This window comes from Miscanthus floridulus, chromosome 11, assembly GCF_019320115.1.
Source record: "Miscanthus floridulus cultivar M001 chromosome 11, ASM1932011v1, whole genome shotgun sequence".
Classification (NCBI taxonomy): Eukaryota; Viridiplantae; Streptophyta; class Magnoliopsida; order Poales; family Poaceae; genus Miscanthus; species Miscanthus floridulus.
In genome coordinates, this window is record NC_089590.1 from 26474295 (window position 1) to 26542574 (window position 68280).

General features: G+C 45.9%; 3 protein-coding genes across 3 annotated transcripts in view; 2 read left to right on the top strand and 1 right to left on the bottom strand.

Annotated features, from left to right (window-relative positions):
- Positions 1–3311, top strand: part of LOC136491721 (uncharacterized) — a 160918-nt gene extending 157607 nt beyond the window's left edge. Inside the window, exons 3-6 of the mRNA XM_066487972.1 lie at positions 1120–1279; positions 1628–2075; positions 2424–2533; positions 3277–3311. Of these exons, the coding sequence (XP_066344069.1) occupies positions 1120–1279; positions 1628–2075; positions 2424–2533; positions 3277–3311 (753 nt within the window). The remainder of the gene's footprint in view (positions 1–1119; positions 1280–1627; positions 2076–2423; positions 2534–3276) is intronic.
- A 41100-nt stretch (positions 3312–44411) lies between these two features.
- LOC136491722 (uncharacterized) lies at positions 44412–48662 on the bottom strand. The gene is made up of 2 exons (XM_066487973.1): positions 44607–48662; positions 44412–44479 (listed from the first exon to the last, which is right to left on the bottom strand). Exons 1-2 carry the CDS (start codon positions 47617–47619, stop codon positions 44412–44414), a joined length of 3081 nt encoding a protein of 1026 aa, XP_066344070.1. The 5' UTR covers positions 47620–48662.
- An 8114-nt stretch (positions 48663–56776) lies between these two features.
- LOC136491723 (uncharacterized) lies at positions 56777–60015 on the top strand. The gene is made up of 2 exons (XM_066487975.1): positions 56777–59820; positions 59948–60015. Exons 1-2 carry the CDS (start codon positions 56808–56810, stop codon positions 60013–60015), a joined length of 3081 nt encoding a protein of 1026 aa, XP_066344072.1. The 5' UTR covers positions 56777–56807.
- Positions 60016–68280: the final 8265 nt, after the last annotated feature.

The following is a 68280-nucleotide window of genomic DNA, read 5'->3' on the forward strand; positions in this document are numbered from 1 at the left end:
ACTTTGTTTGCATTTGCTTGCAAAGCTGAACGTGAAGTGCAGGGACGACGAGCAAGGACCCATTCTAACTCTTTTGCAGGTCGCACTACTTTGACCCATTCAACCCCTACGACGCCCTATACACCTAGTAGTACGTCACGTGACAAGGCAGCAGCTCCACCTCCAGCGCCCCCTTCAGTTAATAAGAGCGCCTCCTCTTCCACTAGCCGCACAAAGGACATTCAATGCCATCGTTGCAAAGGTTATGGGCATATGATACGGGACTGCCCCAACAAGCGTACGTTGATTATACGTGATGATGGTGAGTATTCTTCCGCTAGTGATTCCGATGAAACTATATACGCTATGCTTGCTGCTGACGTTTCAGGACATGTGGAAGAACACGTGGCTGCCACTGACGCCGACAAGTATGAGAGTCTTGTTGTGCAGCGAGTCCTCAGTACACAAGTTGCACAGCCTGAGCAGAACCAGCGCCACACTTTGTTCCACACCAAAGGCGTTGTGCAAGAACGATCCATCCGCATCATCATTGACGGCGGTAGTTGCAACAATTTGGCAAGTTCGGATCTGGTGGAAAAGTTGTCTCTCCAAACACGTCCACATCCACATCCCTACCACATTCAATGGCTCAACCAGGGTGGCAAACTCAAGGTAACACGCTCGGTTCGTGTTCACTTCTCCATGGGTTCTTATTCTGATTATACTGATTGCGATGTTGTTCCTATGGAGGCATGTTCGTTGTTGCTTGGTAGGCCGTGGCAATATGATACTGATTGTTTACATCATGGTCGCACAAATCATTATTCATTACTGTTTAAGGGCAAGAAAATTATTCTTCATCCAATGACCCCTGAACAGATTGTGAAAGATGACATTGCTAGGGCTACTAAAGCATTAAAACAATGCCAACAACAACCAGCCACGTCTAAAGAAATTAAGCTACATGCTCCTATTTTACTTGCTACGCGTGCTGATTTTGATGAACTACATGTTGATAATATGCCTTGCTATGCGCTTGTATGTTCTCATGTGCTGGTTTCACTCGATGATGCACCATCTTTGGATATACCCCCTGCTGTTACTAAGCTTTTGCAGGACTTTGCCGATGTGTTTCCGAAGGACTTACCACCAGGTCTTCCTCCCATTCGTGGCATTGAGCACCAGATCGACCTCATCTCGGGCGCCCAGCTTCCAAACCGCGCCCCGTACCGTACCAATCCTGATGAGACAAAGGAGATTCAGCGCCAAGTCCAAGCACTACTTGATAAAGGCTACATTCGTGAGTCTCTTAGCCCTTGCTCTGTTCCTGTGCTACTTGTCCCAAAGAAAGATGGTACCTGGCGCATGTGTGTAGATTGTCGAGCGATTAACAATATCACAATTCGTTATCGTTATCCTATACCTCGCCTTGATGATATGCTTGACGAGCTTAGCGGTGCTGTTATATTCTCCAAGGTAGATTTGCGTAGCGGGTACCATCAGATTAGAATGAAACTTGGGGACGAATGGAAGATGGCTTTTAAAACAAAATTTGGCTTATATGAATGGTTAGTTATGCCGTTTGGATTGACTAATGCTCCCAGCACGTTTATGCGCTTAATGAATGAAGTTTTGAGGCCTTTCATAGGCTTGTTTGTGGTTGTTTATTTTGATGATATTCTGATTTACAGCAAGTCTAGGGAAGAGCATTTGGAACATTTGCATGCTATTTTTGATGCTTTGCGCGCTGCCTGCTTGTTTGGTAACTTGGACAAGTGCGACTTCTGCACACAACGTGTTTCGTTTCTTGGCTATGTTGTTACTCCGCAGGGCATTGAGGTGGACAACAGCAAGATTGACGCCATCCAGAGCTGGCCCACGCCAACGACAGTTACGCAGATTCGGAGTTTTCTTGGGCTTGCAGGTTTCTACCGACGGTTCGTGCGTGACTTCAGCTCCATTGCCGCCCCGTTGCATGAGCTCACCAAGAAGGGTGTTCCTTTCTCCTGGGGTGTGGCACAGGACGAGGCATTCACCATTCTAAAAGATAAGTTGACACATGCCCCCTTACTACAGCTACCTGATTTCAATAAGATGTTTGAACTTGAATGCGATGCTAGTGGTATTGGGTTAGGCGGTGTTTTGCTGCAAGCGGGCAAGCCAGTTGCTTACTTTAGCGAAAAATTAAACGGTGCTAGTCTGAATTATTCCACTTATGATAAGGAGCTTTTCGCTTTGGTTCGCACACTTCAAACATGGCAGCACTATCTTTGGCCTCGCGAGTTTATAATTCATTCTGATCATGAGGCATTAAAACATATTCGTAGCCAAACTAATCTGAACCGTCGGCATGCTAAGTGGGTCGAATTCATAGAGTCTTTTCCTTACATCATCAAACACAAGAACGGGAAAGACAACATTATTGCTGATGCTTTGTCGCGTAGATACACCATGCTGTCCCAGTTAGACTTTAAAATTTTTGGTTTACAAACTGTGAAAGAACAATACGCCGATGATCCTGGCTTTAAGGACATCATGCTGCATTGCAAGGATGGTAAACCATGGGGTAAATTCCATGTAACCGATGGGTTTTTGTTCCGCGCTAACAAGCTATGTATTCCCGCAAGCTCGGTTCGTCTTTTGCTGTTGCAGGAAGCGCATGGTGGCGGCCTCATGGGACACTTTGGCGTTTACAAGACACAGGAGATTTTGGCCGCGCACTTCTTTTGGCCCCAGATGCGCCGCGACGTGGAGCGTTTTGTTGCACGCTGCACCACGTGCCAGAAAGCTAAGTCACACCTGAACAACCACGGTTTGTATATGCCGTTACCTGTCCCTACTTCTCCTTGGCTAGATATTTCTATGGATTTTGTTTTGGGCTTACCTCGAACTAAGAAGGGGAGGGATAGTATCTTTGTGGTTGTTGATCGATTCTCTAAAATGGCTCACTTCATACCATGTCATAAAACTGATGATGCTAGCAGCGTTGCTGAGTTGTTCTTTCGTGAGATTATTCGTTTACATGGTGTTCCAAATACAATAGTCTCAGATCGCGATGCTAAGTTCCTAAGTCATTTTTGGAGATCTCTTTGGAATAAACTAGGAACTAAATTGCTTTTCAGCACCACTTGTCACCCACAAACAGATGGGCAAACTGAGGTTGTGAACAGAACCTTATCTACCATGCTTAGGGCTATGTTAGACAAGAATCTGAAACTTTGGGAGGATTGTTTGCCCCATGTCGAGTTTGCTTACAATCATGCTACACATTCCTCCACGAAAATGTGCCCTTTTCAGGTTGTCTATGGTTACATTCCACGGGCGCCAATTGACTTGCTGTCCTTTAACCCTTTGGACGCCCCACATGTCGATGCTATTGCACGTGTTCAACAAATGTTGGACATCCATGAGCAAACACAGCAGAACATTGCGCACACTAATGCTAAAAATCAGGCTGTTGGTAGTAAAGGACGTAAACCTGTTACTTTTGAACCTGGTGACTTGGTTTGGTTGCATTTGCGCAAGGATCAGCTTTCCTAGTTTGCGCAGGTCTAAGCTGATGCCCCGTGCTGCTGGTCCCTTCAAGGTGTTAAAGAAAATCAATGATAATGCTTATATACTTGACCTACCTGCAGACTATGGTGTTTCCTCTAGTTTTAATGTTGCAGATTTGAAACCATATGCGGGCGAGGGTGAGGAGATGCCGTCGAGGACGACTTCGATTCAAGAAGGGGAGGATGATGAGGACATCAACACCGACACGGGAATGGCTACTCCAACTGAACCAGCACAGGCGCCACCAGGACCCATCACTCGAGCTCGTGCACGTGAATTAAACTTCATGATGATTTTGAAGAATGAAGGACCAGAAGTTTCCTAAGTGCATGCGCCATCAATGCTCATGATGAACCTGCCCAGAATAATGTCTAGGTGCTGCGCCACCTATGTGTTTTTAGTTTTGTCAAGAAATAACCAGGAAGGTGCTGCACCATCTAAATCAGGAAAGGGAATCAAGGAGATGGTGTGTGGCTGTTTGGGCGCCTATTCCCTACCTTGTGGGCAGGCTGGGCGTCCTCCTTCCTCCCTCCTCCCCCTATTTAGCCAAGGGCTGCGCCCCCTCTTTGGCTTGGGGTTTTGTTTTGCTTAAGTTAGCCATTGCTACTTCCGAAGCTTCGTCTTCGTGTAATTTAGAACCCCACCTTCGAGTAATATTCAGGGTTGCTCGCCTCAAATTCTTGCTTGTTCTTCGATTGCCTGCAGGAATTGATCTTCGTGATCAGGTTGATCTCGCACCAGCAAGGTCAATAACCATCGGGAGTTGGTTCAGCGATTGCTAAGGCGCCACGGACTTGTTCGTCGTAGTCGGATCGCGAGGGTCGACACCCACCAAATCGTAGTTATCCTCCACTCACCGAAAGATCGGGTACTCCAGCTCTATCACCCGTCCTGCAAGCAATCGAAGAACTAGCAAGAACAACGAAACAAGCACTGAATTTGCAAGATGAAATTGAAAGCCTCAAACTGAATCTTATTATGAGTGGGGTTCCGAAGACAAGGAGACGGGCGGCTGGATCAGCACGCGCGCCTACAAGCAAGTAGCAAAGGCTAAACTTGATCTAAACAAAACCCAAGTGTTCCTGGTGGCGGCTAAGGGGTATATGATGTGTGGAGGATGACCACAAGAGAGTTTGGGTCGTGCTCCAACCCTAGGACGCGTCCCTACTGGACTCTAAACGATACAAGCCCATTGGGCTATCTTAAGGTGGCGCAGCACCCTGGACAGAATAGACCTCTCGGTGATTTTTGGACTGTTGACGCCGCTTCTGAGCCGGTATGAGTACGAGATCAGATCCGTATGAAAGTAGACTTTATTAGCTTTCCAACAAGTCCAGAATCACCCCAATCCGACTCCGTATGTAACCGTGGCGACCGTCGCAAGTTGGAGGTGTGCTGCAGTCCGAATCCAGCCTACGCGAGTCCTTTTCCCTTTCGGTCTTCTCCTTGATTCCTAATCAAAACAAGAGTGCACGTGTCTCCAAGATCTAAACAGGATGGACAAGAGCTCAAGAAGGAACTCACTTGATGATTAACTTTTCGAGCACGAGCATGAGTAATAGGACCAGCAGGTGTCGGCGTGGACGGCGTGGATGTATGATCGGTGTTGATGTCCTCATCATCCTCCCTTTCTTGAATTTGAGTTGTCCTCGACTCAAGCTCATCTTCCTCACCCAAATAAGGCTTCAAATCTGCAATGTTAAATGTGGGACTAACCCCAAAATCTGCAGGAAGATCAAGCTTATATGCATTCTCATTTATTCGTTGCATCACTTTAAAAGGACCATCCGCTCTAGGCATCGATTTAGATTTTCTTAATTCAGGAAACCTATCCTTTCGCAAATGCAACCAAACCAAATCTCTAGGTTCAAGAATCAATTCCCTTCTACCTTTATCTCCAGCAAATTTGTACTTAGCATTCATGCGCTCTTTGTTTTCTTTAGTGGTTTCATGTAGTTTTAGCATCAATTCAGCACGTTGCTTAGCATCAAAATTCAACTTTTCAGAACTTGGCAATGGCATTAAATCAATAGGAGCACGTGGTAACAAGCCATAAACAATCTCAAAGGGACACATCTTCGTAGTAGAATGCAGCGAACGATTATAAGAAAACTCAATATGAGGCAAACAATCTTCCCACATCTTAATATTCTTCTTTAAAATAGTCCTTAACATAGTAGACAAAGTTCTATTCACAACTTCAGTTTGACCATCAGTTTGGGGGTGACAAGTGGTGGAAAATAAAAGCTTAGTCCCCAATTTGGCCCATAAAGTTCTCCAAAAATGGCTAAGAAATTTAGCATCACAATCAGAAACAATTGTATTTGGCACACCATGCAAGCGAACAACTTCTCGAAAGAACAAATCAGCAATATTTGTAGCATCATCAGTTTTATGACATGGTATGAAATGTGCCATTTTAGAGAATCGATCCATAACCACAAAAACACTATCTCGCCCTTTCCTAGTCCGTGGCAATCCCAACACAAAATCCATAGAAATGTCCTCCCAAGGAGCACTAGGAACAGGAAGAGGCATATACAAACCGTGTGGATTCAATCGGGACTTAGCCTTTTGACATGTTGTGCAGCGAGCAACAAATCTCTCCACATCTCGTCGCATCTTTGGCCAAAAGAAATGACCAGCAAGAATGTCCTCCGTCTTCTTCGCTCCAAAATGCCCCATCAAGCCACCTCCATGCGCTTCCTGCAGCAACAACAAGTGAACGGAGCTAGCTGGAATGCATAGCTTGTTAGCTCTAAACACAAACCCATCATTGACGATGAATTTGTTCCACGTTTTTCCATCTTTACAATGCAATTCAATTCCACTCGCATCACATTCAAGCTCGAAAGTCTTATTAAAATCAGGGAGTTGGAGTAGAGGTGCATGTGTTAACTTATCTTTCAGCACATGGAAGGCGTGCTCTTGTGCTTTGCCCCAAGAAAAGGGCACTCCCTTCTTTGTAAGCTCATTCAATGGTGCAGCAATGGTGCTGAAGTCCTTCACAAAACGGCGATAGAAACCAGCAAGTCCTAGGAAACTCCGCACTTGTGTGACCGTCGTGGGTACATGCCATCCTTGTATAGCTTCCACCTTGGCTTTATCAACCTCAATTCCCTGTGGAGTGACAACATAGCCAAGAAACGATACTCGATCGGTGCAGAAAGTGCACTTCTCAAGGTTACCAAACAAACGTGCATCACGTAGAGCATTGAAAACAGCACATAAGTGATCAAGGTGTTCATCTATGGATTTGCTATAAATCAGTATATCATCAAAGTAGACGACAACAAATTTCCCAATGAAAGCACGCAAAACCTCGTTCATTAATCTCATGAAAGTACTAGGTGCATTAGTTAACCCAAAAGGCATGACTAACCACTCATATAGACCGAACTTGGTTTTGAAAGCAGTTTTCCATTCATCTCCCAATTTCATACGAATCTGGTGGTACCCACTACGCAAATCAACCTTTGAAAACACAACAGCACCACTCAATTCATCAAGCATATCATCTAGTCGTGGAATAGGGTGTCGATATCGAATGGTGATATTATTAATAGCCCTACAATCAACACACATGCGCCATGTTCCATCTTTCTTAGGCACTAAAATCACTGGAACAGCACAAGGACTAAGAGACTCACGCACATAACCTTTGTCTAGTAGTTCTTGCACTTGTCGCTGAATTTCCTTCGTTTCCTCCGGATTGGTCCTGTATGGCGCACGGTTTGGCAAAGATGCTCTAGGGATAAGATCAATTTGGTGCTCAATACCTCGTATTGGTGGCAGCCCCGCTGGTATCTCAATGGGGAACACATCAGAATACTCCTGCAAAATGTTAGCAACAGCAGGGGGCAAAGAACGTTGCATATCCTCAAATGAAATGAAAGCATCCTTGCATACCAAAGCATAAGCAACAGAGGTGGATGCATTGAACTCATTAATATCAGATTTTGTAGCAAGCATACAACGTCCTTTCAATTTTATCTCATCTTTGTCATCAACAACAGATTTGTCACTCTCGCTCTTTGCTTTTGCAGCCTTAGTAACATCAGATTTCATAATAGCTTCAGGAGACATAGGATGCAACACAATTTTTCGATCATGGTATAGAAACGAATATTGATTTGATCTACCATGATGCATCGAATCTCTATCAAATTGCCATGGTCTACCTAGCAGAATATTGCAAGCTTGCATAGGCACAACATCACATTCAACAATATCTTTGTATGATCCGATGGCAAAATCGATTCGCACCAGTCTCGTTACCTTTGCCTTACCACTGTTGTTCAGCCATTAGATGTAGTAGGGATGGGGGTGTGGTTTGGTGGTGAGGGTGAGCTTCTGTACCATGTCGCTACTTACCAAGTTGTTGCAGCTACCTCCATCAATGATCATGCGGCACGAACGCTCCTTGATGACACACTTTGTTTGGAATAAAGTGTGTCGCTGATTTTGCTCCGCCTTCTCCATTTGTGCACTAAGCACTCGCTGTACAATCAAGCTCTCATAGTGCTCCGCGTCACCTGCATTAATGTGTTCTTCTATGTGTTCCTCACTACCTGCATAGTCAGCCGCAAGCAATGCAAGTGTATCTTCATCAAAATCACTAGCGGATGAACACTCACCATCATCTTTGACAATCATAACACGCTTGTTTGGGCAGTCACGCATCATATGGCCATATCCCTTGCACCGATGACATTGTATGTTGCTTGTTCTACCTGTCGATGCCACGGATGAAGTACTCGCAGCCGGCTTTTGCGCTGTCTTCGCTACTGAATTGGTGGGGGCAGCTCGAGTCTTATCACTAGATGATGGCGTAGGAGCACGTGTAGATGGAGTTGTAGACGTGCGCGGCTGCCATGAACTAGCTTTCCCTGCAGAAACATTAGTCCTTGCGCTAGCACGTCGTCCCTGCACTTCCCTTACAGCTTTACAGGCAAGATGAAACAGTTTGGTTACGTTATTGTATTCTTTGTAAGCGAGGATATCCTGAATTTCCCGATTTAACCCACCTAAAAATCTAGCCATAGCAGGTTCCTCATCCTCCTCTAATTTACAACGCAACATACCCGTTTGTAATTCCTGATAGTATTCTTCTACACTTTTAGAACCTTGTCTCAATTGCTGCAACTTATTTATCATATCACGGGCGTAGTAAGATGGAACAAATCTAGCTCTCATAGCTCGTTTCAGCGCATCCCAAGTTTTAGGTATGTTATTAGGATTTTTCTTGCCATATTCAATCCACCAAACAGAAGCAAAATCTGTGAACTCACTAGTAGCAGCCCTAACACGTGTGTTCTCAGGAAATTCATAGCATGCAAACTTTTGATCAACAACAATCTCCCAAGTAATGTATGCATCAGGGTCATATTTACCATCAAAAGGAGGTATTTTAAATTTAATCTTACTGAAAGCATCATCATTATTGTGTACCTCGCGTCGGCGGTGGCCACCCATACCTCTACGGTTGTGACATAGGCGACGTCGATCACGAGTGTCTCGATCATCATGTTCAGTATCACCTGTGTATTCTTCATCATAACTACCATCCTCTCGATCTTCCTCCTTCTTTTCTTCTTTATGCTGGTCTTTATCATTGTTGTGGAGGTCATCAAAACGCCTCAGCAGAGCAGCAAGGCTTTTGTCCACACTAGCAATGGACTTCTCCAAACCTGCAAGCTTGTTGTTTGTGGCAATCTGCGTAGCCTCCAACTGCCCAAGTTTGTCATTTGTCACCTGCAAGTCATTATCAAGTCCCTCTGTGTGCAGCTTCACTTTCCTTTCAAAATGTTGTATGACGCCCTTTGTGCGAGGCGAATGTGGAATTTGGTTATCTTCGTCGGACCCTGACATGGTTCAAAGACAAAGACAACAAGAAGACAAGTGAAGAAATAAAAGCCCTACAACTACTAGGATGTAGCTACAGCAAGTCGCTCACTCTCCACCTGTTACACAAGTTCTTACCAGTTCTTACCTTGCTCGACAGGAGGGGTCGTCTACCAACAAGTCTGCAGCAATGGATGAAGTGTATCGGTGCTGCAGCACGAGACCTGTCAAGCTGTAGAATATGTGGAGCTATAGGTGGGCTGAAATAAGGAACGAACTAGCACCACGTTAGTTACAAAAGCAAGCTGAATAATCGTTCAACCGGCGGTACTGTGCTGGTCCTAGTCTAGACCGTGCTAGAGACGCGAGCCTGGACACAAAGGAGAGCACAACACACCACCCAAAGTGAACGAAAAATCTCTAAGATCAGCCCCTTTCTCTTCTTTTCTTTTGCTTCTTTCTCATTTTTTTCTTTTTTTTCTTTTTTTTGAATATATTTTTTTTTCAGGGGGCACTCAAAACTGATTATATGAACAAGAACACTCCCAAAGAGTAACTCAGCACACACACTTTTTCTGAAAGGGTTGGGGTATTCCGGTAAAAAAAAGATATGAATACTTGCTACGTGGTTAGTTTGATATTTGTAGCACAGGGTGAACTGATTCCTCGTCCGATTGGAACTTCCAATTCTACTCGGACTTGGCCAACAGCGAGGAATAACTGATTCCTTGATCCGACTCAAACTCGAAAACCTACTTGGATTCGGCCAACAGAGAGGAACAGCCGATTCCTCGTCCGATTCAAACTTCAAACCCTACTTGGATTCGGCCAACAGAGAGACTATATGATAGCGCGTGTTGTGATAGGAAAGTGACAAGAACTCGAAACTCTAAGGGAATAAACTAAGACCAGCAATCCGACACACCCGATGCAACCGAATATTCAACAAGCCCTAACTAGGTAGCACTAGCCACGGCTCAAAGGTCTATAGGATTGCAGAAAACTAATCTACTATTTTTTTGGCTTTTCTAGACTATAGGAAAAATAAAACAGTGAAGGATTGGAAGTCTCTCACCGATAAACCTTGCTCTGATTACCAATTGATATGAACCCACTAGGGTTTATGGATGATCTTTCGATGAGAGGCGTGAGACAACTCGATTTGGTGGATGGAGATGACGTTCACGGCCCGACTACAGCCTTCCAAGACTGCGCCTTAGCAACCGATACACCACCTCCAAAGGCCGTCACGATCTTGTGGAGCGCAACAACCAGCCACTAGGGCTCCCGTCCTGCAAGCAATCGAAGAACTAGCAAGAACAACGAAACAAGCACTGAATTTGCAAGATGAAATTGAAAGCCTCAAACTGAATCTTATTATGAGTGGGGTTCCGAAGACAAGGAGACGGGCGGCTAGATCAGCACGTGCGCCTACAAGCAAGTAGCAAAGGCTAAACTTGATCTAAACAAAACCCAAGTGTTCCTGGTGGCGGCTAAGGGGTATATGATGTGTGGAGGATGACCACAAGAGAGTTTGGGTCATGCTCCAACCCTAGGACGCGTCCCTACTGGACTCTAAACGATACAAGCCCATTGGGCTAACTTAAGGTGGCGCAGCACCCTGGACAGAATAGACCTCTCGGTGATTTTTGGACTGTTGACGCCGCTTCTGAGCCGGTATGAGTACAAGATCAGATCCGTATGAAAGTAGACTTTATTAGCTTTCCAACAAGTCCAGAATCACCCCAATCCGACTCCGTATGTAACCGTGGCGACCGTCGCAAGTTGGAGGTGTGCTGCAGTCCGAATCTAGCCTACGCGAGTCCTTTTCCCTTTCGGTCTTCTCCTTGATTCCTAATCAAAACAAGAGTGCACGTGTCTCCAAGATCTAAACAGGATGGACAAGAGCTCAAGAAGGAACTCACTTGATGATTAACTTTTCGAGCATGAGCACGAGTAATAGGACCAGCAGGTGTCGGCGTGGACGGCGTGGATGTATGATCGGTGTTGATGTCCTCATCACGCTAGATGTACCATAGGCTCTGAGATGGTTTTGGACGCAACCGATGGTACCACTAAGTGACGAGGCTCAAGTGGAAGCTCGTTTCGGTCCATTTAGAGATAGTGCTAATTTTGACGCAAGATAAGTGCACGGTTTGCATCGAACGTACCATAGGCTAGGAAATCATTTTTGATGCATCCAATGGACCTCCTTGGTGATGTGGGTCATGTGGAATCTCTCTTCTTTCCATTTGGAGGTAGTGTTAGCTTCGGTGCTAGATAGGTGCATGGTTTGCAGTAGACGTTCCATAGGCTCAGAAATCATTTTGGTCGCACCCAATGGTACCACTAGGTGATGAGGCTCAAGTGGAAGCTCATTTCGGTACATTTGGAGATAGTGCTAATCTTGACGCAAGATAGGTGCACGGTTTGCGTTGAACGTACCATAGGCTAGGAAATCATTTTGGATGCACCCAATGGAACTCCTAGGTGACGTGGGTTATGTGGAATCTCACTTCTTTCCGTTTGGAGACTGATGAGGACATCAACACCAATGTTACATCCACACCGACACGAGTACCAGTTTCTGGTCCTATTACTCGCGCCCATGCTCGTCACATTAATCATCAAGTAAGTTCACTCTTGAGTTCCTGTCCATCATATTTAGACCATGGAGACGTGTGCACTCTTGTTTTTTTAGGAACCAGGGACTGACCCAAAGGGACAAGGATTCGCGGAGGCTGAATTCGGACTCCAGGACAGCTCCAACTCGTGATGGTCACCACGGTCGCATACGGACTCGGATTGGGGCGTTGAAGTACTTCATGGAATCCTTATGAAGTCTATTTTCATATGGATCTGGAATCAAGTCCATATCTGTTTTGAGGTGGCCGCAATGACTGAATTATGACTGAGAGCTTGTCTGTCCAAAGGTGCTGCGTCACCTTAGTTTGGTCCAATGGGCCGTGTATCAAGTTGGGTCCATTAGGGACGTGTCCTAGGGTTGGAGAACGACCCCAACACCCCCTGGTTGTCCTTCCACCTTCATATACTCCTTAGCCGCCACCAAGGATAGGCGGGTTTTGTTTAGATCAAGTTTAGCTATCGCTACTTACTTGTAAGCGCGCGTGCTGGATCAGCCGCCCGTCTTCTTGTCTTCGGAACCCCACCTTGATTGAGATTGAGTTTGAAACTTTCATCTACATCTTGTAATTTAGTACTTGCTATACTAGTTCTTGCTAGTTCTTCGATTGCTTGCAGGACGAGTGCCCTAGTGGCCGGGTGACGCGCTCCACAAGATCATGGCAGCCATTGGAGGTGGTGTATCGGTTGCTAAGGCGTAGCTTGGAAGGCTGTAATCGGGCCATGAACGTCGTCTCCACCAATAAATCGAGTTATCCCACACCTCTCATCGAAAGATCGGGAACAAACCCTAGCGTGATCATATCAGTTGGTAATCAGAGCAAGGTTTATCGTTGAGAGTCTTCCAATTCTTCATTGTTCTAATTTTTCCTATAGTCCAGAAAAGGCAAAAAAATATAGTAGATTAGTTTTATCGCGATCCTATAAACCCTTTGAGCCTTTGCTAGCACTGCTTAGTTAGGGCTTGTTGAGTCGTCGGCTACATCGGTTGTGTCGAGTTGCTGGTCACACCAGATGGTACCACTAGGTGAGTAGGCTCAAGTGGAAGCTCATTTCCGTACATTTGGAGATAGTGCTAATCTTAACGCAAGATAGGTGCACGGTTTACGTCGAACGTACCATAGGCAAGGAAATCATGTTGGATGCACCCAATGGAACTTCTAGGTGCGTGGGTTGTGTGGAATCCCACTTCTTTTCCATTTGGAGACAGTGTTAGTGTCGGTGCAAGATAGGTGCATGGTTTGCACTCGATGTACTATAGGCTTAGAAATCGATTTGGTCGCACCCGATGGTACCACTAGGTGACGAGGCTCAATTGGAAGCTCATTTCGGTACATTTGGAGATAGTGCTAATCTTGACGCAAGATAGGTGCACGGTTTGCGTCGAACATACCATAGGCTAGGAAATCATTTTGGATGCACCCAATGGAACTCCTAGGTGATGTGGGTTATGTGGAATCTCAGTTCTTTCCGTTTGGAGATAGTGTTAGTGTCGGTGCAAGCTAGGTGCATGGTTTGCGCTAGACGTACCAGAGGCTCTGAGATTGTTTTGGACGCAACCACTGGTACCACTAGGTGACGAGGCTCATGTGGAAGCTCATTTTGGTCCGTTTAGAGATAGTGCTAATCTTGACGCAAGATAGGTGCATGGTTTGCGTCGAGTGTAACATAGGCTTGGAAATCATTTTGCATGCACCCGATGGAGCACCTTGGTGACGTGGGTCATGTGGAATCTCTCTTCTTTTCATTTGGATGTAGTGTTAGCGTCGGTGCAAGATAGGTGCATGGTTTGCACTAGACGTACCATAGGCTCAGAAATCATTTTGGTCGTACCTGATGGTACCACTAGGTGACGAGGCTCAAGTGGTAGCTCATTTCGGTACATTTGGACATTGTGCTAATCTTGATGCAAGATAGGTGCACGGTTTGCGTCGAACGTACCATAGGATAGGAAATCATTTTGGATGCACCCAATGGAACTCCTAGGTGACGTGGGTTATGTGGAAGCTCACTTCTTTCCGTTTGGAGATAGTGTTAGTGTCGGAGCAAGCTAGGTGCATGGTTTACGCTAGACGTAGACGTACCATAGGCTCTGAGATCATTTTGGATGCAACCGATGGTACCACTAGGTGATGAGGCTCAAGTGGAAGCTCGTTTCAGTCCGTTTAGAGATAGTGCTAATTGATATGAACCCGCTAGGGTTTATGGACGATCTTTCGATGAGAGGCGTGAGATCACTCGATTTGGTGGATGGAGATGACGTTCATGGCCCGACTACAGCCTTCCAAGACCGCGCCTTAGCAACCGATACACCACCTCCAAAGGCCGTCATGATCTTGTGGAGCGCGACAACCAGCCACTAGGGCTCCCGTCCTGCAACCAATCGAAGAACTAGCAAGAACAAGGAAACAAGCACTGAATTTGCAAGATGGAATTGAAAGCCTCAAACTGAATCTTATTTTGAGTGGGGTTCCGAAGACAAGGAGACGGGCGGCTGGATCAGCACGCGCGCCTACAAGCAAGTAGCAAAGGCTAAACTTGATCTAAACAAAACCCAATCTGTTTGTGGCGGCTCTAATCCTTATTAATACCTAGGGGAATGACCAGGGCGGTGTTGGGGTCATTCTCCAACCCTAGGACGCGTCCCTAATGGACCCAACTATACATGGACCATCGGCCCAAAATAGGGTGATGCAGCACCAAAGGCAGAAAAGGTCCCGGCGTTGAAACGATGACTGCAGAAGCATCGGATAAGATATAGCCATGAGTCTAGATCCGTTGGAAAATAGACTTGATAAGCTTTCCAAAAAGTGCTAGAACGTCCCAATCGGAGTCCATATGAAGTTGTGGTGACCGTCGCAATTTGGGACTATTTTGTAGTCCGAATTCAACTTCCAAAACGTGTTGGACTTGGACTCTTTCTGTCCTTGGAACCAAAGTGACGTGGTGGCCTAGCGGAGGACGTTAGGAATACTTGGATTTGGTCCCCAATCAACTTCATTAACCTTCCATGCTTTCCATATGCAATCAAACCTTCCCTTGATCCATGTAAGTAATTCTAAAAATGAGAATGAACACACATCATGGTGCAGCATCAATTCATCAAATGCATCAATGATAAGCCTCATATAGAATGGTTGCACCTTTGGTATAGAAGTGGTTGGCATGGTCATATTTGAGCCAATGATGTCCTCATCACTAATTTTGACGCAAGATAAGTGCACGGTTTGCGTCGAACGTACCATAGGCTAGGAAATCATTTTTGATGCACCCAATGGACCTCCTTGGTGATGTGGGTCATGTGGAATCTCTCTTCTTTCCGTTTGGAGGTAGTGTTAGCTTCGGTGCTAGATAGGTGCATGGTTTGCAGTAGACGTTCCATAGGCTCAGAAATCATTTTGGTCGCACCCGATGGTACCACTAGGTGATGAGGCTCAAGTGGAAGCTCATTTCGGTACATTTGGAGATAGTGCTAATCTTGACGCAAGATAGGTGCACGGTTTGCGTCGAACGTACCATAGGCTAGGAAATCATTTTGGATGCACCCAATGGAACTCCTAGGTGACGTGGGTTATGTGGAATCTCACTTCTTTCCGTTTGGAGACTGATGAGGACATCAACACCAATGTTACATCCACACCGACACGAGTACTAGTTTCTGGTCCTATTACTCGCGCCCGTGCTCGTCACATTAATCATCAAGTAAGTTCACTCTTGAGTTCCTGTCCATCATATTTAGACCATGGAGATGTGTGCACTCTTGTTTTTTTAGGAACCAGGGACTGACCCAAAGGGACAAGGATTCGCGGAGGCTGAATTCGGACTCCAGGACAGCTCCAACTCGTGATGGTCACCACGGTCGCATACGGACTCGGATTGGGGCGTTCAAGTACTTCATGGAATCCTTATGAAGTCTATTTTCATATGGATCTGGAATCAAGTCCATATCTGTTTTGAGGTGGCCGCAATGACTGAATTATGACTGAGAGCTTGTCTGTCCAAAGGTGCTGCGTCACCTTAGTTTGGTCCAATGGGCCGTGTATCAAGTTGGGTCCATTAGGGACGTGTCCTAGGGTTGGAGAACGACCCCAACACCCCCTGGTCGTCCTTCCACCTTCATATACTCCTTAGCCGCCACCAAGGATAGGCGGGTTTTGTTTAGATCAAGTTTAGCTATCGCTACTTGCTTGTAAGCGCGCGTGCTGGATCAGCCGCCCATCTTCTTGTCTTCGGAACCCCACCTTGATTGAGATTGAGTTTGAAACTTTCATCTACATCTTGTAATTTAGTACTTGCTATACTTGTTCTTGCTAGTTCTTCGATTGCTTGCAGGACGAGTGCCCTAGTGGCCGGGTGACGCGCTCCACAAGATCATGGCAGCCATTGGAGGTGGTGTATCGGTTGCTAAGGCGTAGCTTGGAAGGCTGTAATCGGGCCATGAACGTCGTCTCCACCCATCAATCGAGTTATCCCACACCTCTCATCGAAAGATCGGGAACAAACCCTAGCGTGATCATATCAGTTGGTAATCAGAGCAAGGTTTATCGTTGAGAGTCTTCCAATTCTTCATTGTTCTAATTTTTCCTATAGTCCAGAAAAGGCAAAAAAATATAGTAGATTAGTTTTATCGCGATCCTATAAACCCTTTGAGCCTTTGCTAGCACTGCTTAGTTAGGGCTTGTTGAGTCATCGGCTACATCGGTTGTGTCAAGTTGCTGGTCACACCAGATGGTACCACTAGGTGAGTAGGCTCAAGTGGAAGCTCATTTCCGTACATTTGGAGATAGTGCTAATCTTAACGCAAGATAGGTGCACGGTTTACGTCGAACGTACCATAGGCAAGGAAATCATGTTGGATGCACCCAATGGAACTTCTAGGTGCGTGGGTTGTGTGGAATCCCACTTCTTTTCCATTTGGAGACAGTGTTAGTGTCGGTGCAAGATAGGTGCATGGTTTGCACTCGATGTACTATAGGCTTAGAAATCGATTTGGTCGCACCCGATGGTACCACTAGGTGACGAGGCTCAATTGGAAGCTCATTTTGGTACATTTGGAGATAGTGCTAATCTTGACGCAAGATAGGTGCACGGTTTGCGTCGAACATACCATAGGCTAGGAAATCATTTTGGATGCACCCAATGGAACTCCTAGGTGATGTGGGTTATGTGGAATCTCAGTTCTTTCCGTTTGGAGATAGTGTTAGTGTCGGTGCAAGCTAGGTGCATGGTTTGCGCTAGACGTACCAGAGGCTCTGAGATTGTTTTGGACGCAACCACTGGTACCACTAGGTGACGAGGCTCATGTGGAAGCTCATTTTGGTCCATTTAGAGATAGTGCTAATCTTGACGCAAGATAGGTGCATGGTTTGCGTCGAGTGTAACATAGGCTTGGAAATCATTTTGCATGCACCCGATGGAGCACCTTGGTGACGTGGGTCATGTGGAATCTCTCTTCTTTTCATTTGGATGTAGTGTTAGCGTCGGTGCAAGATAGGTGCATGGTTTGCACTAGACGTACCATAGGCTCAGAAATCATTTTGGTCGTACCTGATGGTACCACTAGGTGACGAGGCTCAAGTGGTAGCTCATTTCGGTACATTTGGACATTGTGCTAATCTTGATGCAAGATAGGTGCACGGTTTGCGTCGAACGTACCATAGGATAGGAAATCATTTTGGATGCACCCAATGGAACTCCTAGGTGACGTGGGTTATGTGGAAGCTCACTTCTTTCCGTTTGGAGACAGTTTTAGTGTCGGAGCAAGCTAGGTGCATGGTTTACGCTAGACGTAGACGTACCATAGGCTCTGAGATCATTTTGGATGCAACCGATGGTACCACTAGGTGATGAGGCTCAAGTGGAAGCTCGTTTCAGTCCGTTTAGAGATAGTGCTAATTGATATGAACCCGCTAGGGTTTATGGACGATCTTTCGATGAGAGGCGTGAGATCACTCGATTTGGTGGATGGAGATGACGTTCATGGCCCGACTATAGCCTTCCAAGACCGCGCCTTAGCAACCGATACACCACCTCCAAAGGCCGTCACGATCTTGTGGAGCGCGACAACCAGCCACTAGGGCTCCCGTCCTGCAAGCAATCGAAGAACTAGCAAGAACAAGGAAACAAGCACTGAATTTGCAAGATGGAATTGAAAGCCTCAAACTGAATCTTATTTTGAGTGGGGTTCCGAAGACAAGGAGACGGGCGGCTGGATCAGCACGCGCGCCTACAAGCAAGTAGCAAAGGCTAAACTTGATCTAAACAAAACCCAATCTGTTTGTGGCGGCTCTAATCCTTATTAATACCTAGGGGAATGACCAGGGCGGTGTTGGGGTCATTCTCCAACCCTAGGACGCGTCCCTAATGGACCCAACTATACATGGACCATCGGCCCAAAATAGGGTGATGCAGCACCAAAGGCAGAAAAGGTCCCGGCGTTGAAACGATGACTGCAGAAGCATCGGATAAGATATAGCCATGAGTCCAGATCCGTTGGAAAATAGACTTGATAAGCTTTCCAAAAAGTGCTAGAACGTCCCAATCGGAGTCCATATGAAGTTGTGGTGACCGTCGCAATTTGGGACTATTTTGTAGTCCGAATTCAACTTCCAAAACGTGTTGGACTTGGACTCTTTCTGTCCTTGGAACCAAAGTGACGTGGTGGCCTAGCGGAGGACGTTAGGAATACTTGGATTTGGTCCCCAATCAACTTCATTAACCTTCCATGCTTTCCATATGCAATCAAACCTTCCCTTGATCCATGTAAGTAATTCTAAAAATGAGAATGAACACACATCATGGTGCAGCATCAATTCATCAAATGCATCAATGATAAGCCTCATATAGAATGGTTGCACCTTTGGTATAGAAGTGGTTGGCATGGTCATATTTGAGCCAATGATGTCCTCATCACTAATTTTGACGCAAGATAAGTGCACGGTTTGCATCGAACGTACCATAGGCTAGGAAATCATTTTTGATGCACCCAATGGACCTCCTTGGTGATGTGGGTCATGTGGAATCTCTCTTCTTTCCGTTTGGAGGTAGTGTTAGCTTCGGTGCTAGATAGGTGCATGGTTTGCAGTAGACGTTCCATAGGCTCAGAAATCATTTTGGTCGCACCCGATGGTACCACTAGGTGATGAGGCTCAAGTGGAAGCTCATTTCGGTACATTTGGAGATAGTGCTAATCTTGACGCAAGATAGGTGCACGGTTTGCGTCGAACGTACCATAGGCTAGGAAATCATTTTGGATGCACCCAATGGAACTCCTAGGTGACGTGGGTTATGTGGAATCTCACTTCTTTCCGTTTGGAGACTGATGAGGACATCAACACCAATGTTACATCCACACCGACACGAGTACTAGTTTCTGGTCCTATTACTCGCGCCCGTGCTCGTCACATTAATCATCAAGTAAGTTCACTCTTGAGTTCCTGTCCATCATATTTAGACCATGGAGACGTGTGCACTCTTGTTTTTTTAGGAACCAGGGACTGACCCAAAGGGACAAGGATTCGCGGAGGCTGAATTCGGACTCCAGGACAGCTCCAACTCGTGATGGTCACCACGGTCGCATACGGACTCGGATTGGGGCGTTGAAGTACTTCATGGAATCCTTATGAAGTCTATTTTCATATGGATCTGGAATCAAGTCCATATCTGTTTTGAGGTGGCCGCAATGACTGAATTATGACTGAGAGCTTGTCTGTCCAAAGGTGCTGCGTCACCTTAGTTTGGTCCAATGGGCCGTGTATCAAGTTGGGTCCATTAGGGACGTGTCCTAGGGTTGGAGAACGACCCCAACACCCCCTGGTCGTCCTTCCACCTTCATATACTCCTTAGCCGCCACCAAGGATAGGCGGGTTTTGTTTAGATCAAGTTTAGCTATCGCTACTTGCTTGTAAGCGCGCGTGCTGGATCAGCCGCCCGTCTTCTTGTCTTCGGAACCCCACCTTGATTGAGATTGAGTTTGAAACTTTCATCTACATCTTGTAATTTAGTACTTGCTATACTTGTTCTTGCTAGTTCTTCGATTGCTTGCAGGACGAGTGCCCTAGTGGCCGGGTGACGCGCTCCACAAGATCATGGCAGCCATTGGAGGTGGTGTATCGGTTGCTAAGGCGTAGCTTGGAAGGCTGTAATCGGGCCATGAACGTCGTCTCCACCCATCAATCGAGTTATCCCACACCTCTCATCGAAAGATCGGGAACAAACCCTAGCGTGATCATATCAGTTGGTAATCAGAGCAAGGTTTATCGTTGAGAGTCTTCCAATTCTTCATTGTTCTAATTTTTCCTATAGTCCAGAAAAGGCAAAAAATATAGTAGATTAGTTTTATCGCGATCCTATAAACCCTTTGAGCCTTTGCTAGCACTGCTTAGTTAGGGCTTGTTGAGTCGTCGGCTACATCGGTTGTGTCGAGTTGCTGGTCACACCAGATGGTACCACTAGGTGAGTAGGCTCAAGTGGAAGCTCATTTCCGTACATTTGGAGATAGTGCTAATCTTAACGCAAGATAGGTGCACGGTTTACGTCGAACGTACCATAGGCAAGGAAATCATGTTGGATGCACCCAATGGAACTTCTAGGTGCGTGGGTTGTGTGGAATCCCACTTCTTTTCCATTTGGAGACAGTGTTAGTGTCGGTGCAAGATAGGTGCATGGTTTGCACTCGATGTACTATAGGCTTAGAAATCGATTTGGTCGCACCCGATGGTACCACTAGGTGACGAGGCTCAATTGGAAGCTCATTTCGGTACATTTGGAGATAGTGCTAATCTTGACGCAAGATAGGTGCACGGTTTGCGTCGAACATACCATAGGCTAGGAAATCATTTTGGATGCACCCAATGGAACTCCTAGGTGATGTGGGTTATGTGGAATCTCAGTTCTTTCCGTTTGGAGATAGTGTTAGTGTCGGTGCAAGCTAGGTGCATGGTTTGCGCTAGACGTACCAGAGGCTCTGAGATTGTTTTGGACGCAACCACTGGTACCACTAGGTGACGAGGCTCATGTGGAAGCTCATTTTGGTCCGTTTAGAGATAGTGCTAATCTTGACGCAAGATAGGTGCATGGTTTGCGTCGAGTGTAACATAGGCTTGGAAATCATTTTGCATGCACCCGATGGAGCACCTTGGTGACGTGGGTCATGTGGAATCTCTCTTCTTTTCATTTGGATGTAGTGTTAGCGTCGGTGCAAGATAGGTGCATGGTTTGCACTAGACGTACCATAGGCTCAGAAATCATTTTGGTCGTACTTGATGGTACCACTAGGTGACGAGGCTCAAGTGGTAGCTCATTTCGGTACATTTGGACATTGTGCTAATCTTGATGCAAGATAGGTGCACGGTTTGCGTCGAACGTACCATAGGATAGGAAATCATTTTGGATGCACCCAATGGAACTCCTTGGTGACGTGGGTTATGTGGAAGCTCACTTCTTTCCGTTTGGAGACAGTGTTAGTGTCGGAGCAAGCTAGGTGCATGGTTTGCGCTAGACGTAGACGTACCATAGGCTCTGAGATCGTTTTGGACGCAACCGATGGTACCACTAGGTGATGAGGCTCAAGTGGAAGCTCGTTTCAGTTCGTTTAGAGATAGTGCTAATTTTGACGCAAGATAAGTGCACGGTTTGCGTCGAACGTACCATAGGCTAGGAAATCATTTTTGATGCACCCAATGGACCTCCTTGGTGATGTGGGTCATGTGGAATCTCTCTTCTTTCCGTTTGGAGGTAGTGTTAGCGTCGGTGCTAGATAGGTGCATGGTTTGCACTAGACGTTCCATAGGCTCAGAAATCATTTTGGTCGCACCCGATGGTACCACTAGGTGATGAGGCTCAAGTGGAAGCTCATTTCGGTACATTTGGAGATAGTGCTAATCTTGACGCAAGATAGGTGCACGGTTTGCGTCGAACGTACCATAGGCTAGGAAATCATTTTGGATGCACCCAATGGAACTCCTAGGTGACGTGGGTTATGTGGAATCTCACTTCTTTCCGTTTGGAGACTGATGAGGACATCAACACCAATGTTACATCCACACCGACACGAGTACTAGTTTCTGGTCCTATTACTCGCGCCCGTGCTCGTCACATTAATCATCAAGTAAGTTCACTCTTGAGTTCCTGTCCATCATATTTAGACCATGGAGACGCATGCACTCTTGTTTTGGTTAGGAACCAGGGACAAACCCAAAGGGACAAGGATTCGTGGAAGCTGAATTCGGACTCCAGGACAGCTCCAACTTGTGATGGTCACCACGGTCGCATACGGACTCGGATTGGGGCGTTCAAGTACTTCATGGAATCCTTATGAAGCCTATTTTCATATGGATCTGGAATCAAGTCCATATCTGTTTTGAGGCGGCCGCAATGACTGAATTATGACTGAGAGGTTGTCTGTCCAAAGGTGTTGCGTCACCTTAGTTTGGTCCAATGGGCCGTGTATCAAGTTGGGTCCATTAGGGACGCGTCCTAGGGTTGGAGAACGACCCCAACACCCCTTGGTCATCCTTCCACCTTCATATACTCGTTAGCCGCCACCAAGAATAGGCGGGTTTTGTTTAGATCAAGTTTAGCTCTCGCTACTTGCTTGTAAGCGCGCGTGCTGGATCAGCCACCCGTCTTCTTGTCTTCGGAACCCCACCTTGATTGAGATTGAGTTTGAAACTTTCATCTACATCTAGTAATTCAGTACTTGCTATACTTGTTCTTGCTAGTTCTTCGATTGCTTGCAGGACGAGTGCCCTAGTGGCCGGGTGACACGCTCCACAAGTTCACGGCAGCCATTGGAGGTGGTGTATCGGTTGCTATGGCGCAGCTTGGAAGGCTGTGGTTGGGCCGTGAACGTCGTTTCCACCCATCAATCGAGTTATCCCACACCTCTCATCGAAAGATCGGGAACAAACCCTAGCGGGATCATATCAGTTGGTAATCAGAGCAACGTTTATCGGTGAGAGTCTTCCAATCCTTCATTGTTCTAATTTTTCCGATAGTCCCAAAAAGCCAAAAAAATATAGTAGATTAGTTTTACCACGATCCTATAAACCCTTTGAGCCTTTGCTAGCACTGCTTAGTTAGGGCTTGTTGAGTCATCGGCTACATCGGTTGTGTGGAGTTGCTGGTCGCACCAGATGGTACCAGTAGGTGAGTAGGCTCAAGTGGAAGCTCATTTCCGTACATTTGGAGATAGTGCTAATCTTGATGCAAGATAGGTGCACGGTTTACGTCGAACGTCCCATAGGCAAGGAAATCATTTTGGATGCACCCAATGGAATTTCTAGGTGACGTGGGTTGTGTGGAATCTCACTTCTTTTCCATTTGGAGACAGTGTTAGTGTCGGTGCAAGATAGGTGCATGGTTTGCACTAGACGTACCATAGGCTCAGAAATTATTTTGGTCACACCCGATGGTACCACTTGGTGACGCGGCTCAAGTGGAAGCTTATTTCGATACATTTGGAGATAGTGCTAATCTTGACGCAAGATAGGTGCACGGTTTGCGTCGAACGTACCATAGGCTAGGAAATCATTTTGGATGCACCCAATGGAAATTTCTAGGTGACGTGGGTAATGTGGAAAATCAGTTCTTTCCGTTTGGAGATAATGTTAGTGTCGGTGCAAGCTAGGTGCATGGTTTGTGCTAGACGTACCAGAGGCTCTAAGATTGTTTTGGACGCAACCGCTGGTACCACTAGGTGACGAGGCTCAAGTGGAAGCTCGTTTTGGTCCGTTTAGAGATAGTGCTAATCTTGACGCAAGATAGGTGCATGGTTTGCATCGAGTGTAACATAGGCTCAGAAATCATTTTGGATGCACCCGATGGAGCTCCTTGGTGACGTGGGTCATGTGGAATCTCTATTCTTTTCATTTGGATGTAGTGTTAGCGTCGGTGCAAGATAGGTGCATGGTTTGCACTAGACGTACCATAGGCTCAAAAATCATTTTAGTCGCACCTGATGGTACCACTAGGTGACGAGGCTCAAGTGGTAGCTCATTTCGGTACGTTTGGACATTGTGCTAATCTTGATGCAAGATAGGTGCACGGTTTACATTGAACATACCATAGGATAGGAAATCATTTTGGATGCACCTAATGGAACCCCTAGGTGACGTGGGTCATGTGGAATGTCACTTCTTTCCGTTTTGAGATAGTGCTAATCTTGACGCAAGATAGGTGCACGGTTTGCATCAAGCGTAACATAGGCTTGGAAATCATTTTGCATGCACCCGATGGAGCTCCTTGGTGACGTGGGTCATGTGGAATCTCTCTTCTTTCTATTTGGAGGTAGTGTTAGCGTCGGTGCAAGATAGGTGCTTGGTTTGGACTAGACGTACCATAGGCTCAAAAATTGTTTTGGTCGCACCCGATGGTACCACTAGGTGACGAGCCTCAAGTGGAAGCTCATTTCGGTACGTTTGGACATAGTGCTAATCTTGACGCAAGATAGGTGCACGGTTTGCGTCGAACGTACCATAGGATAGGAAATCATTTTGGATGCACCCAATGGAACTCCTAGGTGACGTGGGTTATGTGGAATCTCACTTCTTTCCGTTTGGAGATAGTGTTAGTGTCGGAGCAAGCTAGGTGCATGGTTTGCGCTAGACGTACCATAGGCTCTGAGATCGTTTTAGATGCACCCGATGGTACCACTAGGTGACGAGGCTCAAGTGGAAGCTCATTTCAGTACATTTGGAGATAGTGCTAATCTTGATGCAAGATAGGTGCACGGTTTGCGTCGAACGTACCATAGGCTAGGAAATCATTTTGGATGCACCCAATGGAACTCCTAGGTGACGTGGGTTATGTGGAATCTCAGTTCTTTCCGTTTGGAGACAGTGTTAGTGTCGGTGCAAGCTAGGTGCATGGTTTGCGCTAGACGTACCATAGGCTCTGAGATTGTTTTGGACACAACCGCTGGTACCACTAGGTGACGAGGCTCAAGTGGAAGCTCGTTTCGGTCCATTTAGAGATAGTGCTAATCTTGACGCAAGATAGGTGCATGGTTTCCGTCGGGTGTAACATAGGCTCGGAAATCATTTTGCATGCACCCGACGGAGCTCCTTGGAGACGTGGGTCATGTGGAATCTCTCTTCTTTTCATTTGGAGGTAGTGTTAGCGTCGGTGCAAGATAGGTGCATGGTTTGCTCTAGACGTACCATAGGCTCAGAAATCATTTTGGTCACACCCAATGGTACCACTAGGTGATGAGGCTCAAGTGGTAGCTGATTTCGGTACGTTTAGACATTGTGCTAATCTTGATGCAAGATCGGTGCACGGTTTGCGTCGAACGTACCATAGGATAGGAAATCATTTTGGATGCACCCAATGGAACCCCTAGGCGACATGGGTCATGTGGAATGTCACTTCTTTCCGTTTAGAGATAGTGCTAATCTTGACGCAAGATAGTGCACGGTTTGCGTCGAGCGTAACATAGGCTTGGAAATCATTTTGCATGCACCCGATGGAGCTCCTTGGTGACGTGGGTCATGTGGAATCTCTCTTCTTTCTATTTGGAGGTAGCTTTAGCGTCGGTGCAAGATAGGTGCATGGTTTGCACTAGACGTACTATAGACTCAGAAATCGTTTTGGTCGCACCCGATGGTACCACTAGGTGACGAGCCTCAAGTGGAAGCTCATTTTGGTATGTTTGGACATAGTGCTAATCTTGATGCAAGATAGGTGCACGGTTTGCGTCGAACGTACCACAGGCTAGGAAATCATTTTGGATGCACCCAATGGAACTCCTAGGTGACATGGGTTCTGTGGAATCTCACTTCTTTCCATTTGGAGACAGTGTTAGTGTCGGAGCAAGCTAGGTGCATGGTTTGCGCTAGATGTACCATAGGCTCTAAGATCATTTTGGACGCACCCGATGGTACCACTAGGTGACGAGACTCAAGTGGAAGCTCATTTTGGTACATTTGGAGATAGTGCTAATCCTAACGCAAGATAGGTGCACGGTTTGCGTCGAACGTACCATAGGTAAGGAAATCATTTTGGATGCACCCAATGGAACTCAAAGGTGACGTGGGTTATGTGGAATCTCACTTCTTTCCGTTTGGAGGTAGTGTTAGCGTCGGTGCAAGATAGGTGCACGGTTTGCACTAGACGTACCATAGGCTCATAAATCATTTTGGTCACACCCGATGGTACCACAAGGTGACGAGGCTCGAGTGGAAGCTCATTTCGGTACATTTGGAGATAGTGTTAATCGTAACGCAAGATAGGTGCACGGTTTGCGTCAAATGTACCATAGGCTAGGAAATCATTTTGGATGCACCCAATGGAACTCCTAGGTGATGTGGAATCTCACTTCTTTCTGTTTGGAGACAGTGTTAGTGTCGGTGCAAGATAGGTGCATGGTTTGCGCTAGATGTACCATAGGCTCTAAGATCGTTTTGGACGCAACCGATGGTACCACTAGGTGACAAGTCTCAAGTGGAAGCTCGTTTCATTCCATTTAGAGATAGTGCTAATCTTGATGCAAGATAGGTGCACAGTTTCCGTCGAACGTAACATAGGCTTGGAAATCATTTTGCATGCACCCGATGGAGCTCCTTGGTGACGTGGGTCATGTGGAATCTCTCTTCTTTCTATTTGGAGGTAGTGTTAGCGTTGGTACAAGATAGCTGCATTGTTTGCACTAGACGTACCATAGGCTCACAAATCATTTTGGTCGCACCCAATGGTACCACTAGGTAACGAGGCTCAAGTGCAAGCTCATTTCGGTACGTTTGGAGATAGTGCTAATCTTGACGCAAGATAGGTGCACGGTTTGCGTTGAACATACCATAGGCTAGGAAATCATTTTGGATGCACCTAATGGAACTCCTAGGTGACGTGGGTCATGTGGAATCTCACTTCTTTTCCTTTTGGAGACAGTGTTAGTGTCGGTGGAAGATAGGTGTATGGTTTGCGCTAGACGTACCATAGGCTCTAAGATCATTTTGGATGCAACCGACGGTACCACTTGGTGACAAGGCTCAAGTGGAAGATCGTTTCGGTCCATTTAGAGATAGTGCTAATCTTGATGCATGATAGGTGCATGGTTTGCGTTGAACGTAACATAGGCTCGGAAATCATTTTGGATGCACCCAATGGAATTTCTAGGTGACGTGGGTTGTGTGGAATCTCACTTCTTTTCCATTTGGAGACAGTGTTAGTGTCGGTGCAAGATAGGTGCATGGTTTGCACTAGACGTACCATAGGCTCAGAAATTATTTTGGTCACACCCGATGGTACCACTTGGTGACGCGGCTCAAGTGGAAGCTTATTTCGATACATTTGGAGATAGTGCTAATCTTGACGCAAGATAGGTGCACGGTTTGCGTCGAACGTACCATAGGCTAGGAAATCATTTTGGATGCACCCAATGGAAATTTCTAGGTGACGTGGGTAATGTGGAAAATCAGTTCTTTCCGTTTGGAGATAATGTTAGTGTCGGTGCAAGCTAGGTGCATGGTTTGTGCTAGACGTACCAGAGGCTCTAAGATTGTTTTGGACGCAACCGCTGGTACCACTAGGTGATGAGGCTCAAGTGGAAGCTCGTTTTGGTCCGTTTAGAGATAGTGCTAATCTTGACGCAAGATAGGTGCATGGTTTGCATCGAGTGTAACATAGGCTCAGAAATCATTTTGGATGCACCCGATGGAGCTCCTTGGTGACGTGGGTCATGTGGAATCTCTATTCTTTTCATTTGGATGTAGTGTTAGCGTCGGTGCAAGATAGGTGCATGGTTTGCACTAGACGTACCATAGGCTCAAAAATCATTTTAGTCGCACCTGATGGTACCACTAGGTGACGAGGCTCAAGTGGTAGCTCATTTCGGTACGTTTGGACATTGTGCTAATCTTGATGCAAGATAGGTGCACGGTTTACATTGAACATACCATAGGATAGGAAATCATTTTGGATGCACCTAATGGAACCCCTAGGTGACGTGGGTCATGTGGAATGTCACTTCTTTCCGTTTTGAGATAGTGCTAATCTTGACGCAAGATAGGTGCACGGTTTGCATCAAGCGTAACATAGGCTTGGAAATCATTTTGCATGCACCCGATGGAGCTCCTTGGTGACGTGGGTCATGTGGAATCTCTCTTCTTTCTATTTGGAGGTAGTGTTAGCGTCGGTGCAAGATAGGTGCTTGGTTTGGACTAGACGTACCATAGGCTCAAAAATTGTTTTGGTCGCACCCGATGGTACCACTAGGTGACGAGCCTCAAGTGGAAGCTCATTTCGGTACGTTTGGACATAGTGCTAATCTTGACGCAAGATAGGTGCACGGTTTGCGTCGAACGTACCATAGGATAGGAAATCATTTTGGATGCACCCAATGGAACTCCTAGGTGACGTGGGTTATGTGGAATCTCACTTCTTTCCGTTTGGAGATAGTGTTAGTGTCGGAGCAAGCTAGGTGCATGGTTTGCGCTAGACGTACCATAGGCTCTGAGATCGTTTTAGATGCACCCGATGGTACCACTAGGTGACGAGGCTCAAGTGGAAGCTCATTTCAGTACATTTGGAGATAGTGCTAATCTTGATGCAAGATAGGTGCACGGTTTGCGTCGAACGTACCATAGGCTAGGAAATCATTTTGGATGCACCCAATGGAACTCCTAGGTGACGTGGGTTATGTGGAATCTCAGTTCTTTCCGTTTGGAGACAGTGTTAGTGTCGGTGCAAGCTAGGTGCATGGTTTGCGCTAGACGTACCATAGGCTCTGAGATTGTTTTGGACACAACCGCTGGTACCACTAGGTGACGAGGCTCAAGTGGAAGCTCGTTTCGGTCCATTTAGAGATAGTGCTAATCTTGACGCAAGATAGGTGCATGGTTTCCGTCGGGTGTAACATAGGCTCGGAAATCATTTTGCATGCACCCGACGGAGCTCCTTGGAGACGTGGGTCATGTGGAATCTCTCTTCTTTTCATTTGGAGGTAGTGTTAGCGTCGGTGCAAGATAGGTGCATGGTTTGCTCTAGACGTACCATAGGCTCAGAAATCATTTTGGTCACACCCAATGGTACCACTAGGTGATGAGGCTCAAGTGGTAGCTGATTTCGGTACGTTTAGACATTGTGCTAATCTTGATGCAAGATCGGTGCACGGTTTGCGTCGAACGTACCATAGGATAGGAAATCATTTTGGATGCACCCAATGGAACCCCTAGGCGACATGGGTCATGTGGAATGTCACTTCTTTCCGTTTAGAGATAGTGCTAATCTTGACGCAAGATAGTGCACGGTTTGCGTCGAGCGTAACATAGGCTTGGAAATCATTTTGCATGCACCCGATGGAGCTCCTTGGTGACGTGGGTCATGTGGAATCTCTCTTCTTTCTATTTGGAGGTAGCTTTAGCGTCGGTGCAAGATAGGTGCATGGTTTGCACTAGACGTACTATAGACTCAGAAATCGTTTTGGTCGCACCCGATGGTACCACTAGGTGACGAGCCTCAAGTGGAAGCTCATTTTGGTATGTTTGGACATAGTGCTAATCTTGATGCAAGATAGGTGCACGGTTTGCGTCGAACGTACCACAGGCTAGGAAATCATTTTGGATGCACCCAATGGAACTCCTAGGTGACATGGGTTCTGTGGAATCTCACTTCTTTCCATTTGGAGACAGTGTTAGTGTCGGAGCAAGCTAGGTGCATGGTTTGCGCTAGATGTACCATAGGCTCTAAGATCATTTTGGACGCACCCGATGGTACCACTAGGTGACGAGACTCAAGTGGAAGCTCATTTTGGTACATTTGGAGATAGTGCTAATCCTAACGCAAGATAGGTGCACGGTTTGCGTCGAACGTACCATAGGTAAGGAAATCATTTTGGATGCACCCAATGGAACTCAAAGGTGACGTGGGTTATGTGGAATCTCACTTCTTTCCGTTTGGAGGTAGTGTTAGCGTCGGTGCAAGATAGGTGCACGGTTTGCACTAGACGTACCATAGGCTCATAAATCATTTTGGTCACACCCGATGGTACCACAAGGTGACGAGGCTCGAGTGGAAGCTCATTTCGGTACATTTGGAGATAGTGTTAATCGTAACGCAAGATAGGTGCACGGTTTGCGTCAAATGTACCATAGGCTAGGAAATCATTTTGGATGCACCCAATGGAACTCCTAGGTGATGTGGAATCTCACTTCTTTCTGTTTGGAGACAGTGTTAGTGTCGGTGCAAGATAGGTGCATGGTTTGCGCTAGATGTACCATAGGCTCTAAGATCGTTTTGGACGCAACCGATGGTACCACTAGGTGACAAGTCTCAAGTGGAAGCTCGTTTCATTCCATTTAGAGATAGTGCTAATCTTGATGCAAGATAGGTGCACAGTTTCCGTCGAACGTAACATAGGCTTGGAAATCATTTTGCATGCACCCGATGGAGCTCCTTGGTGACGTGGGTCATGTGGAATCTCTCTTCTTTCTATTTGGAGGTAGTGTTAGCGTTGGTACAAGATAGCTGCATTGTTTGCACTAGACGTACCATAGGCTCACAAATCATTTTGGTCGCACCCAATGGTACCACTAGGTAACGAGGCTCAAGTGCAAGCTCATTTCGGTACGTTTGGAGATAGTGCTAATCTTGACGCAAGATAGGTGCACGGTTTGCGTTGAACATACCATAGGCTAGGAAATCATTTTGGATGCACCTAATGGAACTCCTAGGTGACGTGGGTCATGTGGAATCTCACTTCTTTTCCTTTTGGAGACAGTGTTAGTGTCGGTGGAAGATAGGTGTATGGTTTGCGCTAGACGTACCATAGGCTCTAAGATCATTTTGGATGCAACCGACGGTACCACTTGGTGACAAGGCTCAAGTGGAAGATCGTTTCGGTCCATTTAGAGATAGTGCTAATCTTGATGCATGATAGGTGCATGGTTTGCGTCGAGCGTAACATAGGCTCGGAAATCATTTTGCATGCACCCAATGGAGCTCCTTGGTGACGTGGGTCATGTGGAATCTCTCTTCTTTTCATTTGGAGGTAGTGTTAGTGTCGGTGCAAGATAAGTGCATGGTTCACACTAGACGTACCCTTGGCTCAGAAATCATTTTGGTCGCACCCAATGGTACTAGTAGGTGACGAGGCTCAAGTGTAAGCTCATTTTGGTATGTTTGGACATAGTGCTAATCTTGACGCATGATAGGTGCACGGTTTGCGTCGAACGTACCATAGGATAGGAAATCATTTTGGATGCACCCAATGGAAATCCGAGGTGATGTGGGTCATGTGGAATGTCACTTCTTTGCATTTGAAGATTGTGTTAGTGTCGGTGCAAGATACGTGTATGGTTTGCGCTAGATGTACCATACGCTCTGAGATCATTTAGGACACAACCGATGGTACCACTAGGTGACGAGGCTCAAGTGGAAGCTTGTTTCGGTCCATTTAGAGATAGTGCTAATCTTAATGCAAGAAAGGTGCACAGTTTGCGTCGAACGTAACATAGGCTCAGAAATAATTTTGCATGCACCCGATGGAGCTCCTTGGTGATGTGGGTCTTGTGGACACTCTCTTCTTTTTGTTTGGATGTAGTGTTAGCGTTGGTGCAAGATAGGTGCATGGTTTGGACTTGATGTACCATAGGCTCAGAAATCATTTTGGTCTCACCCGATGGTACCACAAAGTGACGATGCTCAAGTGGAAGCTCATTTTGGTATGTTTGCAGATAGTGCTAATCTTAATGCAGGATAGGTGCATGGTTTGCGTCGAACGTACCATAGGATAGGAAATCATTTTGGATGCACCCAATGGAACTCCTAGGTGACGTGGGTTATGTGGAATCTCACTTCTTTCGGTTTGGAGACAGTGTTAGTGTCGGTGCAAGATAGGTGCATGGTTGGCGCTAGACGTACCACAGGCTCTGAGATCATTTTGGATGCACCCGATGGTCCCACTAGGTGACGAGGCTCAAGTGGTAGCTCGTTTCGGTATATTTGGAGATAGTGCTAATCTTGACGCAAGATAGGTGCACGGTTTGCGTCGAACGTAACATAGGCTTATAAATCATTTTGCATGCACCCGATGGAGCTCCTTGGTGACGTGGGTCATGTGGAATCTCTCTTCTTTCTGTTTCGAGGTAGTGTTAGTGTCGGTGCAAGATAGATGCATGGTTTGCAATAGACGTACCATCGGCTCAGAAATCATTTTGGTCGCACCTGATGGTACCACTAGGTGACGATGCTCAAGTGGAAGCTCACTTCGATACGTTTGGAGATAGTGCTAATCTTGCGCAAGATAGGTGCACGGTTTGCGTCGAAAGTACCATAGGCTAGGAAATCATTTTGGAAGCACCCAATGGAACTCCTAGGTGATGTGGGTTTTGTGGAATCTCAGTTCTTTCCGTTTGGAGACAGTGTTAGTGTCGGTGCAAGCTAGGTGCATGGTTTGCGCTAGACGTACCATAGGCTCTGAGATTGTTTTGGACGCAACCGCAGGTACCACTAGGTGACGAGGCTCAAGTGGAAGCTCGTTTCGGTCCGTTTAGAGATAGTGCTAATCTTGACGCAAGATAGGTGCATGGTTTGCGTCGTGTGTAACATAGGCTCGGAAATCATTTTGCATGCACCCGATGGAGCTCCTTGGTGATGTGGGTCATGTGGAATCTCTCTTCTTTTTATTTGGATGTAGTGTGAGCGTCGGTGCAAGATAGGTGCATGGTTTGCACTAGATGTACCATAGGCTCAGAAATTATTTTGATCGCACCTGATGGTACCACTAGGTGATGAGGCTCAAGTGGTAGCTCATTTCAGTACGTTTGGACATTGTGCTAATCTTGATGCAAGATTGGTGCACAGTTTGCATCGAACGTACCATAGGATAGGAAATCAATTTGGATGCACCCAATGGAACCCCTGGTGACGTGGGTCATGTGGAATGTCACTTCTTTCCGTTTAGAGATAGTGCTAATCTTGACGCAAGATAGGTGCACGGTTTGCGTCGAGCGTAACATAGGCTCGGAAATCATTTTGCCCGATGGAGCTCCTTGGTGACGTGGTTCATATGGAATCTCTCTTCTATCTATTTGGAGGTAGCATTAGCGTCGGTGCAAGATAGGTGCATGGTTTGCACTAGACATACCATAGGCTTAGAAATTGTTTTGGTCGCACCCGATGGTACCACTAGGTGATGAGCCTCAAGTAGAAGCTCATTTCGGTACGTTTGGACATAGTGCTAATCTTGACGCAAGATAGGTGCACGGTTTGCGTCGAACGTACCATAGGCTAGGAAATCATTTTGGATGCACCCAATGGAACTCCTCGGTTACGTGGGTTATGTGGAATCTCACTTCTTTCTATTTGGAGACAGTGTTATTGTCGGAGCAAGCTAGGTGCATGGTTTGCGCTAGACGTACCATAGGCTCTGAGATCAGTTTGGACGCACCCGATGGTACCACTAGGTGATGAGGCTCAAGTGGAAGCTCATTTTGGTACATTTGGAGATAGTGCTAATCTTGACGTAAGATAGGTGCACGGTTTGCGTCGAACGTACCATAGGCTAGGAAATCATTTTGGAAGCACCCAATGGAACTCCTAGGTGACATGGGTTATGTGGAATCTCAGTTCTTTCCGTTTGGAGACAATGTTAGTGTCGATGCAAGCTAGGTGCATGGTTTGCGCTAGACGTACCATAGGCTTTGAGATTGTTTTGGACGCAACCGCTGGTACCACTAGGTGACGAGGCTCAAGTGGAAGCTCGTTTTGGTCTGTTCTGAGATAGTGCTAATCTTGACGCAAGATAGGTGCATGGTTTACGTCGAGTGTAACATAGGCTCGGAAACCATTTTGCATGCACCCGACGGAGCTCCTTGGTGACGTGAGTCATGTGGAATCTCTCTTCTTTTCATTTGGAGGTAGTGTTAGCGTCGGTGCAAGATAGGTGCATGGTTTGCTCTAGACGTACTATAGGCTCAAAAATCATTTTGGTCGCACCCGATGGTACCACTAGGTGACGAGGCTCAAGTGGTAGCTCATTTCGGTACGTTAGGACATTGTGCTAATCTTGATGCAAGATAGGTGCACGGTTTGCGTCGAACGTACCATAGGATAGGAAATCATTTTGGATGCACCCAATGGAACCCCTAGGTGACGTGGGTCATGTGGAAGTCACTTCTTTCTGTTTAGAGATAGTTCTAATCTTGACGCAAGTTAGGTGCACGGTTTGCGTCGAGCGTAACATAGGCTCGGAAATCATTTTGCATGCACTCGATGGAGCTCCTTGGTGACGTGGGTCATGTGAAATCTCTCTTCTTTTTATTTGGAGGTAGCGTTAGCATCGGTGCAAGATAGGTGCATGGTTTGCACTAGACGTACCATTGGCTCAGAAATCGTTTTGGTCGCACCCGATGGTACCACTAGGTGACGAGCCTCAAGTGGAAGCTCATTTCGGTACATTTGGACATAATGCTAATCTTGACGCAAGATTGGTGCACGGTTTACGTCGAACGTACCATAGGCTAGGAAATCATTTTTGATGCACCCAATGGAACTCCTTGGTGATGTAGGTCATGTGGAATCTCTCTTCTTTTCATTTGGAGGTAGTGTTAGCGTCGGTGCAAGATAGGTGCATGGTTTGCTCTAGACGTACTATAGGCTTAGAAATCATTTTGGTCGCACCCGATGGTACCACTAGGTGACAAGGCTCAAGTGGTAGCTCATTTCGGTACGTTTGGACATTGTGCTAATCTTGATGCAAGATAGGTGCACGGTTTGCGTCGAACGTACCATAGGATAGGAAATCATTTTGGATGCACCCAATGGAACCCCTAGGTGACGTGGGTCATGTGGAATGTCACTTCTTTCCGTTTAGAGATAGTGCTAATCTTGACGCAAGATAGGTGCACGGTTTGCGTCGAGCGTAACATAGGCTCAGAAATCATTTTGCATGCACTCGATGGAGCTCCTTGGTGACGTGGGTCATGTGGAATCTCTCTTCTTTTTATTTGGAGGTAGCGTTAGCGTCGGTGCAAGATAGGTGCATGGTTTGCACTAGATGTACCATTGGCTCAGAAATCATTTTGGTCGCACCCGATGGTACCACTAGGTGACGAGGCTCAAGTGGAAGCTCATTTCGGTACGTTTGGACATAATGCTAATCTTGAAGCAAGATAGGTGCACGGTTTGCGTCGAACGTACCATAGGCTAGGAAATCATTTTGGATGCACCCAATGGAACTCCTAGGTGACGTGGGTTATGTGGAATCTCACTTCTTTCCGTTTGGAGATAGTGTTAGTGTCGGTGCAAGATAGGTGCATGGCTTGCGCTAGACGTACCATAGGCTCTGAGATCGTTTTGGACGCAATCGATGGTACCACTAGGTGACAAGTCTCAAGTGGAAGCTCGTTTCATTCTGTTTAGAGATAGTGCTAATCATGATGCAAGATAGGTGCACAGTTTCCGTCGAACGTAACAAAGGCTTGGAAATCATTTTGCATGCACCCGATGGAGCTCCTTGGTGACATGGGTCATGTGGAATCTCTCTTCTTTCTATTTGGAGGTAGTGTTAGCGTTGGTACAAGATAGCTGCATGGTTTGCACTAGACGTACCATAGGCTCAAAAATCATTTTGATCACACCCGATGGTACCACTAGGTGACAAGGCTCAAGTGGAAGCTCATTTTGGTATGTTTGGAGATAGTGCTAATCTTGACGCAAGATAGGTGCACGGTTTGCGTCGAACATACCATAGGCTAGGAAATCATTTTGGATGCACCCAATGGAACTCCTAGGTGACGTGGGTCATGTGGAATCTCACTTCTTTCCTTTTGGAGACATTGTTAGTGTCGGTGGAAGATAGGTGTATGGTTTGCGCTAGACGTACCATAGGCTCTAAGATCGTTTTGGATGCAACCGACGGTACCACTTGGTGACAAGGCTCAAGTGGAAGATCGTTTCGGTCTGTTTAGAGATAGTGCTAATCTTGATGCATGATAGGTGCAAGGTTTGCATCGAGCGTAACATAGGCTCAGAAATCATTTTGCATGCACCCAATGGAGCTCCTTGGTGACGTGGGTCATGTGGAATCTCTCTTCTTTTCATTTAGAGGTAGTGTTAGTGTCGGTGCAAGATAAGTGCATGGTTCACACTAGACGTACCCTAGTCTCAAAAATCATTTTGGTCGCACCCGATGGTACTAGTAGGTGACGAGGCTCAAGTGTAAGCTCATTTTGGTACGTTTGGACATAGTGCTAATCTTGACGCATGATAGGTGCACGGTTTGCGTCGAACGTACCATAGGATAGGAAATCATTTTGGATGCACCCAATGGAACTCCTAGGTGATGTGGGTCATGTGGAATGTCACTTCTTTGCATTTGAAGATTGTGTTAGTGTCGGTGCAAGATACGTGTATGGTTTGCGCTAGATGTACCATACGCTCTGAGATCATTTAGGACACAATCGATGGTACCACTAGGTGACGAGGCTCAAGTGGAAGCTTGTTTTCGTCCATTTAGAGATAGTGCTAATCTTGATGCAAGAAAGGTGCACGGTTTGCGTTGAACGTAACATAGGCTCAGAAATAATTTTGCATGCACCCGATGGAGCTCCTTGGTGACGTGGGTCTTGTGGACTCTCTCTTCTTTCTGTTTGGAGGTAGTGTTAGCGTCGGTGCAAGATAGGTGCATGGTTTGGACTTGATGTACCATAGGCTCAGAAATCATTTTGGTCACACCCGATGGTACCACAAAGTGACGATGCTCAAGTGGAAGCTCATTTTGGTATGTTTGGAGATAGTGCTAATCTTAATGCAAGATAGGTGCACGGTTTGCGTCGAACGTACCATACGATAGGAAATCATTTTGGATGCACCCAATGGAACTCCTAGGTGACGTGGGTTATGAGGAATCTCACTTCTTTCGGTTTGGAGACAGTGTTAGTGTCGGTGCAAGATAGGTGCATGGTTGGCGCTAGACGTACCATAGGCTCTGAGATCATTTTGGACGCACCCGATGGTACCACTAGGTGACAAGGCTCAAGTGGTAGCTTGTTTCGGTACGTTTGGAGATAGTGCTAATCTTGACGCAAGATAGGTGCACGGTTTGTGTCGAACGTAACATAGGCTCATAAATCATTTTGCATGCACCCGATGGAGCTCCTTGGTGACGTGGGTCATGTGGAATCTCTCTTCTTTCTATTTCAAGGTAGTGTTAGTGTCGGTGCAAGCTAGGTGCATGGTTTGCGCTAGACGTACCATAGGCTCTGAGATCATTTTGGACGCACCCGATGGTACCACTAGGTGACGAGGCTCAAGTGGAAGCTCATTTCGGTACATTTGGAGATAGTGCTAATCTTGATGCAAGATAGGTGCATGGTTTGCGTCGAACATACCATAGGATAGGAAATCATTTTGGATGCACCCAATGGAACCCCTAGGTGGCGTGGGTCATGTGGAATGTCACTTCTTTCCGTTTAGAGATAGTGCAAATCTTGACGCAAATAGGTGCACGGTTTGCGTCGAGCGTAACATAGGCTCAGAAATCATTTTGCATGCACCCGATGGAGCTCCTTGGTGACGTGGGTCTTGTGGAATCTCTCTTCTTTTTATTTGGAGGTAGCGTTAGCGTCGGTGCAAGATAGGTGCATGGTTTGCACTAGACGTACCATCGGCTCAGAAATCGTTTTGGTCGCACCCGATGGTACCACTAGGTGACGAGCCTCAAGTGGAAGCTCATTTTGGTATGTTTGGACATAATGCTAATCTTGACACAAGATAGGTGCACGGTTTGCGTCGAACGTACCATAGGCTAGGAAATCATTTTGGATGCACCCAATGGAACTCCTAGGTGATGTGGGTTATGTGGAATCTCACTTCTTTCTGTTTGGAGACAGTGTTAGTGTCAGAGCAAGCTAGATGCATGGTTTGCGCTAGACGTACCATAGGCTCTGAGATCGTTTTGGATGCACCCGATGGTACCACTAGGTGACGAGGCTCAAGTGGAAGCTCATTTCGGTACATTTGGAGATAGTGCTAATCTTGACACAAGATAGGTGCACGGTTTGCGTCGAACATACCATAGGCTAGGAAATCATTTTGGATGCACCCAATGGAACTCAAAGGTGACGTGGGTTATGTGGAATCTCACTTCTTTCCATTTGCAGGTAGTGTTAGCGTCGGTGCAAGATAGGTGCATGGTTTGCACTAGATGTACCATAGGCTTAGAAATCATTTTGGTCGCACCTAATGGTACCACAAGGTGATTAGGCTCGAGTGGAAGCTCATTTCGGTACGTTTGGAGATAGTGCTAATCGTAATGCAAGATAGGTGCACGGTTTGCGTCGAACGTTCCATAGGCTAGGAAATCATTTTGGATGCACCAATGGAACTCCTAGGTGACATGGGTTATGTGGAATCTCACTTCTTTCCGTTTGGAGACAGTGTTAGACATACCATAGGCTCTGAGATCATTTTGGACGCAACCGATGGTACCACTAGGTGACAAGTCTCAAGTGGAAGCTTGTTTCATTCCGTTTAGAGATAGTGCTAATCTTGACGCAAGATAGGTGCACCGTTTCCGTCGAACATAACATAGGCTTGAAAATCATTTTGCATGCACCCGATGGAGCTCCTTGGTGACGTGGGTCATGTGGAATCTCTCTTCTCTCTATTTGGAGGTAGTGTTAGCGTTGGTACAAGATAGCTGCATGGTTTGCACTAGACGTACCGTAGGCTAAAAAATCGTTTTGGTCGCACCCGATGGTACCACTAGGTGATGAGGCTCAAGTGGAAGCTCATTTCGGTACGTTTGGAGATAGTGCTAATCTTGACACAAATAGGTGCACAGTTTGCGTCGAACATACCATAGGCTAGGAAATCATTTTGCATGCACCCAATGGAACTCCTAGGTGACGTGGGTCATGTGGAATCTCACTTCTTTCCTTTCGGAGACAGTGTTAGTGTCGGTGGAAGATACATGTATGGTTTGCGCTAGACGTACCATAGGCTCTAAGATCATTTTGGACGCAACCGATGGTACCACTAGGTGACGAGGCTCAAGTGGAAGCTCGTTTCGGTCCATTTTGAGATAGTGCTAATCTTGACGCAAGATAGGTGCTTGGTTTACGTCGATTGTAACATAGGCTCGGAAACCATTTTGCATGCACCCGACGGAGCTCCTTGGTGACGTGGGTCATGTGGAATCTCTCTTCTTTTCATTTGGAGGTAGTGTTAGCGTCGGTGCAAGATAGGTGCATGGTTTCCTCTAGACGTACTATAGGCTCAGAAATCATTTTGGTCGCACCCGATGGTACCACTAGGTGACGAGACTCAAGTGGTAGCTCATTTCGGTACGTTTGGACATTGTGCTAATCTTGATGCAAGATAGGTGCACGGTTTGTGTCGAACGTACCATAGGATAGGAAATCATTTTGGATGCACCCAATGGAACCCCTAGGTGACGTGGGTCATGTGGAAGTCACTTCTTTCTGTTTAGAGATAGTTCTAATCTTGACGCAAGATAGGTGCACGGTTTGCGTCGAGCGTAACATAGGCTCGGAAATCATTTTGCATGCACTCGATGGAGCTCCTTGGTGACGTGGGTCATGTGGAATCTCTCTTCTTTTTATTTGGAGGTAGCGTTAGCATCGGTGCAAGATAGGTGCATGGTTTGCACTAGACGTACCATTGGCTCAGAAATCGTTTTGGTCGCACCCGATGGTACCACTAGGTGACGAGCCTCAAGTGGAAGCTCATTTCGGTACGTTTGGACATAATGCTAATCTTGACGCAAGATTGGTGCACGGTTTACGTCGAACGTACCATAGGCTAGGAAATCATTTTTGATGCACCCAATGGAACTCCTTGGTGATGTAGGTCATGTGGAATCTCTCTTCTTTTCATTTGGAGGTAGTGTTAGCGTCGGTGCAAGATAGGTGCATGGTTTGCTCTAGACGTACTATAGGCTTAGAAATCATTTTGGTCGCACCCGATGGTACCACTAGGTGACGAGGCTCAAGTGGTAGCTCATTTCGGTACGTTTGGACATTGTGCTAATCTTGATGCAAGATAGGTGCACGGTTTGCGTCGAACGTACCATAGGATAGGAAATCATTTTGGATGCACCCAATGGAACCCCTAGGTGACGTGGGTCATGTGGAATGTCACTTCTTTCCGTTTAGAGATAGTGCTAATCTTGACGCAAGATAGGTGCACGGTTTGCGTCGAGCGTAACATAGGCTCAGAAATCATTTTGCATGCACTCGATGGAGCTCCTTGGTGACGTGGGTCATGTGGAATCTCTCTTCTTTTTATTTGGAGGTAGCGTTAGCGTCGGTGCAAGATAGGTGCATGGTTTGCACTAGATGTACCATTGGCTCAGAAATCATTTTGGTCGCACCCGATGGTACCACTAGGTGACGAGGCTCAAGTGGAAGCTCATTTCGGTACGTTTGGACATAATGCTAATCTTGAAGCAAGATAGGTGCACGGTTTGCGTCGAACGTACCATAGGCTAGGAAATCATTTTGGATGCACCCAATGGAACTCCTAGGTGACGTGGGTTATGTGGAATCTCACTTCTTTCCGTTTGGAGATAGTGTTAGTGTCGGTGCAAGATAGGTGCATGGCTTGCGCTAGACGTACCATAGGCTCTGAGATCGTTTTGGACGCAATCGATGGTACCACTAGGTGACAAGTCTCAAGTGGAAGCTCGTTTCATTCTGTTTAGAGATAGTGCTAATCATGATGCAAGATAGGTGCACAGTTTCCGTCGAACGTAACAAAGGCTTGGAAATCATTTTGCATGCACCCGATGGAGCTCCTTGGTGACATGGGTCATGTGGAATCTCTCTTCTTTCTATTTGGAGGTAGTGTTAGCGTTGGTACAAGATAGCTACATGGTTTGCACTAGACGTACCATAGGCTCAAAAATCATTTTGATCACACCCGATGGTACCACTAGGTGACAAGGCTCAAGTGGAAGCTCATTTTGGTATGTTTGGAGATAGTGCTAATCTTGACGCAAGATAGGTGCGCGGTTTGCGTCGAACATACCATAGGCTAGGAAATCATTTTGGATGCACCCAATGGAACTCCTAGGTGACGTGGGTCATGTGGAATCTCACTTCTTTCCTTTTGGAGACATTGTTAGTGTCGGTGGAAGATAGGTGTATGGTTTGCGCTAGACGTACCATAGGCTCTAAGATCGTTTTGGATGCAACCGACGGTACCACTTGGTGACAAGGCTCAAGTGGAAGATCGTTTCGGTCTGTTTAGAGATAGTGCTAATCTTGATGCATGATAGGTGCAAGGTTTGCATCGAGCGTAACATAGGCTCAGAAATCATTTTGCATGCACCCAATGGAGCTCCTTGGTGACGTGGGTCATGTGGAATCTCTCTTCTTTTCATTTAGAGGTAGTGTTAGTGTCGGTGCAAGATAAGTGCATGGTTCACACTAGACGTACCCTAGTCTCAGAAATCATTTTGGTCGCACCCGATGGTACTAGTAGGTGACGAGGCTCAAGTGTAAGCTCATTTTGGTACGTTTGGACATAGTGCTAATCTTGACGCATGATAGGTGCACGGTTTGCGTCGAACGTACCATAGGATAGGAAATCATTTTGGATGCACCCAATGGAACTCCTAGGTGATGTGGGTCATGTGGAATGTCACTTCTTTGCATTTGAAGATTGTGTTAGTGTCGGTGCAAGATACGTGTATGGTTTGCGCTAGATGTACCATACGCTCTGAGATCATTTAGGACACAATCGATGGTACCACTAGGTGACGAGGCTCAAGTGGAAGCTTGTTTTCGTCCATTTAGAGATAGTGCTAATCTTGATGCAAGAAAGGTGCACGGTTTGCGTTGAACGTAACATAGGCTCAGAAATAATTTTGCATGCACCCGATGGAGCTCCTTGGTGACGTGGGTCTTGTGGACTCTCTCTTCTTTCTGTTTGGAGGTAGTGTTAGCGTCGGTGCAAGATAGGTGCATGGTTTGGACTTGATGTACCATATGATGGGACAAGGGGTTGTTCCTGATCTTTTGGTGAGTGTGGATAAACTCGATTTGGGGTGGATTCGACGTTGGCTGTCCGACTACAACGACCACAAGGTTGCTGCGCCTTAGCAACAGGTACACCGGCTCCGATTGTGATGTTCTTGCCGTGCCAAGAACACCATGAACCTGCAAGCAACCGAGAACAAGCAAGAACAAGATGAACAAGCAAATAACTCACGGATTTAAGCCAAAGGCCGAATCTGAATCACAAGTTGGGGTCTTGAAACAAGCAAATCGGGTGGTCTAGTCGACACACGCGTTTACAAGGAAGAAGCAGCAGCTATCTTGCATCTAAACAAAACCCAACCTCATTCTGATGGCTGCTGGCTCTATTTATAAGGAGGAGAGCACAAGGGGGAGTGGGAAACCCTAATCTGGGCGTCCCTCAATGGGCTGTAGGTCTGTGCGTCCTTTGGCTTGCTGCGCACAGATTCGGTAGATTCTGATAGTGGGGTTGGACCCATGTGAAAGAGGACGACGCGCTCTTTCCAACAAGTCAAAAACCAGCTTCATTGGATCTCGTATCAAGGAGTTATGGTACTTTTGATGGAGTGTTTCCTGCTGTCTCGAGATGAGCTGAGCGCCCCATTAATGATGATTCCCACTTGTTCGGCTGCTCCATCCTCATCATGGGGTCTAAACATGAGGCAATGGGGTCTTGACCAACATTCCTAAGAATAAGACAATCATCACCATGATTTAGTAGCATCCAATTCTGAGACGAGTTTGTATGAACAGCGAGGAACGACTTTACCTGATAATTAAGTTGTTGTGCTCGAGCTCTTGTCATCGGACCTTGTTGTGCAGCAGGTGTGGTTGTATCAATGGAAGGGATGTCCTCATCATCCTCCCCTTCTTGCATTTGAGTCGTCCTCGACTCTAGTTCATCCTCTTCTCCCAAATATGGTTTCAAATCTGCAATGTTAAAAGTGGGGCTAACCCCAAAAGCTGCAGGTAGCTCAAGTTTGTACGCATTATCATTAATCCTTTCTAACACTTTAAAAGGACCATCGGCTCTAGGCAGCAACTTAGACTTTCGCAAATCAGGGAACCTATCTTTTCTCAAATGGAGCCAAACTAGATCACCAGGTTCAAAAATGACATGTTTCTTCCCTTTGCTACCAGCTAGTTTATACTTTGCGTTCATGCACTCTATTTTCTCTTTAGTGGTTTCATGCAATTTTAAGATCAGTTCAGCACGTTGTTTAGCATCAAAGTTCACTCGCTCCGAGGTCGGAAGAGGTAACAAATCAATAGGAGCACGTGGCACAAACCCATAAACAATCTCAAAAGGGCTTTTCTTAGTGGTAGAATGCTGTGAACGATTATAAGCAAACTCAACATGAGGCAAGCACTCTTCCCACATTTTTATGTTCTTTTTCAAAACAGCCCTAAGCAAAGTAGATAATGTTCTATTGACAACCTCAGTTTGTCCATCAGTTTGGGGATGACAAGTAGTGGAAAATAAAAGCTTAGTCCCTAGCTTAGCCCACAAAGTTCTCCAAAAATGACTAAGAAATTTTGCATCCCGATCAGAAACAATGGTGTTAGGCACACCGTGCAATCGAACAATCTCACGAAAGAACAAATCAGCAACATGTGTAGCATCATCGCTCTTATGACATGGTATGAAATGTGCCATTTTAGAAAATCTGTCCACAACAACAAACACACTATCCCTCCCCTTCTTTGTTCTAGGCAGTCCTAAAACAAAGTCCATTGAAATATCTTCCCACGGTGCACTTGGAACAGGAAGAGGCATGTATAAACCATGAGGATTAAGGTGTGACTTAGCTTTCTGGCATGTTGTGCAGCGAGCAACGAACCTCTCCACGTCTCTCCTCATCTTGGGCCAAAAGAAATGACCAGCAAGGATGTCCTCTGTCTTTTTCACACCAAAATGTCCCATGAGTCCTCCTCCATGCGCTTCCTGCAACAATAACAAACGCACAGAGCTAGCTGGAATGCATAGCTTGTTAGCTCTAAAGACAAACCCGTCGGTAAGGATGAATCTGTTCCATGTTTTCCCCTCTTGGCAATTCAGCAATACATCTTTGAAATCATTGTCATGTGCATATTGTTCCTTAATAGTTTCCAAACCAAAGATTTTAAAGTCAAGTTGTGAAAGCATGGTGTAACGTCTAGACAAAGCATCAGCAATTATATTTTCCTTCCCCTTTTTGTGTTTGATGACATAAGGAAAGGACTCGATGAATTCAACCCACTTGGCATGTCTACGGTTCAGTTTTGCTTGACTACGGATGTGTTTCAAAGATTCATGATCAGAATGTATGACAAACTCTTTGGGCCACAAATAATGCTGCCATGTTTCCAAAGTCCGAACTAGAGCAAGCAATTCCTTATCATAAGTAGAATAGTTCAAACTAGGGCCACTCAACTTTTCACTGAAATACGCCACAGGTTTCCCCTCTTGTAACAGCACACCACCCAACCCAATTCCACTAGCATCACATTCAAGCTCAAAGGTTTTGTTGAAATCAGGAAGTTGGATTAAAGGTGCATGAGTTAACTTATCTTTGAGCGTGTTGAAAGCATCCTGTTGGGTTGCAGCCCAAGTGAAGGTTGCACCCTTCTTGGTGAGTTCATGCAGCGGGGCTGCAATGGTGCTGAAGTCCTTCACAAATCGACGGTAGAAACTAGCAAGTCCTAGAAAACTCCGCACTTGTGTGACCGTGCAGGGAACAGGCCAGCTGTGTATGGCCTCAACCTTGGCTTGATCAACTTCGATTCCCTGCAGTGTCACAACATATCCAAGAAAAGAAACTCGATCTGTGCAAAAGGTGCACTTCTCAAGATTGCCAAACAAGTGTGCATCCCGTAGAGCATTGAAAACGGCACGCAAATGATCAAGATGTTCCTCTAATGATCTACTATATATCAAGATGTCATCAAAGTATACCACCACGAATCTGCCAATAAAAGAGCGTAAAACCTCGTTCATTAATCTCATGAAAGTGCTGGGTGCATTAGTCAATCCAAAGGGCATGACAAGCCATTCATATAAACCAAACTTAGTTTTAAACGCTGTTTTCCATTCATCTCCTAGCTTCATACGAATCTGGTGGTAACCACTACGCAAATCAATTTTAGAGAACACAATTGAGCCACTCAATTCATCAAGCATATCATCTAACCTTGGAATAGGATGACGATATCTGATTGTGATGTTGTTTATCGCTCTACAATCAACACACATGCGCCATGATCCATCCTTCTTAGGAACTAAAAGCACGGGAACGGCACAAGGGCTAAGAGACTCACGCACATAACCTTTGTTGAGCAATTCTTGTACTTGTCTCTGAATCTCTTTTGTCTCATCCGGGTTGGTCCTATACGGCGCACGATTAGGCAAGGAAGCCCCAGGGATGAGGTCAATCTGGTGTTCAATCCCTCGAATTGGTGGCAGCCCCGGTGGTACCTCCTTTGGAAAAACATCGGCATACTCCTGCAAAAGATTAGTGACAGCAGGAGGCAAAGAAATAGATGTATCTTCGAGTGAAAATAAAGTTTCTTTGCAAACCAAAGCATAGCAAACAGTAGTACTAGCATCAATCTCATCCAAATCAGATTTGGTGGCAAAGTAACAAGAGCCTTTCAGCTTGATCTCATTTTTATTATGATGAACAGATTTGCTAGACTTCTTCTTATGTTTCTCAAGTTCATTAGCGACAATCTGATTTTCACTAGCAACAGCCTGATTCTTAAGTTTGCTAGCTCTAGCAAGTTCATCTCTTAGAATAGCCTCAGGGGACATGGGGTGCAACACAATCTTCTTGTCATTATGCACAAAAGAGTATTGATTTGTTTTACCAAAGTGCAAGGAATCTTTATCAAACTGCCATGGTCTACCTAACAACATAGAGCATGCTTGCATAGGCACAACATCGCAGTCAATGGAATCATGATAAGAACCAATGGCAAACTCTACCCTTACCAATCGTGTTACCTTCACCTTGCCGCTGCTGTTAAGCCACTGAATGTAGTAAGGCTGCGGGTGTGGTTTTGTGCTCAACAAAAGCTTCTTCACCATTTCAGCACTTGCCAAGTTGTTGCAGCTTCCTCCATCTATGATCACACGGCAAGAGCGTTCCTTGATCACACACTTGGTTTGAAACAAAGTGTGGCGCTGATTTTGCTCAGCCCTCTCCATTTGGGCACTTAGCACCCGCTGCACCACGAGGCTCTCATAGTGCTCAGCAGCTTCAGCCCCAATGTGCTCTTCGTCTTGTTGGAAATCATCTCCTTCCGCTACATTGTTAGCAGCAAGCAAAGCATATGTTTCTTCATCAAAATCACTAGCAGAGGAATACCCACCATCAGCTCGCACAACCATCACACGTGTGCTTGGGCAGTCCTTGCGTACGTGGCCATATCCTTTGCAGCGTAGGCACTGAATATCCCTTGTTCTCCCCGTGGATACCACCGAGGATGAACTCTTGGCAGATGTAGCCGTTGCTCCTCTAGTTGGTTCACTTGGGCATGGTACAGAATTTGTTGTAGAGGAGCGTGGCTTGATGGTCGAGGAAGATTGTGGGGGTGCACGCGTTGACGGTGCAGCAGTATTGGAGGGTGTCCACGGGCTAGCACGACCTGCAGGAATGTTAGCCCTCATGCTAGCTCGTCGTCCCTGCACTTCTCGTTCAGCTTTACAAGCAAGGTGAAATAAACGATTGACAGAATTATATTCCTTATAAGCTAGAATATCCTGAATCTCCCGGTTCAGCCCACCCATAAATCTAGCTATGGCACCATCCTCATTTTCCTCTAGCCTGCAACGAAGCATACCCATTTGTAGCTCTTGATAGTATTCTTCTACAGATTTGGATCCTTGCCTCAATTGTTGCAACTTATGTAAAAGATCACGGGAATAATAAGAAGGAACAAATCTGGCCCGCATGACCCGTTTCAAAGCATCCCAAGTTGGTGTGTTATTTGGGTTCTTACGATGGTATTCAGACCACCAAACAGAGGCAAAGTCAGTAAACTCACTAGTTGCAGCCCTAACACGTTTGTCCTCAGGGAAATCATGGCAAGTAAATTTCTGATCAACAGCTAATTCCCAACTAAGGTACATATCAGGATTATACCTCCCATCAAAAGCAGGTATGGTGAATTTAATCTTGCCAAATGAGTCATCGGCACGTACCTCTTGCCGTGGTCGACGAGGACCTGTCTCATGGCGGCGGCGATGTTGTTCGATGCGTCGATGACCATTCAGCTCCTCATCAAGCTCAGTGTCCGCTGCATATTCTTCTTCATCATGACCAGCAGCACTGCCCATGGTGTTGTTGTTGTTGTGATTGCGTCGTTCGAAACCATCACAGCGATTCTGTTCCATCCTCTCCAATCGCTCCAAGACACCTACAAGAGATGTATTAACAGAACCAAGAGTGCCTTCCAAGGAAGCCAACTTGGTGTTGGTCTCAATCTGAGCCGTCTCCAATTGACCAAGGCGCTCATTGGTGACACGAACATCCTCATCAAGGTGTTCAGCATGGAGCCTCACTTTGCGTTCAAAGTGTTGCAGCAAGGCTTTTGATCGAGGTGATTGTGGAGGGGTCCTTTCACCTTCTCCTGCCATGGTTAGTATGTAGCAAGGGAATCACAAGAAAATATGTCCTACCAACTAACTGAATTAGGTGGCAACAATTTTCATTCTCTCAGCATGTGCAACCGAGTTCTTACAAGTCCTTACCTTGCTATGCAGATGGTGTTGGCGACGACAAGAACAACACAAGTAGTAGCAAGTAGAACCCTGTGACGTTGTAGATAATTTGTGGAGCTGTAGGTGGCTTAAAAAAAATCAAGGTACAGCTGGAACCACGTTAGTCAATGCAAGTTGAATAAGTGTTCAAAGATAGTACCGTGCTGGTCCTAGGCTAACCCGTGCTAGAGACGCGAGCCTAGACACAAATGTTGTCACCGGACAGTAGCAAACAATGGAAATGATGAGAGTAAATAGCATCAACTTAACCCTTCTTTTTTTTCTTTCTTTCTTTCTTTCCTCCTTTTCCTTTCTTTTTCTTTTCTATTTTCTTTTTCTTTTCTTTTCTTTTCTTTTCTTTTCTTTTCTTTTCTTTTCGACAAGTAGCACAAACTGAACTTTTGCAATATGATTATAACAAGAATGCAGCAAGTAGCATAGACTTTCTTTTACTAGGGATAAGGATTGCAACAAGTAGTACAAATATGCAATTTGAACTCTCTTATTTTCAGAACTGAGTGTACTCAGATTTGCACCAAAACGACAGGTGCATAAGGTAGTGTTTGTGTAGGCACGGCTGAAGGTGATGGTGGTGAGGGTTTCAGCGAAAAGGTCGAGAAAAACAGCGGTGCTTTTGCTGCTGGTTGTGGTGGTATTGGTGGAGATTGCAGCGGCTGAAGTGGGGGGAAAGGCAACAACGGATTGTGTGGTGACTGAAACGTGACAAGAACTCGAAACTCTAAAGGATTAGAACCTAAGAACCAGCACTTGACACCACGATGTAAACCACAAACTCAACAAGCAAAGAACTAAGCAGATCAGCAAGGCTCAAACTTGTGTTTGGAATTTCAGTTCTATCCTATTTTTATATTTCTGGACTATAGGTAAAGTAATGAACGGTAAATCACTCACCAAAGAACCTTGCTCTGATACCACATGATGGGACAAGGGGTTGTTCCTGATCTTTTGGTGAGTGTGGATAAACTCGATTTGGGGTGGATTCGACGTTGGCTGTCCGACTACAACGACCACAAGGTTGCTGCGCCTTAGCAACAGGTACACCGGCTCCGATTGTGATGTTCTTGCCGTGCCAAGAACACCATGAACCTGCAAGCAACCGAGAACAAGCAAGAACAAGATGAACAAGCAAATAACTCACGGATTTAAGCCAAAGGCCGAATCTGAATCACAAGTTGGGGTCTTGAAACAAGCAAATCGGGTGGTCTAGTCGACACACGCGTTTACAAGGAAGAAGCAGCAGCTATCTTGCATCTAAACAAAACCCAACCTCATTCTGATGGCTGCTGGCTCTATTTATAAGGAGGAGAGCACAAGGGGGAGTGGGAAACCCTAATCTGGGCGTCCCTCAATGGGCTGTAGGTCTGTGCGTCCTTTGGCTTGCTGCGCACAGATTCGGTAGATTCTGATAGTGGGGTTGGACCCATGTGAAAGAGGACGACGCGCTCTTTCCAACAAGTCAAAAACCAGCTTCATTGGATCTCGTATCAAGGAGTTATGGTACTTTTGATGGAGTGTTTCCTGCTGTCTCGAGATGAGCTGAGCGCCCCATTAATGATGATTCCCACTTGTTCGGCTGCTCCATCCTCATCATGGGGTCTAAACATGAGGCAATGGGGTCTTGACCAACATTCCTAAGAATAAGACAATCATCACCATGATTTAGTAGCATCCAATTCTGAGACGAGTTTGTATGAACAGCGAGGAACGACTTTACCTGATAATTAAGTTGTTGTGCTCGAGCTCTTGTCATCGGACCTTGTTGTGCAGCAGGTGTGGTTGTATCAATGGAAGGGATGTCCTCATCACCATAGGCTCAGAAATCATTTTGGTCACACCCGATGGTACCACAAAGTGACGATGCTCAAGTGGAAGCTCATTTTGGTATGTTTGGAGATAGTGCTAATCTTAATGCAAGATAGGTGCACGGTTTGCGTCGAACGTACCATACGATAGGAAATCATTTTGGATGCACCCAATGGAACTCCTAGGTGACGTGGGTTATGAGGAATCTCACTTCTTTCGGTTTGGAGACAGTGTTAGTGTCGGTGCAAGATAGGTGCATGGTTGGCGCTAGACGTACCATAGGCTCTGAGATCATTTTGGACGCACCCGATGGTACCACTAGGTGACAAGGCTCAAGTGGTAGCTTGTTTCGGTACGTTTGGAGATAGTGCTAATCTTGACGCAAGATAGGTGCACGGTTTGCGTCGAACGTAACATAGGCTCATAAATCATTTTGCATGCACCCGATGGAGCTCCTTGGTGACGTGGGTCATGTGGAATCTCTCTTCTTTCTATTTCAAGGTAGTGTTAGTGTCGGTGCAAGCTAGGTGCATGGTTTGCGCTAGACGCACCCGATGGTACCACTAGGCTCTGAGATCATTTTGGACGCACCCGATGGTACCACTAGGTGACGAGGCTCAAGTGGAAGCTCATTTCGGTACATTTGGAGATAGTGCTAATCTTGATGCAAAATAGGTGCATGGTTTGCGTCGAACATACCATAGGATAGGAAATCATTTTGGATGCACCCAATGGAACCCCTAGGTGGCGTGGGTCATGTGGAATGTCACTTCTTTCCGTTTAGAGATAGTGCAAATCTTGACGCAAATAGGTGCACGGTTTGCGTCAAGCGTAACATAGGCTCAGAAATCATTTTGCATGCACCCGATGGAGCTCCTTGGTGACGTGGGTCTTGTGGAATCTCTCTTCTTTTTATTTGGAGGTAGCGTTAGCGTCGGTGCAAGATAGGTGCATGGTTTGCACTAGACGTACCATCGGCTCAGAAATCGTTTTGGTCGCACCCGATGGTACCACTAGGTGACGAGCCTCAAGTGGAAGCTCATTTTGGTATGTTTGGACATAATGCTAATCTTGACGCAAGATAGGTGCACGGTTTGCGTCGAACGTACCATAGGCTAGGAAATCATTTTGGATGCACCCAATGGAACTCCTAGGTGATGTGGGTTATGTGGAATCTCACTTCTTTCTGTTTGGAGACAGTGTTAGTGTCAGAGCAAGCTAGATGTATGGTTTGCGCTAGACGTACCATAGGCTCTGAGATCGTTTTGGATGCACCCGATGGTACCACTAGGTGACGAGGCTCAAGTGGAAGCTCATTTCGGTACATTTGGAGATAGTGCTAATCTTGACACAAGATAGGTGCACGGTTTGCGTCGAACATACCATAGGCTAGGAAATCATTTTGGATGCACCCAATGGAACTCAAAGGTGACGTGGGTTATGTGGAATCTCACTTCTTTCCATTTGCAGGTAGTGTTAGCGTCGGTGCAAGATAGGTGCATGGTTTGCACTAGATGTACCATAGGCTTAGAAATCATTTTGGTCGCACCTAATGGTACCACAAGGTGATGAGGCTCGAGTGGAAGCTCATTTCGGTACGTTTGGAGATAGTGCTAATCGTAATGCAAGATAGGTGCACGGTTTGCGTCGAACGTTCCATAGGCTAGGAAATCATTTTGGATGCACCAATGGAACTCCTAGGTGACATGGGTTATGTGGAATCTCACTTCTTTCCGTTTGGAGACAGTGTTAGACATACCATAGGCTCTGAGATCATTTTGGACGCAACCGATGGTACCACTAGGTGACAAGTCTCAAGTGGAAGCTTGTTTCATTCCGTTTAGAGATAGTGCTAATCTTGACGCAAGATAGGTGCACCGTTTCCGTCGAACATAACATAGGCTTGAAAATCATTTTGCATGCACCCGATGGAGCTCCTTGGTGACGTGGGTCATGTGGAATCTCTCTTCTCTCTATTTGGAGGTAGTGTTAGCGTTGGTACAAGATAGCTGCATGGTTTGCACTAGACGTACCGTAGGCTAAAAAATCGTTTTGGTCGCACCCGATGGTACCACTAGGTGATGAGGCTCAAGTGGAAGCTCATTTCGGTACGTTTGGAGATAGTGCTAATCTTGACGCAAATAGGTGCACAGTTTGCGTCGAACATACCATAGGCTAGGAAATCATTTTGCATGCACCCAATGGAACTCCTAGGTGACGTGGGTCATGTGGAATCTCACTTCTTTCCTTTTGGAGACAGTGTTAGTGTCGGTGGAAGATACATGTATGGTTTGCGCTAGACGTACCATAGGCTCTAAGATCATTTTGGACGCAACCGATGGTACCACTAGGTGACGAGGCTCAAGTGGAAGCTCGTTTCGGTCCATTTTGTGATAGTGCTAATCTTGACGCAAGATAGGTGCTTGGTTTACGTCGATTGTAACATAGGCTCGGACACCATTTTGCATGCACCCGACGGAGCTCCTTGGTGACGTGGGTCATGTGGAATCTCTCTTCTTTTCATTTGGAGGTAGTGTTAGCGTCGGTGCAAGATAGGTGCATGGTTTCCTCTAGACGTACTATAGGCTCAGAAATCATTTTGGTCGCACCCGATGGTACCACTAGGTGACGAGACTCAAGTGGTAGCTCATTTCGGTACGTTTGGACATTGTGCTAATCTTGATGCAAGATAGGTGCACGGTTTGCGTCGAACGTACCATAGGATAGGAAATCATTTTGGATGCACCCAATGGAACCCCTAGGTGACGTGGGTCATGTGGAATGTCACTGCTTTCCGTTTAGAGATAGTGCTAATCTTGACGCAAGATAGGTGCACGGTTTGCGTCGAGCGTAACATAGGCTCAGAAATCATTTTGCATGCACCCGATGGAGCTCCTTGGTGACGTGGGTCATGTGGAATCTCTCTTCTTTTTATTTGGAGGTAGCATTAGCGTCGGTGCAAGATAGGTGCATGGTTTGCACTAGACGTACCATTGGCTCAGAAATCATTTTGGTCGCACCCGATGGTACCACTATGTGACGAGCCTCAAGTGGAAGCTCATTTCGGTACGTTTGGACATAGTGCTAATCTTGACACAAGATAGGTGCACGGTTTGCGTCGAACGTACCATAGGCTAGGAAATCATTTTGGATGCACCCAATGGAACTCCTATGTGATGTGGGTTATGTGGAATCTCACTTCTTTTCGTTTGGAGACAGTGTTTGTGTTGGAGCAAGCTAGGTGCATGGTTTGCGCTAGACGTACCATTGGCTCTGAGATCGTTTTGGACGCACCCGATGGTACCACTAGGTGACGAGGCTCAAGTGGAAGCTCATTTCGGTACAGTTGGAGATAGTGCTAATCTTGACGCAAGATAGGTGCACGATTTGCGTCGAACGTACCATAGGCTAGGAAATCATTTTGGATGCATCCAAAGGAACTCAAAGGTGACATGGGTTACGTGGAATCTCACTTCTTTCCATTTGGAGGTAGTGTTAGCGTCAGTGCAAGATAGGTGCGTGGTTTGCACTAGATGTCGCATAGGCTTAGAAATCATTTTGGCGCACCCGATGGGACAAGGTGACGAGGCTCGAGTGGAAGCTCATTTCGGTACGTTTGGAGATAGTCCTAATCGTAACACAAGATAGGTGCACGGTTTGCGTCGAACGTACCATAGGCTAGGAAATCATTTTGGATGCACCCAATGGAACTCCTAGGTGACGTGGGTTATGTGGAATCTCACTTCTTTCCGTTTGGAGACAGTGTTAGTGTCGGTATAAGATAGGTGCATGGTTTGCGCTAGACGTACCATAGGCTCTGAGATCATTTTGGACGCAACCGATGGTACCACTAGGTGACAAGTCTCAAGTGGAAGCTCATTTCATTCCGTTTAGAGATAGTGCTAATCTTGACGCAAGATAGGTGCACAGTTTCCGTCGAACATAACATAGGCTTGAAAATCATTTTGCATGCACCTGATGGAGCTCCTTGGTGATGTGGGTCATGTGGAATCTCTCTTCTTTCTATTTGGAGGTAGTGTTAGCATCGGTGCAAGATAGGTGCATGGTTTGCTCTAGACATACTATAGGCTCAGAAATCATTTTGGTCGCACCCGATGGTACCACTAGGTGACGAGGCTCAAGTGCAAGCTCATTTCGGTACGTTTGGAGATAGTGCTAATCTTGACGCAAGATAGGTGCACGGTTTGCATCGAACATACCATAGGCTAGGAAATTATTTTGGATGCACCTAATGGAACTCCTAGGTGACGTGGGTCATGTGGAATCTCACTTCTTTTACTTTTGGAGACAGTGTTAGTGTCGGTGGAAGATAGGTGTATGGTTTGCGCTAGACGTACCATAGGCTCTAAGATCGTTTTGGATGCAACCAACGGTACCACTTGGTGACAAGGCTCAAGTGGAAGATCATTTCGGTCCGTTTAGAGATAGTGCTAATCTTGATGCATGATAGGTGCATGGTTTGCGTCGAGCGTAACATAGGCTCAGAAATCATTTTGCATGCACCCGATGGAGCTCCTTATTGACGTGGGTCATGTGGAATCTCTCTTCTTTTCATTTGGAGGTAGTGTTAGTGTCGGTGCAAGATAAGTGCATGGTTCACACTAGACGTACCCTTGGCTCAGAAATCATTTTGGTCGCACCCGATGGTACTTGTAGGTGACGAGGCTCAAGTGTAAGCTCATTTTGGTACGTTTGGACATAGTGCTAATCTTGACGCATGATAGGTGCACGGTTTGCGTCGAACGTACCATAGGATAGGAAATCATTTTTGATGCACCCAATGGAAATCCTAGGTGATGTGGGTCATGTGGAATGTCACTTCTTTGCATTTGAAGATTGTGTTAGTGTCGGTGCAAGATACGTGTATGGTTTGCGCTAGACGTACCATATGCTCTGAGATCATTTAGGACACAACCGATGGTACCACTAGGTGACGAGGCTCAAGTGGAAGCTTGTTTCGGTCCATTTAGAGATAGTGCTAATCTTAATGCAAGAAAGGTGCACGGTTTGCGTCGAACATAACATAGGCTCAGAAATAATTTTGCATGCACCCGATGGAGCTCCTTGGTGATGTGGGTCTTGTGGACTCTCTCTTCTTTTTGTTTGGAGGTAGTGTTAGCGTTGGTGCAAGATAGGTGCATGGTTTAGACTTGATGTACCATAGGCTTAGAAATCATTTTGGTCACACCCGATGGTACCACAAAGTGACGATGCTCAAGTGGAAGCTCATTTTGGTATGTTTGGAGATAGTGCTAATCTTAATGCAGGATATGATGAGGACATCCCTTCCATTGATACAACCACACCTGCTGCACAACAAGGTCCGATGACAAGAGCTCGAGCACAACAACTTAATTATCAGGTAAAGTCGTTCCTCGCTGTTCATACAAACTCGTCTCAGAATTGGATGCTACTAAATCATGGTGATGATTGTCTTATTCTTAGGAATGTTGGTCAAGACCCCATTGCCTCATGTTTAGACCCCATGATGAGGATGGAGCAGCCGAACAAGTGGGAATCATCATTAATGGGGCGCTCAGCTCATCTCGAGACAGCAGGAAACACTCCATCAAAAGTACCATAACTCCTTGATACGAGATCCAATGAAGCTGGTTTTTGACTTGTTGGAAAGAGCGCGTCGTCCTCTTTCACATGGGTCCAACCCCACTATCAGAATCTACCGAATCTGTGCGCAGCAAGCCAAAGGACGCACAGACCTACAGCCCATTGAGGGACGCCCAGATTAGGGTTTCCCACTCCCCCTTGTGCTCTCCTCCTTATAAATAGAGCCAGCAGCCATCAGAATGAGGTTGGGTTTTGTTTAGATGCAAGATAGCTGCTGCTTCTTCCTTGTAAACGCGTGTGTCGACTAGACCACCCGATTTGCTTGTTTCAAGACCCCAACTTGTGATTCAGATTCGGCCTTTGGCTTAAATCCGTGAGTTATTTGCTTGTTCATCTTGTTCTTGCTTGTTCTCGGTTGCTTGCAGGTTCATGGTGTTCTTGGCACGGCAAGAACATCACAATCGGAGCCGGTGTACCTGTTGCTAAGGCGCAGCAACCTTGTGGTCGTTGTAGTCGGACAGCCAACGTCGAATCCACCCCAAATCGAGTTTATCCACACTCACCAAAAGATCAGGAACAACCCCTTGTCCCATCATGTGGTATCAGAGCAAGGTTCTTTGGTGAGTGATTTACCGTTCATTACTTTACCTATAGTCCAGAAATATAAAAATAGGATAGAACTGAAATTCCAAACACAAGTTTGAGCCTTGCTGATCTGCTTAGTTCTTTGCTTGTTGAGTTTGTGGTTTACATCGTGGTGTCAAGTGCTGGTTCTTAGGTTCTAATCCTTTAGAGTTTCGAGTTCTTGTCACGTTTCAGTCACCACACAATCCGTTGTTGCCTTTCCCCCCACTTCAGCCGCTGCAATCTCCACCAATACCACCACAACCAGCAGCAAAAGCACCGCTGTTTTTCTCGACCTTTTCGCTGAAACCCTCACCACCATCACCTTCAGCCGTGCCTACACAAACACTACCTTATGCACCTGTCGTTTTGGTGCAAATCTGAGTACACTCAGTTCTGAAAATAAGAGAGTTCAAATTGCATATTTGTACTACTTGTTGCAATCCTTATCCCTAGTAAAAGAAAGTCTATGCTACTTGCTGCATTCTTGTTATAATCATATTGCAAAAGTTCAGTTTGTGCTACTTGTCGAAAAGAAAAGAAAAGAAAAGAAAAGAAAAGAAAAGAAAAGAAAAAGAAAATAGAAAAGAAAAAGAAAGGAAAAGGAGGAAAGAAAGAAAGAAAGAAAAAAAAGAAGGGTTAAGTTGATGCTATTTACTCTCATCATTTCCATTGTTTGCTACTGTCCGGTGACAACATTTGTGTCTAGGCTCGCGTCTCTAGCACGGGTTAGCCTAGGACCAGCACGGTACTATCTTTGAACACTTATTCAACTTGCATTGACTAACGTGGTTCCAGCTGTACCTTGATTTTTTTTAAGCCACCTACAGCTCCACAAATTATCTACAACGTCACAGGGTTCTACTTGCTACTACTTGTGTTGTTCTTGTCGTCGCCAACACCATCTACATAGCAAGGTAAGGACTTGTAAGAACTCGGTTGCACATGCTGAGAGAATGAAAATTGTTGCCACCTAATTCAGTTAGTTGGTAGGACATATTTTCTTGTGATTCCCTTGCTACATACTAACCATGGCAGGAGAAGGTGAAAGGACCCCTCCACAATCACCTCGATCAAAAGCCTTGCTGCAACACTTTGAACGCAAAGTGAGGCTCCATGCTGAACACCTTGATGAGGATGTTCGTGTCACCAATGAGCGCCTTGGTCAATTGGAGACGGCTCAGATTGAGACCAACACCAAGTTGGCTTCCTTGGAAGGCACTCTTGGTTCTGTTAATACATCTCTTGTAGGTGTCTTGGAGCGATTGGAGAGGATGGAACAGAATCGCTGTGATGGTTTCGAACGACGCAATCACAACAACAACAACACCATGGGCAGTGCTGCTGGTCATGATGAAGAAGAATATGCAGCGGACACTGAGCTTGATGAGGAGCTGAATGGTCATCGACGCATCGAACAACATCGCCGCCGCCATGAGACAGGTCCTCGCCGACCACGGCAAGAGGTACGTGCCGATGACTCATTTGGCAAGATTAAATTCACCATACCTGCTTTTGATGGGAGGTATAATCCTGATATGTACCTTAGTTGGGAATTAGCTGTTGATCAGAAATTTACTTGCCATGATTTCCCTGAGGACAAACGTGTTAGGGCTGCAACTAGTGAGTTTACTGACTTTGCCTCTGTTTGGTGGTCTGAATACCATCGTAAGAACCCAAATAACACACCAACTTGGGATGCTTTGAAACAGGTCATGCGGGCCAGATTTGTTCCTTCTTATTATTCCCGTGATCTTTTACATAAGTTGCAACAATTGAGGCAAGGATCCAAATCTGTAGAAGAATACTATCAAGAGCTACAAATGGGTATGCTTCGTTGCAGGCTAGAGGAAAATGAGGATGGTGCCATAGCTAGATTTATGGGTGGGCTGAACCGGGAGATTCAGGATATTCTAGCTTATAAGGAATATAATTCTGTCAATCGTTTATTTCACCTTGCTTGTAAAGCTGAACGAGAAGTGCAGGGACGACGAGCTAGCATGAGGGCTAACATTCCTGCAGGTCGTGCTAGCCCGTGGACACCCTCCAATGCTGCTGCACCGTCAACGCGTGCACCCCCACAATCTTCCTCGACCATCAAGCCACGCTCCTCTACAACAAATTCTGTACCATGCCCAAGTGAACCAACTAAAGGAGCAACGGCTACATCTGCCAAGAGTTCATCCTCGGTGGTATCCACGGGGAGAACAAGGGATATTCAGTGCCTACGCTGCAAAGGATATGGCCACGTACGCAAGGACTGCCCAAGCACACGTGTGATGGTTGTGCGAGCTGATGGTGGGTATTCCTCTGCTAGTGATTTTGATGAAGAAACATATGCTTTGCTTGCTGCTAACAATGTAGCGGAAGGAGATGATTTCCAACAAGACGAAGAGCACATTGGGGCTGAAGCTGCTGAGCACTATGAGAGCCTCGTGGTGCAGCGGGTGCTAAGTGCCCAAATGGAGAGGGCTGAGCAAAATCAGCGCCACACTTTGTTTCAAACCAAGTGTGTGATCAAGGAACGCTCTTGCCGTGTGATCATAGATGGAGGAAGCTGCAACAACTTGGCAAGTGCTGAAATGGTGAAGAAGCTTTTGTTGAGCACAAAACCACACCCGCAGCCTTACTACATTCAGTGGCTTAACAGCAGCGGCAAGGTGAAGGTAACACGATTGGTAAGGGTAGAGTTTGCCATTGGTTCTTATCATGATTCCATTGACTGCGATGTTGTGCCTATGCAAGCATGCTCTATGTTGTTAGGTAGACCATGGCAGTTTGATAAAGATTCCTTGCACTTTGGTAAAACAAATCAATACTCTTTTGTGCATAATGACAAGAAGATTGTGTTGCACCCCATGTCCCCTGAGGCTATTCTAAGAGATGAACTTGCTAGAGCTAGCAAACTTAAGAATCAGGCTGTTGCTAGTGAAAATCAGATTGTCGCTAATGAACTTGAGAAACATAAGAAGAAGTCTAGCAAATCTGTTCATCATAATAAAAATGAGATCAAGCTGAAAGGCTCTTGTTACTTTGCCACCAAATCTGATTTGGATGAGATTGATGCTAGTACTACTGTTTGCTATGCTTTGGTTTGCAAAGAAACTTTATTTTCACTCGAAGATACATCTATTTCTTTGCCTCCTGCTGTCACTAATCTTTTGCAGGAGTATGCCGATGTTTTTCCAAAGGAGGTACCACCGGGGCTGCCACCAATTCGAGGGATTGAACACCAGATTGACCTCATCCCTGGGGCTTCCTTGCCTAATCGTGCGCCGTATAGGACCAACCCGGATGAGACAAAAGAGATTCAGAGACAAGTACAAGAATTGCTCAACAAAGGTTATGTGCGTGAGTCTCTTAGCCCTTGTGCCGTTCCCGTGCTTTTAGTTCCTAAGAAGGATGGATCATGGCGCATGTGTGTTGATTGTAGAGCGATAAACAACATCACAATCAGATATCGTCATCCTATTCCAAGGTTAGATGATATGCTTGATGAATTGAGTGGCTCAATTGTGTTCTCTAAAATTGATTTGCGTAGTGGTTACCACCAGATTCGTATGAAGCTAGGAGATGAATGGAAAACAGCGTTTAAAACTAAGTTTGGTTTATATGAATGGCTTGTCATGCCCTTTGGATTGACTAATGCACCCAGCACTTTCATGAGATTAATGAACGAGGTTTTACGCTCTTTTATTGGCAGATTCGTGGTGGTATACTTTGATGACATCTTGATATATAGTAGATCATTAGAGGAACATCTTGATCATTTGCGTGCCGTTTTCAATGCTCTACGGGATGCACACTTGTTTGGCAATCTTGAGAAGTGCACCTTTTGCACAGATCGAGTTTCTTTTCTTGGATATGTTGTGACACTGCAGGGAATCGAAGTTGATCAAGCCAAGGTTGAGGCCATACACAGCTGGCCTGTTCCCTGCACGGTCACACAAGTGCGGAGTTTTCTAGGACTTGCTAGTTTCTACCGTCGATTTGTGAAGGACTTCAGCACCATTGCAGCCCCGCTGCATGAACTCACCAAGAAGGGTGCAACCTTCACTTGGGCTGCAACCCAACAGGATGCTTTCAACACGCTCAAAGATAAGTTAACTCATGCACCTTTAATCCAACTTCCTGATTTCAACAAAACCTTTGAGCTTGAATGTGATGCTAGTGGAATTGGGTTGGGTGGTGTGCTGTTACAAGAGGGGAAACCTGTGGCGTATTTCAGTGAAAAGTTGAGTGGCCCTAGTTTGAACTATTCTACTTATGATAAGGAATTGCTTGCTCTAGTTCGGACTTTGGAAACATGGCAGCATTATTTGTGGCCCAAAGAGTTTGTCATACATTCTGATCATGAATCTTTGAAACACATCCGTAGTCAAGCAAAACTGAACCGTAGACATGCCAAGTGGGTTGAATTCATCGAGTCCTTTCCTTATGTCATCAAACACAAAAAGGGGAAGGAAAATATAATTGCTGATGCTTTGTCTAGACGTTACACCATGCTTTCACAACTTGACTTTAAAATCTTTGGTTTGGAAACTATTAAGGAACAATATGCACATGACAATGATTTCAAAGATGTATTGCTGAATTGCCAAGAGGGGAAAACATGGAACAGATTCATCCTTACCGACGGGTTTGTCTTTAGAGCTAACAAGCTATGCATTCCAGCTAGCTCTGTGCGTTTGTTATTGTTGCAGGAAGCGCATGGAGGAGGACTCATGGGACATTTTGGTGTGAAAAAGACAGAGGACATCCTTGCTGGTCATTTCTTTTGGCCCAAGATGAGGAGAGACGTGGAGAGGTTCGTTGCTCGCTGCACAACATGCCAGAAAGCTAAGTCACACCTTAATCCTCATGGTTTATACATGCCTCTTCCTGTTCCAAGTGCACCGTGGGAAGATATTTCAATGGACTTTGTTTTAGGACTGCCTAGAACAAAGAAGGGGAGGGATAGTGTGTTTGTTGTTGTGGATAGATTTTCTAAAATGGCACATTTCATACCATGTCATAAGAGCGATGATGCTACACATGTTGCTGATTTGTTCTTTCGTGAGATTGTTCGATTGCACGGTGTGCCTAACACCATTGTTTCTGATCGGGATGCAAAATTTCTTAGTCATTTTTGGAGAACTTTGTGGGCTAAGCTAGGGACTAAGCTTTTATTTTCCACTACTTGTCATCCCCAAACTGATGGACAAACTGAGGTTGTCAATAGAACATTATCTACTTTGCTTAGGGCTGTTTTGAAAAAGAACATAAAAATGTGGGAAGAGTGCTTGCCTCATGTTGAGTTTGCTTATAATCGTTCACAGCATTCTACCACTAAGAAAAGCCCTTTTGAGATTGTTTATGGGTTTGTGCCACGTGCTCCTATTGATTTGTTACCTCTTCCGACCTCGGAGCGAGTGAACTTTGATGCTAAACAACGTGCTGAACTGATCTTAAAATTGCATGAAACCACTAAAGAGAAAATAGAGTGCATGAACGCAAAGTATAAACTAGCTGGTAGCAAAGGGAAGAAACATGTCATTTTTGAACCTGGTGATCTAGTTTGGCTCCATTTGAGAAAAGATAGGTTCCCTGATTTGCGAAAGTCTAAGTTGCTGCCTAGAGCCAATGGTCCTTTTAAAGTGTTAGAAAGGATTAATGATAATGCGTACAAACTTGAGCTACCTGCAGCTTTTGGGGTTAGCCCCACTTTTAACATTGCAGATTTGAAACCATATTTGGGAGAAGAGGATGAACTAGAGTCGAGGACGACTCAAATGCAAGAAGGGGAGGATGATGAGGACATCCCTTCCATTGATACAACCACACCTGCTGCACAACAAGGTCCGATGACAAGAGCTCGAGCACAACAACTTAATTATCAGGTAAAGTCGTTCCTCGCTGTTCATACAAACTCGTCTCAGAATTGGATGCTACTAAATCATGGTGATGATTGTCTTATTCTTAGGAATGTTGGTCAAGACCCCATTGCCTCATGTTTAGACCCCATGATGAGGATGGAGCAGCCGAACAAGTGGGAATCATCATTAATGGGGCGCTCAGCTCATCTCGAGACAGCAGGAAACACTCCATCAAAAGTACCATAACTCCTTGATACGAGATCCAATGAAGCTGGTTTTTGACTTGTTGGAAAGAGCGCGTCGTCCTCTTTCACATGGGTCCAACCCCACTATCAGAATCTACCGAATCTGTGCGCAGCAAGCCAAAGGACGCACAGACCTACAGCCCATTGAGGGACGCCCAGATTAGGGTTTCCCACTCCCCCTTGTGCTCTCCTCCTTATAAATAGAGCCAGCAGCCATCAGAATGAGGTTGGGTTTTGTTTAGATGCAAGATAGCTGCTGCTTCTTCCTTGTAAACGCGTGTGTCGACTAGACCACCCGATTTGCTTGTTTCAAGACCCCAACTTGTGATTCAGATTCGGCCTTTGGCTTAAATCCGTGAGTTATTTGCTTGTTCATCTTGTTCTTGCTTGTTCTCGGTTGCTTGCAGGTTCATGGTGTTCTTGGCACGGCAAGAACATCACAATCGGAGCCGGTGTACCTGTTGCTAAGGCGCAGCAACCTTGTGGTCGTTGTAGTCGGACAGCCAACGTCGAATCCACCCCAAATCGAGTTTATCCACACTCACCAAAAGATCAGGAACAACCCCTTGTCCCATCAGGATAGGTGCATGGTTTGCGTCGAACGTACCATAGGATAGGAAATCATTTTGGATGCACCCAATGGAACTCCTAGGTGATGTGGGTTATGTGGAATCTCACTTCTTTTGGTTTGGAGATAGTGTTAGTGTCGGTGCAAGATAGGTGCATGGTTGGCGCTAGACGTACCACAGGCTCTGAGATCATTTTGGATGCACCCAATGGTACCACTAGGTGACGAGGCTCAAGTGGTAGCTCGTTTCGGTACATTTGGAGATAGTGCTAATCTTGACGCAAGATGGGTGCACGGTTTGCGTCGAACGTAACATAGGCTTATAAATCATTTTGCATGCACCCGATGGAGCTCCTTGGTGACGTGGGTCATATGGAATCTCTCTTCTTTCTGTTTCGAGGTAGTGTTAGTGTCGGTGCAAGATAGATGCATGGTTTGCACTAGACGTACCATAGGCTCAGAAATCATTTTGGTCACACCTGATGGTACCACTAGGTGACGATGCTCAAGTGGAAGCTCATTTCGATACGTTTGGAGATAGTGCTAATCTTGCGCAAGATAGATGCACAGTTTGCGTCGAACGTACCATAGGCAAGGAAATCATTTTGGATGCACCCAATGGAACTCCTAGGTGACATGGTTTTGTGGAATCTCAGTTCTTTCCGTTTGGAGACAGTGTTAGTGTCGGTGCAAGCTAGGTGCATGGTTTGCGCTAGACGTACCATAGGCTCTGAGATTGTTTTGGACGCAACCAGGTACCACTAGGTGACGAGGCTCAAGTGGAAGCTCGTTTCGGTCCGTTTAGAGATAGTGCTAATCTTGACGCAAGATAGGTGCATGGTTTGCGTCGAGTGTAACATAGGCTTGGAAATCATTTTGCATGCACCCGATGGAGCTCCTTGGTGACGTGGGTCATGTGGAATCTCTCTTCTTTTTATTTGGATGTAGTGTTAGCGTCGGTGCAAGATAGGTGCATGGTTTGCACTAGACATACCATAGGCTCAGAAATCATTTTGATCGCACCTGATGGTACCACTAGGTGATGAGGCTCAAGTGGTAGCTCATTTTAGTACGTTTGGACATTGTGCTAATCTTGACGCAAGATAGGTGCACGGTTTGTGTCGAACGTACCATAGGCTAGGAAATCATTTTGGATGCACCCAATGGAACTCCTAGGTGACGTGGGTTATGTGGAATCTCACTTCTTTCTATTTGGAGACAGTGTTATTGTCGGAGCAAGCTAGGTGCATGGTTTGCGCTAGACGTACCATAGGCTCTGAGATGATTTTGGACGCACCCGATGGTACCACTAGGTGACGAGGCTCAAGTGGAAGCTCATTTTGGTATATTTGGAGATAGTGCTAATCTTGACGTAAGATAGGTGCACGGTTTGCGTCGAACGTACCATAGGCTAGGAAATCATTTTGGAAGCACCTAATGGAACTCCTAGGTGACATGGGTTATGTGGAATTTCAGTTCTTTCCGTTTGGAGACAATGTTAGTGTCGATGCAAGCTAGGTGCATGGTTTGCGCTAGACGTACCATAGGCTCTGAGATTGTTTTGGACGCAACCGCTGGTACCACTAGGTGACGAGGCTCAAGTGGAAGCTCGTTTCGGTCTGTTTTGAGATAGTGCTAATCTTGACGCAAGATAGGTGCATGGTTTACGTCGAGTGTAACATAGGCTCGGAAACCATTTTGCATGCACCCGACGGAGCTCCTTGGTGACGTGAGTCATGTGGAATCTCTCTTCTTTTCATTTGGAGGTAGTGTTAGCGTCGGTGCAAGATAGGTGCATGGTTTGCTCTAGACGTACTATAGGCTCAAAAATCATTTTGGTCGCACCCGATGGTACCACTAGGTGACGAGGCTCAAGTGGTAGCTCAGTTCGGTACGTTTGGACATTGTGCTAATCTTGATGCAAGATAGGTGCACGGTTTGCGTCGAACGTACCATAGGATAGGAAATCATTTTGGATGCACCCAATGGAACCCCTAGGTGACGTGGGTCATGTGGAATGTCACTTCTTTCCGTTTAGAGATAGTGCTAATCTTGACGCAAGATAGGTGCACGGTTTGCGTCCAGCGTAACATAGGCTCGCAAATCATTTTGCATGCACTCGATGGAGCTCCTTGGTGACGTGGGTCATGTGGAATCTCTCTTCTTTTTATTTGGAGGTAGCATTAGCATCGGTGCAAGATAGGTGCATGGTTTGCATTAGATGTACCATTGGCTCAGAAATCGTTTTGGTCGCACCCGATGGTACCACTAGGTGACGAGCCTCAAGGGGAAGCTCATTTCGGTACGTTTGGACATAATGCTAATCTTGACGCAAGATAGGTGCACAGTTTGCGTCGAACGTACCATAGGCTAGGAAATAATTTTGGATGCACCCAATGGAACTCCTAGGTGACGTGGGTTATGTGGAATCTCACTTCTGTCCATTTGGAGACAGTGTTAGTGTCGGTGCAAGATAGGTGCATGGTTTGCGCTAGACGTACCATAGGCTCTGAGATCGTTTTGGACGCAACCGATGGTACCACTAGGTGACAAGTCTCAAGTGGAAGCTCGTTTCATTCTGTTTAGAGATAGTGCTAATCTTGACGCAAGATAGGTGCACAGTTTCTGTCGAACATAACATAGGCTTGGAAATCATTTTGCATGCACCCGATGGAGCTCCTTGGTGACGTGGGTCATGTGGAATCTCTCTTCTTTCTATTTGGAGGTAGTGTTAGCGTTGGTACAAGATAGCTGCATGGTTTGCACTAGACGTACCATATGCTCAAAAATCATTTTGGTCACACCCGATGGTACCACTAGGTGACGAGGTTCAAGTGGAAGCCCATTTCGGTATATTTGGAGATAGTGCTAATGTTGACCCAAGATAGGTGCACGGTTTGCGTCGAACATACCATAGGCTAGGAAATCATTTTGGATGCACCCAATGGAACTCCTAGGTGACGTGGGTCATGTGGAATCTCACTTCTTTCCTTTTGGAGATAGTGTTAGTGTCGGTGGAAGATAGGTGTATGGTTTGCGCTAGACGTACCATAGGCTCTAAGATCGTTTTAGATGCAACCGATGGTACCACTTGGTGATGAGGCTCAAGTGGAAGATCGTTTCGGTCCGTTTAGAGATAGTGCTAATCTTGATGCATGATAGGTGCAAGGTTTGCATCGAGCGTAACATAGGCTCAGAAATCATTTTGCATGCACCCAATGGAGCTCCTTGGTGACGTGGGTCATGTGGAATCTCTCTTCTTTTCATTTAGAGGTAGTGTTAGTGTCGGTGCTAGATAAGTGCATGGTTCACACTAGACGTACCCTAGTCTCAGAAATCATTTTGGTCGCACCCGATGGTACTAGTAGGTGACGAGGCTCAAGTGTAAGCTCATTTTGGTACGTTTGGACATAGTGCTAATCTTGACGCATGATAGGTGCACAGTTTGCGTCGAACGTACCATAGGATAGGAAATCATTTTGGATGCACCCAATGGAACTCCTAGGTGATGTGGGTCATGTGGAATGTCACTTCTTTGCATTTGAAGATTGTGTTAGTGTCGGTGCAAGATACGTGTATGGTTTGCGCTAGACGTACCATACGCTCTGAGATCATTTAGGACACAACCGATGGTACCACTAGGTGATGAGGCTCAAGTGGAAGCTTGTTTCCGTCCATTTAGAGATAGTGCTAATCTTGATGCAAGAAAGGTGCATGGTTTGCGTTGAACGTAACATAGGCTCAGAAATAATTTTGCATGCACCCGATGGAGCTCCTTGGTGACGTGGGTGCTGTGGACTCTCTCTTCTTTCTGTTTTGAGGTAGTGTTAGCGTCGGTGCAAGATAGGTGCATGGTTTGGACTTGATGTACCATAGGCTCAGAAATCATTTTGGTCACACCCGATGGTACCACAAAGTGACGATGCTCAAGTGGAAGCTCATTTTGGTATGTTTGGAGATAGTGCTAATCTTAATGCAAGATAGGTGCATGGTTTGCGTCGAATGTACCATAGGATAGGAAATCATTTTGGATGCACCCAATGGAACTCCTAGGTGACGTGGGTTATGTGGAATCTCACTTCTTTCGGTTTGGAGACAGTGTTAGTGTCGGTGCAAGACAGGTGCATGGTTGGCGCTAGACGTACCATAGGCTCTGAGATCGTTTTGGACACACCCGATGGTACCCCTAGGTGACAAGGCTCAAGTGGTAGCTCGTTTCGGTACGTTTGTAGATAGTGCTAATCTTGACGCAAGATAGGTGCACGGTTTGCGTCGAACGTAACATAGGCTCATAAATCATTTTGCATGCACCCGATGGAGCTCCTTGGTGACGTGGGTCATGTGGAATCTCTCTTCTTTCTATTTCACGGTAGTGTTAGTGTCGGTGCAAGCTAGGTGCATGGTTTGCGCTAGACGTACCATAGGCTCTGAGATCATTTTGGACGCACCCGATGGTACCACTAGGTGACGAGGCTCAAGTGGAAGCTCATTTTGGTACATTTGGAGATAGTGCTAATCTTGACGTAAGATAGGTGCACGGTTTGCGTCGAACGTACCATAGGCTTGGAAATCATTTTGGAAGCACCCAATGGAACTCCTAGGTGACGTGGGTTATGTGGAATCTCAGTTCTTTCCGTTTGGAGACAATGTTAGTGTCAGTGCAAGCTAGGTGCATGGTTTGCGCTAGACGTACCATAGGCTCTGAGATTGTTTTGGACGCAATTGCTGGTACCACTAGGTGACGAGGCTCAAGTGGAAGCTCGTTTCGGTCCGTTTTGAGATAGTGCTAATCTTGATGCAAGATAGGTGCATGGTTTACGTCGAGTGTAACATAGGCTCGGAAACCATTTTGCATGCACCCGATGGAGCTCCTTGGTGACGTGGGTCATGTGGAATCTCTCTTCTTTTCATTTGGAGGTAGTGTTAGCGTCGGTGCAAGATAGGTGCATGGTTTTCTCTAGATGTACTATAGGCTCAGAAATCATTTTGGTCGCACCCGATGGTACCACTAGGTGACGAGGCTCAAGTGGTATCTCATTTCGGTACGTTTGGACATTGTGCTAATCTTGATGCAAGATAGGTGCATGGTTTGCGTCGAACATACCATAGGATAGGAAATCATTTTGGATGCACCCAATGGAACCCCAAGGTGATGTGGGTCATGTGGAATGTCACTTCTTTCCGTTTAGAGATAGTGCTAATCTTGACGCAAGATAGGTGCACGGTTTGCGTCGAGCGTAACATAGGCTCGGAAATCATTTTGCATGCACCCGATGGAGCTCCTTGGTGACGTGGGTCATGTGGAATCTCTCTTCTTTTTATTTGGAGGTAGCGTTAGCGTCGGTGCAAGATAGTTGCATGGTTTGCACTAGACGTACCATCGGCTCAGAAATCATTTTGGTCGCACCCGATGGTACCACTAGATGACGAGCCTCAAGTGGAAGCTCATTTTGGTATGTTTGGACATAATGCTAATCTTGACGCAAGATAGGTGCACGGTTTGCGTCAAACGTACCATAGGCTAGGAAATAATTTTGGATGCACCCAATGGAACTCCTAGGTGATGTGGGTTATGTGGAATCTCACTTCTTTCCGTTTGGAGACAGTGTTAGTGTCGGAGCAAGCTAGGTGCATGGTTTGCGTTAGACGTACCATAGGCTCTGAGATCGTTTTGGAAGCACCCGATGGTACCACTAGGTGACGAGGCTCAAGTGGAAGCTCATTTCAGTACATTTGGAGATAGTGCTAATCTTGACGCAAGATAGGTGCACGATTTGCGTCGAACGTACCATAGGCTAGGAAATCATTTTGGATGCACCCAATGGAACTCAAAGGT

Bases quoted from the DNA above. Each gene is read 5' to 3' on its own strand.
- LOC136491722 (XM_066487973.1), bottom strand. From the start codon at position 47,619: ATGGCAGGAGAAGGTGAAAGGACCCCTCCACAATCACCTCGATCAAAA. The intron at 44,480-44,606 runs GTGCAACCTTCA...ATGTGATGCTAG, and splicing joins GCATGAACTCACCAAGAAGG to TGGAATTGGGTTGGGTGGTG.
- LOC136491723 (XM_066487975.1), top strand. From the start codon at position 56,808: ATGGCAGGAGAAGGTGAAAGGACCCCTCCACAATCACCTCGATCAAAA. The intron at 59,821-59,947 runs GTGCAACCTTCA...ATGTGATGCTAG, and splicing joins GCATGAACTCACCAAGAAGG to TGGAATTGGGTTGGGTGGTG.